This window comes from Nicotiana tabacum, chromosome 2 (assembly GCF_000715075.1).
Source record: "Nicotiana tabacum cultivar K326 chromosome 2, ASM71507v2, whole genome shotgun sequence".
NCBI classification, from domain to species: Eukaryota; Viridiplantae; Streptophyta; class Magnoliopsida; order Solanales; family Solanaceae; genus Nicotiana; species Nicotiana tabacum.
This window is the reverse complement of record NC_134081.1, coordinates 4,048,300-4,120,388: the sequence shown is the minus strand read 5'-3', so window position 1 is coordinate 4,120,388 and position 72,089 is coordinate 4,048,300. Positions and strand designations below refer to the sequence as shown.

Genomic DNA, 72,089 nt, shown 5'->3' with positions numbered 1-72,089 from the left:
CCAAATCAATACCGAAATCAATATCTCTGTCGGGTGGCATACTCGGAAGATCTGCAGGAAATATATTCAGAAAGTCTCGTACTACCAGTACCAAATCAATAGTAGGAATATATGCATCAACATCTCTCACAAAGGACAAATATGCCAAACACCCCTTCTAAACCATACGTTGGGCCTTCAAATAAGAAATTACCCCGCTAGGAACAAAATCTAGAGAACCTCTCCATTCAACCTTTGGCAACCCCGACATCGCCAACGTTACAGTTTTTGCGTGACAATCCATAATAGCATGACATGGAGACAACCAATCCATACCCAGAATTACATCGAAATCAACCATACCGAGTAATAAAAGATCAACTTTAGTCTCCAGTTCCCCAATAGTTACCACACATGACCGATACACACGGTCCATGATAATAATATCACTCGTCAGCGTAGATACACGAACAGGTGAACCTAAGGACTCATGGGGCATATCTAAATAATGAGCAAAATACAATGATACATATGAATATGTGGAATCACGGACAAATAATATAGAAGCCTCTCTGTGGCACACTGAAACAATACATATGATCATTGTATCTGAAGCAACAGCATTTGGCCTGGCAGGAAAATCATAAAATCGGGCCTGACCACCACCTGATTGGCATCCCCCTCTTAGGCGACCCCTAGCTGACTGACCCCCACCCTGAGCTGGTTGGGCTGGTGGTGAAGTAACTGGTGCTGAAGTCATAGTCTGACTTCTCTGTTGCACTGGACCTCCTGAGCGACGAGGTCATTGTCTCCACATATGGCCAAATTCCCCGCACTCAAAGCAGCTCCCCGGTACTGGTGGTGGCACTGACTGAATCGGGGCCCGAGAACCAGAATAACTGCTAGAAGCACCCGGTGCAAATAAACCCTGAACTGAAGGAGCACGAGACGAACTTTGGGCTGGCAGGGCACTGAGAGATGACTGACCCTGATGAGAACTATATGAACCCTGGCTGGATGATACACTACGGTGAACTGGATGACCCGCCTAAGTGTGTCTGTAAGAACAACCCCTACCGCGGTAAAACTGACCCCCTGAAGGAACACCGCTGAAATCACTTGGACCATGAGGCCTCTTAGCCTCCCTCTCTACATGCTCTTAGCTACGTACCATCTCTATCTGCCGAGTAATGTCAACTACCTTATCAAAAGTAGCACCAGATACTCTCTTCCGAGTCATAAGTAACCGTAGCTGATATGTGAGGCCATCAATGAACCTCCTAATCCTTTCCCTATTAGTGGGAACCAACCAAATTGCGTGACGAGCCAACTCCGAAAATCTCATCTCGTACTGCGTCATAGACATACCATCCTAACGTAACTGCTCAAACTGTCTGCACAGCTTCTCTCTGTGAGACTGCGGCACAAACTTCTCCAAAAGGAGAACGGAGAATTCCTGCCATATAAGTGGTACTGCACCAACCGGTCTGCGTCTCTCAGAAGCCTCCTACAATCTGAAGGCAGTCCCAGAAAGCTGAAATGTAGTGAACGAGACCCTACTGGTATCCAAAATACTCGTTGTTCACAGCATCCGCTGACACTTATCCAAAAATCCCTAAGCATCCTCTGACTCAGCACCGCTAAATGATGGAGGTCGAAGCCTCCCAAATCTCTCAAGTCTCCTCTGCTCATCATCTGCATAACAGGGACTACCTGGGCTTGAGCGGCTGCAACTTGCTGGACTGGTAGTGCCCTCGGTATCTGAGGTACCTGTACTACCTGATCTGGAATATGGGCAACATGGGTATGAGTACCTCTCCCGGCCTGAGAAGTGGCAGGTGCGGCCTGAGCCGAAACCACCTAAGCAAGGCCAGTGAAAACTGTTAATATCCGGGCCAAAGTCTCCTGAAGACCTGGAATCTCAATGGGCACAGTTGGTGCCTCAGCTTGTCCAGTCGGCTCAGCTAAATCTGGAATCTGCTCCTAAGCTGGAGCAACTAGTATTATTGTTGGTGCTACTCCAACTGTTGTATGAGCGACACCTCGACCTCTACCTCGGCCCTAGCCTCTACCACAACCCCGACCTCTCGCGGCCCTAACTGGTGGCTGACCGTCTGATCCGGTAGTACGTGTTCTCACCATCTGTGAGAGAATAAAATAACAGAAATTTAGTTTCCGGAATCAACAAATTCGCACGATAGAATACAAAAAAGTGAAATTTTCCTAAGGGTTAGGCAGCTTCTCGAAGATAAGTACAGGCGTTTCTGTACCGATCCGCAAGACTCTACTAAACCTGCTCATGACTCGTGAGACCTATGTAACCTAGGCTCTGGTACCAACTTGTCACGACCCAAAAATCTCACCTGTCGTAATGGTGCCTATCTCAATACTAGGCAAATCGACAACATCAATAACCCACAATTTCTTTTAAATACTGAAAACATAATAATTAAGTTTAGGGGTAAACCCCACAATTATTAGAAATAAACATACTCACAAAATCCGGTATCACTGAGTACATGAGCATCTATACATTACAAGTCTGGAAAACATGGTAGATAATAATCTGAGACCTAGTACAATAAACAAAAGGGTAGGGAAGGAGAGACAAAGTCTGCGAAACATGGCAGCTACCTCTGAATCTCCGAAAAATTGACTGTGTGAAAGAATCAACACCCACTGTATGCGGGATCACCTGGATCTGCACACGAAGTGCAAGGTGTAGTATGAGTACAAACAACTCAGTAAATAATAATAATAAATAAAGAATTGAAAGTAGTGACGAGCTTCTCAGCTAAGTCCAAATACAGTACTTTCCAATATAAAAGAGTAGGCATGCTCTCAAGTTCTACATTTAAGATTTCACTAAAATTTCATATCAAGTTTGACTGAAATAGAAAATAATGTTTTTCCGAAATTTTCAAAAATAGTGATATATGACAGCTGAAATGCAGCAAATAATGAAATCAATGCATACTCTCAGAGTAACAGTCACCGAGTCCCCCCATTCACTCCAACCTCACAGTCACTCTTTCCTCACAGTCGCTCATTCCTCACAGTCACTCATCACTCGGCACTCGCACTCAGTAGGTACCTGCACTCGCTGGGGGGTGTACAGACTCCGGAGGGGCTCCTTCAGCCCAAGCGCTATATCAAGCCAATCATGGCATAAATCAATAAAAACATGCTGCGATGTGCAACCCGATCCATAAATATCCTCACAATTAGGCCCTCGGCCCCACCCAGTAATCAACCTCTCCAGTCTCCCGGGCTCTCAAAAATCATGATAATCAACCCAAAATTTGATAATATGATGTTTTAATAAATAGCAACAGAGACTGAGATATGATGTGAAATGAATAAACATGACTGAGTGTGAAATTACAATTTGAACATATAATTCAACCACAGAAATGACCCCAATGGGTACCAATAATAACAGCATATGTCTAACCATGATTTTTAATACGAGTCTCAGCTCCATTTTCTCTAACACGTAGAGAATGTATGGATATCAACAAATTATTCAATTATAGAGTTCCATGGAATTTGACCAAGTCACAATTCCTATGGTGCACGCCCAACGCCCGTCACCTAGCATGTGCGTCACCTCAAAACCAATCACACAATATATATTCTGGGGTTTCATACCCTCAGGACCAAATTTAAAATAGTTGATTACCTCAAGCTGAGTAATTCTTTATTCTACAATGTCTTTTCCTCATGAATTGCCCTCCAAATGCCTCGAATCTAGCCACAAATAATTCGATTCAGTCAATAAAATTTATTGGAATTAATTCCATAAGAAAAATCACCTATGGGGCCCAAGTCTCGGAACCCGACAAAAGTTATAAAATCTGAAAGCCCATTCAACCACGAATCTATCCATACCAATTTTACTTAATTCCGACATCAACTCGACCCTCAAATCTCCAAATTAAACCAAGAAGGTTTTCTAATCTTTCAAACTTAATTCACCCCTTAAATGTTAAAAACAACCATAGATTCGGGTAATTTGATCAATAATGAGTTAAGAACACTTACCCCGTTGCTTTCCTTGAAAATCTCCCAAAAATCGCCTCTTCCCGAGCTCAAATCCGTCAAAAATGGAAAATGGGACGAAGTCCCATTTTCAGAACTTAAACTTTCTGCCCAGACCTCTCTTCTTCGCGAACGCGACAGGTCCCTCACGTTCGCGAAACACAAAATCGTGCTGCCCAACCTTGCTCTTCGCGAACGCGAGACACTGCTCGCGAACGTGATGCTTTACCGAGCTCTTCTTCGCGAACGCGAAGGCAAAAACCCATGCCCACTATTTTTCCCCTTCGCAAACGCGATACCCAACCACGAACGCGATGAACAACCCAACTCCTCTACGCGATCGTGAGACCCCCTCGCGAACGCGAAAAAGGAAACCAGAAAAATACACCAGCAGTCTTCAGCCAATATGCCAAGTCCAAATATGATCTGTTAACCTCCCGAAACTCATACGAGGCCCCTAGGACCTCAACCAAACATACCGTCAAGTCCCATAACATCATACGAACTTAGTCAAACCCTCAAATGACCTCAAACAACACTAAAACCACGAATCATACCCCAATTCAAGCCTAATAAACTTTGAAATTTCAAGTTTTCACAAATGACGCCGGAACCTATCAAATCAAGTCTAATTGACCTCAAATTTTGAACATAAGTTTTAAATGACATAAAAAACATATTAAAGTTTTCAGAATCGAATTTCGATACCGATATCAAAAAGTCAACCCTCCGGTCAAACTTCTCAAAAATTCGACTTTCGCCATTTCAAGCCTAATTCCACTACGGACCTCCAAATAATTTTCCGGACACGCTCCTAAGTCCAAAATCAGCATACACAGCTATTGGAACCATCAGAATTAAATTTCGAGGTCGTTTACACATAAGTCAATATCCGGCCAACTTTTCCAACTTAAGTTTTCAATTAAGAGACTAAGTGTCTCATTTCACTCCGAAATCCTTCCTGACCCGAACCAACTAACCTGGTAAGTCATAAAATAACTGTAAAGCATAAATTGAGCAGTACATAGGGGAACGATGTTATAACACTCAAAACGACCGGTCGGGTCGTTACATAAACTCACCCAACAATATAATGCAAATATATCACAAGTTATGCCTCTCTCGATTACATGAATAATTGAATATAGATGCAACAGTTAACTCATCCAAAAAGCTTCATTACATAAAACTAGAGTTATAATCCACAAACAATCATCAATAAACCAAATCCATCAAACCCTAAAGGGAACTACTCCATAGATATGGAGCAAATAATCACAAATAAGTTTAAAGTAAATGAAGGCATAAATTCAATCCAAACTCGGGTCTTGAGTGAGGAAGGAATGATGAAATCCTTGTGCTTTTGTTCTTCCAACTCCTCCTTAGCCTCCTTAGGTCGAATATGTGTCAAAAGTCCAGCAAATAATATTCTTCGTGTATTTATACCAAGTAGGGTGGGGCCTAGACGAAATCATATTTTCCTAGTCGAAATAGGATATTTACTCTGTAAAAAATACACAGGCGCGCCGCATGGGGAGACGCGACATGCGTGGCATTAGTTGGGAAAATCTAGAGAGTTAATTTCTGATAGACAACAGGAAAATGGGCAGTTGTGGTGCCCCACACGCCGCGGCAATGGGGATTTATCAGAGTACAGATTTTTCTTGCGTTTTGACGTCCAGACTTGATCCTCGACCCCCGAACACGATCCCGGCTTATTCCCTTAGGCTTTTACTCATACTTCAAAGCTCCAAATCACTCAAATATATTTCATAACATCTGCATAGCTCGGAATCACTCCTACAAGGCATAAAACACACAATAAGTGCAAAACTCTAGCAATTAAAGCTCAAAACAAATAAGGTGCAGTAAATTAGAGTGCAATAAGTGACTAAAATACGAGATTATAACCTACCATCATAAACCAAATAAAAAAAAACTCACTCGGTGGCATGATGCTCGACTATATCGAGACATATAAGTGGGACCGAAGACATCCACATAGCTCGACCGCGGGAGAAATAACCTGGCAATCCAGCTATGAGCACGTCACTGTTGGGCCTCCATATGAACTATTTATTAAACACAATAATCATGAGTAAACACAAGACATATCAAGTCATGCCAAGTAAACTTAAGTATATATGTACCTGAGCGTCTTCAAGTAAATCTAACAGATCCCTGTAATAAGGGAGATGATGTCGAGCCTCGACCTTGGGGGCGTGACCTAGCCTATCTACCCATCTCCTAGCTGTTTGGAGAAACGCTGGGGGTGGTGCATTTGGAGCTATCGGTGGCAGATGTGGCTGGAACCGCTCCCAGGTCCAAACCTAATATTGATTGTGGACGTAATATTTAAGTTTTTTTTTATTATCTCTATTATAATCATGAAAAGAATTGACTATGTTATCACTTGCAGCAACTGTATAAAACCGTCAACGTCTCTCACAGTGTCCATGGACGACCGGCACAGCTGCCTATAAAGGTAAGCTAGAACAGCTCTACCCCAGTTGTAACCAGGTAACTCATATAGCCGCTCCAAATGATGTAGAAATCGCAAGCTAACTAGGTTTCCCGAAGTGTTCGAAAACAGAATACCACCAAACATCATCATCAGCAACAACCTCGTCTGCCAATCGATATCCTCTGGCGATGAGTCATCAGTAATCTCCGTATGTAGCGCCACCAGATGCTGCCTAACGGGCAGCAACTGCAATCGACTGGCACCACTCAAAGCAGTCGGCTCCGCAAGCTGGAAACCGGTGAGCCTCTGCAACATATATAGGTAGTTCTCTCCCGTATAGTCGCTAAGAGCAAATGGGTAAGCTACAAGCATACCATCAACGGGCAACCCGAATAGAGCCTCCACGTCCTCTAGCGTGATGGTAGCCTCGCCGATAAGTAGATGAAATGTGTGTGTCTCCGGTCGCCACCGCTCTATCATAGCCATGATAAGGGCCCAGTCGAACTGCAATTGTCCGATCTCTATAATCCGATAAAACCCCATCAGTTGAAGGCGTCTAATTGTATGGGGATGAAGTGGGTGGTCCCTAATGAACTCCCAAAGATCGTCTATACGTCCGGGGTAGAAGATTTGGGACAGATACTATCCATCCCAGATGTGTGAAGACCTATGGTTGCCCCTTGAGCAACAGTAGCTCTCGAACAACAGGTCCAGGATGCACAAGGGGAAGCTCCATGACAATGTTTGTAAATTGAACAATATTAATTAAAGTATTTTTTTGTTTAATCGTTTAACATCTTTAAATATATTGCAATATTTTTTATATTAATATTTAATCGATAAATTTTCTATATTATTACTTAGGTTGATACATTTTTTATATTATTATTATTATTATTATTATTATTATTATTTTATATGTTAGTTTCTTGTATTTTTGACTAAAATTCGGCAGGGATTTGTTTGAACTATCATTTTTTTTTTCCAGATATTTTTGGATTATAAGAGAATTAAATATTTAATTTTCATAACTAATCATGATATATTTAATAATTATTCATATAAATATACGTAGGCTGATAATTTTTTTTATATTATTATTTCATATGTTAGTTTCTTACATTTTTGACTAAAATTTGGCAGGATTTTGTTTGAACTGTCATCTATTTTTCAGATATTTTGGGGTTATAAGATAATTAAATACTTAATTTTCATAACTAATCAAGATATATTTAATAATTATTCATATAAAAAATACTACAACCTTAATACTAAATAATATTCAATTCATTTCATTCGTAACGATTTGTTTGTTAACTTTTATATTTTGCCCAAAGAATCCAGTACCGTCTCTCTTGTAATGTCAACTAATTATTTTATGATTCATCTAATATTTGATATTTATCTAGTAATACATTTAATTCATAATTAAGTGCTCTAACCGAGTTAGTTAATGAGGGCACGTAGTTTTTATTATATACTAAAGAATCCTAAAGACAAAGTCACACTACTCTAAATGGTACATAGTTAGTTAACGAGGGCACACAATCAATTACCATAAGCTAAAATTTATTATTAATTTTACTATGCTAAAGGGCACTACATAACAATTAAAGGCACAAAATAACACTAAAGGGTACTAAACAACAATAAAGTCACTGGTTATTACACGTACAACACTAAAGTCACATATAACACTAATTATTCAATAAAATAATAATATATATTTTTTATAATTTTTTAGTACATAAATAAACTAATTCGGATAAAAAATAAAAAAATAATTATATCACAAAAAGCATACAATACTGTAAAAATAACTAATTAGTACTTTATATACATGAGTTTTACTAAAAAATGAGTCGGAATACCTCAATTTAGAGTTTTTTTAATTGTGAAAAATTGATGATCTGACCACCGAAACCAGCAATAGAAGAGATCCACTACACGGCAACGCCTTGGATCTGGTGTTAGCTCACTAAAATACAAAGGGGACACGATTTTTGGAAGACGGGTAGGCTCCAATGAAGATTTTTGCTTAAAAAATATGGGGGTGGGGTGGGGGGTGAGGGGGAGAGATCATTTGAAGGGTTCTGTCGCGAGGAAGATGGCTGGGCCATTTTTAATATAAGTATAGCGCACATGCGTTATACCTATTTGTCTTTTCAACTTGAGGTATAACACATCCCGTATATGCGTTATACTTATATTTTGACCGTCATTTAAAATTCAAATATATCGCATGGCTTGCATGCAGGGGCAGATGCAGAAGGTTAGCAACGGACGTAACTTTTGACGCGGAGTAAAATTTTATGTGTAAAAATTCTTTAAAATTGTAAAACTAATAAATATGAACTCATAACTTTAAAAATATAATGGGTTCAATGCTAGAAACTTTATAGTTGAACCCATAGAGTTTAAATCCTTGATCCGCCTATGCTTGCATGCGCTATACCTTAACGGACAAACGTGCCGTTATATAGCATTTCAACTCATGTATTTTATATATATTGGTCACCAATTGGTTTTTCACCTATTTTTGTGCTTTGAATAAAAAAAATAATACTTTGATTTCGGACTCGAATATGTATTAGGACAATTGAAGCTCTCAAACTATTAAAATGCATTTATAGGAAAGGACTGAAAACCAAAAGTTGGTTGATTTGAACTCCCTAGCATGCTTCTCCTGTAAGGTAGTACCGACCGGGTCTGTTTTATTTTTGCAGGCTGGTCCTAAATGCCTCAATTTTTGTAATCTTTGTCAAGCTCGCGCAAATTTCCATTGTCCTAACGGATGGAACTAGGGATGGGACTATGGACGGGCATATATCGGGTATAATAGATAGTCTGAATCGATAAAATATTATTGGGTTATTGATATCGGTTTATTACGTAAATAGTTCGATAATAGTTTAATATTATTTGACTATTGGGTTATCGGTTCGGGTCTCGATTTGCTCAATTTTATTAACGATTTAACCGATAACCCAATAAGTTTTAACAAAATATAATTTTACCCACTAAGTATATAAAGCCACCTTATGGCTTCATTCTCTCAATTCTTTCGGCAGTTACTCTTCATCTATAAGCCTTAATCTTTAGAGTAAGTTTTAAACGTATCTGAATCTCTCATCTTAATTCTTCTGTTAATATTTTTAGTTTTAAATTTTAAAGAATTAATTGTTCAAATTTTTAGTTTTTCTATTTTGTTGCGCTACTTCTTTAGTATTTACAAGATTAGTATTTTATTATTCTCTGTGAAGTATGTCCACCCGTAGTGAGGTAGTTAGTAAAATTAGATTGTTTAATGTCTTATTCCTTACTCCTACTAACTTATAACTTTGAAAATTGAGATCATTCATTGAGATTTTCAAATGCAAAGAAAGTTTTCTCTTCTAAAGTTTAAATTTAATCCTTCTTTTCTTAAGAAATCTCTTAACAGTATGATCACGATTTCTATAATAAAAACATGAAAATTTTGAACGTTTTTTATTCTTATCGGGTAAACCGATAAGGATCGATAACCGATATCTTAACGGTTCGGTTATCAATTTAGCATATTTATAAATCGATAACCGATATGTTAAGCGACAACATTCACAACCGAATCGTACCGACCGATGCCCAACCCCTAAATGGTAGCCCACCAAGTTAACAGCTTGTGAAATCGAAATCAAGAAAGATAAGCAAGATTTGGAAGGCATCAAAAGTTGAAACTATTTTTATATTTCCTCATGATCCCCGGATGTAGCTTTATTGTAGGTTAATTGAAGTCTTTCCTTGTCACAAAATGCTTTAAATTTTTTCATTCTTTTATAAAATTTGTAATCAAATCCTCTCCATGTTCCTATCCCAGGGGTAATCAAGGGCGGATCTAGAGCATTAAATATGAGTTTTAGGGAACCCAGTAATTCTTGTGTAGATTCTATATTTATATTAAGAAATTCACTAAATATTTATAAATATTTAAATGTGAACCCAATTATTATTGCATATTAATTTAAAATTATGATAGGAACTCATAAACTTGAGATCCTGGATTCGCTCAGGGGTAATGACATGCATATACTATACTTTATGTCATCGCATCAACCTGTACCGAATATATGTGTCATGGTCCTTGAAATGACAAAGCTAATAATAAGTGAGAGACAACATTCAGTTTAAAAGTTTTTTTTTTTTTAAAATACATTTTGTATCCCTGGGAGAAATCTTTGAACATTTAAAATAGATTGAACAAGAATTAATATGGACAGAAACATCATAATCTTAACCTGGACTTTCGTCATCAAAAGGCCAAGCAACATAATGAACTCTTCTACGACGTTATGTACAAAAAGTTTTTTTATTTTTCATGTAAAGATTAATTAAAAGATAATTAGTGAACTTCAATGATTGATAATTTGCTCGAGAAAGGTAATACCATTCTGATTTATGCAGGTCATGTCCTCTCTGAACTATATTCAATACTTCCTTGGATTTCATAGAGACTTCAGTTATATGGATTTCCCTTGGTTATCTTTTAAAGGTGAAATTATTGACCCTATTCGGAGCATTTCTCTAGTTTATAGTTTATTTTTTGCTATTATGTGAGATTTTTTTTTTTTTTTTGGGGGGTCAGACACGACTTACAAAAAGTATTTTTTGTGTCAAAACTTTTAGGCAATGATGAAAATGTCACAAAATCAAGTGTGTGTAAACTCTAATACAAAAGATTGTGTGTTGTTAATGCTCAAGTTGGGGAACTCGGTGCAGACGCACAATATCTGGAAAGAAAATTAGATACAAGTGAGGATAGCTTGCTTGGGAGTGAACTTACCCAATTAATGACACAAGTAATAATACATGTAAATAGCAATACGAATAACATCACTATATTTAAGATTTTTCGAAAAATAATTTTATTTTTACCAACAACAACAATTAGTATAATCCCACAAGTGGGGTGTGGGAAGGGTAGAATATACGCAACATTACCACTATCCTGACAGGGCAGAGAGACTATTTCCGATAGACCCTCGGCTAAAGAAGGTGAAAGAAGCCATGACAGCAAGTGATAGCAAGACAAATAATTAAAGAACTAAATTGAAGATAGCAACAGAGAATATGAAAGAGGTACCGATAATAAGTAAAATCAAGACAATATATTTAGAAAACTAAATCCAAGGCAGCAAACGGGAATATGAACGAAGTACTGCCAGCAAACTACGAAATTACCGATGGCAAGTAATAACAGAACAAGACGTGCGAATATAGCAAACTAAGGAAAAAAAGGATACCGTACTAGCACTACTACTATCAAACCATAGAAGACGAAAGGAAACGCACGACTACCTATTATCCTTCTACCCTAATCTTCAACCTCCACACCCTTCTATCTAGGGTCATGTCCTCAGTTAGCTCAAGCTGCATCATGTCCCGCCTGATCACTTCTCCCCGAGACTTCTTTGGCCTACCTCTACCTCTCCTCTCACCTCCCAAGGCCAACATCTCATATCTCTTGACTTAGGCATCTGCGCTTCTCCTTTTAACATGTCCGAACCATCTCAACTTCGTATCGCGCATCTTTGCCTCCGCAGTGGTCACTCACACCTTGTCCCGAATAACAACATTCCTAATTCTATCCAACCTAGTACGCCCACACATCTATATCAACATTGTCATTTCAGCTACTTTAATTTGCTGGACATGAAAGTTTTTGACTGACCAACACTCTGCCCCATGCAACATAGTCGATCTAACCACTACCTTGTAAAACTTACCCTTAAGTCTCAATGATACATTCTTATCACACGAGACACCGGAAGTGAGCCTCCACTTTATCCACCATGCTCCGATATAGTGTGTGACATCCTCATCTATATCCCCATAATTCTGAATTATAGACCCCAGATACTTGAAACTCTCTCTCCTGGGAATGACTTGCGTATCGAGCCCCACATCCCCGTGTGCCTCCTGGATAACACCGTTGAACTTGCACTCCAACTATTCTGTCTTGGACCTGCTCAACTTGAAACCCTTAAACTCCAGAGTATGTCTCCAGACTTCCAGCCTCTCGTTAACGCCACCTCACGTCTCATCAATGAGGATTATGTCATCCGCAAATAACAAGTACCAAGGCACCTTCCCTTGAATGTGTCGCGTCAATGAATCCATCGCCAGAGAAAACAAAAACGCGCTAAGTGCTGATCCCTAATGCAACCCCATTTCAACTAGAAAATATTCAGAGTCTCCTCGTGTTGTCCTAACCCGTGTCTTAGCTCCATCATACATGTTCTGAATCACTCTAATATACGCTACATAAACTCCTCTAGCCTCCAAACATCTCCATAGAACCTCTCTCGGGACTTTGTCATAACATCACTATATTTAAGAGTTTTCGGAAGATAATTTTATTTTTACCAAATACGTAAAACTTCGAATCATCTTATTAAGTAATTTGTGTTTACTTCCTATTCATATTTCGAAAAATATTCATTATCCTTTTCTTTAACCAAAAGCATGAATAACGATTTTCAATAAACATATTTATCCTTTTTTGAATTTCAATATATACAACTTTTTATTTGTAATTATCTTTTTACTTTTAATAAATTTATTTTAATATGCTGAGTTATGAATGTACCTCAGAGGGGTGTAAGTATAAAAAGTTTTGATTTTGAAATATAGAAAATACATATTATAGGAGTTTTTGGTGTAATTTACCCTTAAACTAAATTAGTATAATTTGCTGCATACTGGGGCTGAGTTTTTTCCTTTAAACAATATTCCTTTTCAGAATTAATTAATGGCAGTAGCTTTCACATATATACTAGGCGGACATCTCCACCAAACATAAACTGACCGCAGTGAAGTGAAGTGAATTGAAGTATTGAACTGAACTGTGACTTCTCAATTCAGTATCTGCCAATGGATCTCAATTATCTCTTCAACTCCCTTTTCCCCTTATGGACTTCGGTCAGCATTTTCTCTTCTCTCTTTACTCTCTATTCATATATGTGTAAATATCTTTTACTGATTTCATTCCTTTTTGTTGAATATAGGCTGCTATGTTACTCTCATTCTTTCTGTATTTAGCAACTGTTGGATCTATCCTACCCGGAAAACTTGTTCCTGGTGTGATTTTATCTGATGGAACTCGCCTCCATTACCGTTGCAATGGTAACCTATGTCTTTGTTTTTTTCTATATAATGTACATTGGTCTATATTTTCATGTTGGGTTTAAGTTATATGGGGAGCAAGAATTTGAAGATTATGGGTTCGAGATTCTAGTCTTTTTAAGTTAGTGGATACTAAATTAATAATTTATATATATATTCAATAAATATCTGAAGTCAAATGCACGATTTTTACCAAAGTTATTGGGTTCGACCGAACCAATAACCCGTATTCTAGCTCCGCCCAGCACAGACATGGTTACGATTTTTTTACGCCGTCAACTTACCATTTATTCTAGGTTACTAATCACAATGGCGGATGTATGTTATGGGTATGGATGCTCAAGCAGACATTACTTTTGGAGCCACAAACATTTATTTATATAGAAAAACTAATAATTCATACAATTATGTTACTTGAGCACCCAGTCTCAGCAGTAATTTTCAGATAAAAAAATAGTTGAGCACCCATGATATAAAAATTCTTGATCCGCCACTGACTAATCAATGCTATAAAGTAGAGTTACATGCGATTAACTTAATGTGACCTGATTGTGTAAAATATTTTTTACTGGTAGTGCATAGAGCTTAAGCTTCTTTCATGTTTCTCTATTTGTGCCAAGCTCAGATTGTAAATTTATTATTTTTATTTCAGGTTTGTTATCACTTTTGTTGTTGGTTTTGCTTCTTGGAGTTGGGGCACAGATGAATCTTGTTTCACCTACTGTGAGTGTGAAATGTTTCTATGTAGCAAAGGATTATACATTTTGGTCAGATTATGTAATTGTACCACTAGTTGCTATTCGGTTCATTTGCATTTCCTGTTCATAAAATTGTTTGAACAAATGTTGTTTGCAAAAAAAGCTTCTTATGGGGAAGCAAGGTACAATTTCTTGCCACACACTGTTGTATTGATGATATAGAGAATTTATATTCCGTGTTTCTCAAGTATCTCAATTCAGGTGGAACAAACTTCTATGTAGTTTCCTTTCCGTTGCATGTATGAGGTGTAGAGATTGAGCAGCTGTTTATGTCCCCGTGAACTTATTGTTCCTTGTAATAACACTGAATTTGGGATCTGGGGTTATAATATCAGTGGAAGAAGAAATAATTGTAACATTATATGGCTTTCTCATTTCAATTCAAAGGCTTCAACAGTAATGCTGTTTTTACTTCCAACTTCTGCAAAATCTATCTCTGGTTTTGCTCCTTTTTCAGAATCGTACTTTTAATTTTTTCTTGTGTTTGTTTTCTGTTGTTATCAATCTGATTTATCTTCGTTATCCCTGGAGAATAACTTGGTAAATTACAAAAAATGAAGAGGACAGATTCTGCTTTTGATGTGATTGCACGAATTGATTCATTATATAGCACCTTATCTGGCTCCAAAAAGTTGCTTCGCACACACTGTATCTTCAGATGTTGCTGAATACATGAGAAGGTTCATAGTGTTGTATGTTTGGACTACTGGAATGCATTTGTCAAGGTTTCTGTTTTTGCGGTATGCTCATAAAGAGATGAAATCACCTATTCATTACGCATTGCAGGCAATAGCAGACAGAGGGTTTGAGCTTTTGTCCACAACATTTATCTTTAGTGTTCTTGTAAGTCAACATTCTCATACCATGTAATTATTAAGCTATTATCATGCCATTTTCTGATTAAGTTCTGAAACTCTGGGATCTCCTGTGAGTAATCCATCCTCCAAACCCGAGGGAAAAACTGCAGGTTAGAGAAGTTTAGTGGATGATGGTAGTCACTTATATTTGCGAACTTGAGAGTAGAAATCCATTTACCTCTTTCTGGAGTGAGGAGGTGACCTTGAACACACTAAGACAATGTCTGACATTGACCTTTTGACTTACAATTTGTTAGTGTCAATTCTTGTTTTATACACCGGACTTGTGCCTGCTTTCGACATCTATTATGCTACCTTGGGAATTTGTCTCTAATAATAGCTGTCATATAGGGCAGTGTACTTGGAGATTGATATGCAAGTGAGTTGAAATAAATAAATAAAAACTCATGCTAAACTTTTGGCTATTAGCTCAAGTATAATTTCCTCAAATTTTGGTGTTTGTTTAACCGTGGACATTTTCTTGGAAGTTACTCTTCTCACGTCATGTTTCAACAACTTGGGGAAAAAACATAGGTATGTTTTGATGTTTGTCAAATAATGGATCTATGACCCATACAAACCAATACCACAAGAAAGTAATATGATTAAATAAAATAAATTCTTGGCTATGCTTTTATTGATGCAAAATTTATTGATTTGCAAAAATTCCAGCCAGTTACAAGTTTGATTCTGACATCTTATTTTTATCCTACTGCTGAACGATATTTAGGTGACATTGATGCTTTATTTGGCTGGCTGCAACTCACGTGAGAAGAGTTCATCACTGAAACCTCATGTCTCAGGAAATCTAATTGATGACTGGTAATTCAATTGACTCTATGCTGAAGTTTGTACTCTGAAAAGTTCTTAACATTAATAAAACTGTAATATCATTCTTTATTGAACTGTCTTTCCGTCCATCCTTTCATCTATCCCGTGTAAGTTTCTCTGAATTGTTGTGAAGTTACCAGTTAACATAAGATTTTATTTAAAATAGCAAGAGCGGGATTGAAATTTTTTAATTTTCCTCAAATGCATTTAGTACTGTATTTCAGCCTGTGTATGCAAGATGGCATGGATTATTATCACAGAATTGAGAGTTCATAGTATCTGATATATCTGTTATAATCTATGACTATCAGTAGTCTTTAATTTTCTCACTTGGCTCTGATTGGACCTTAATAATAGGGAATTTCTCTGTCGAAAAAGAAAAAGGAGAAGAAGAATTATGCTGTCAAAATACATTGTTTCTATGACTATCAGTAGCCATATATTTTCTTGCTTGACTCTAATTGGACCTTAATAACCGGGAATTTCTATTTGAAAAAGAAAAAGAATGAGAAGAAGAATTTAGCTGTGAAAATTTATAGTTTTCACTTTTCAGCTTTCTGTTAAACAGAGTAGTTTGATCAAGGTTGACAGGTGACAAGCAAAGTGTTGTAGTTCAAGAGAACACTTCACTACATACCAATTTTGTCAGAAATTACTTTAGTTAATGCTGAGAGATGAAACACCAGCATAATGATAACAATCGGATTCTGGGCAATTAATGTTCTTGTAGTTTGTCACCACATTGGAGCAGGATATATATGTTGTGCTCTACTTATAAAAAAAAGAAGTGCACTATGTTCAGATTCTGTTGATTTCGTTATAATGAATAAGATCCTGATATTTCTTTGATCCTATTTCTTTGACTAGGTGGTTCGGGATACAACTAAATCCTAATTTCATTGGCATTGATCTCAAGTATGTTCTCATACCTCAGACCTTGTGTTTCACCATTGTGACAAGTGACCAGATCGTGAATTAAAAGCTTTCGTCATGCTATATTTGGATTATGTAGTTTATACTTTTGTTGGATAGGTTCTGTAGTAACTTTGCGGCTTTGCCTAAAACATTTCATGTTAATGACCAATCCATAGGCAGTCATGTCTGCAATAGTGAGTTGTGAAATTTGCATATCTTATTTAATTTAGCACTAAAAACGTTTTTTTTCTTGCTACCTGAGTGGAAGAAAATGTGGAGAACCTAGTGGTAGAGAACTCTTAATTTGTTTGGAGAGAATTGTTGATGATTGGGGTGAAACGGGTCCAAATGGAATGAAATGGATTTTGATGATTCATATAGCTGATTCCCAACTGGGGTTGATTTATAGTAATTTGCTTCTTACCCAAGTAAAATAATACTTGACATGAAAAACTTATTTCTGATGAGTTGGAACTTGTCAATTTCCAGGAACCTTAAATCATAGTAAAAGTCCTCGTCAAAGAGATTCTGAGAGGCCCATATATTTATTTTGTTTGTTATAATGACTGTAAGCTTCAATATCAAGTCTATTTGGTTCTCTTTTGGCTTCTCTGCTTAATGATGAACTTTCTGCTGCAGATTTTTCTTTGTTAGAGCTGGTATGATGGGATGGTTACTTATCAATCTTTCAGTTCTTGCAAAATGTATTATAGAGGCCAAATTGAGCCAATCAATAATTCTCTACCAGCTATTTTGTGGGGTAAGTTGGTGGCTGTGCACTTCCAAGTCTGGCTTCTTGAATATATGCTTGTGATAGTTAAAACTTCTTTTCTATGCATTTAATTGCAGCTGTACATCCTTGATTACTTCTTCTATGAAGAGTTCATGACCTCCACGTAAGTTGGCAGCCTTCTTCTCTCTTAACATTTTTAAGATAGAAAAGTTGCTGTTAAACAAAGAACTAATGTTTCTCTCTTCTTCCCTTTCCTTAATTTAGGTCAGCTGTCCAGATTTTCGTCTCCCTTTCACCTCCAGTCTCTTTATCTTTATTTGTTGTGCGGTTATTATGCTTTGATCTAGAATTTGAAGTGAGTCATCCATATAACACAAATACCACATTATGTAACAACAGTAGAAAGAGAGTACAACAACAACAAGTGGCAGAAGGGCTGCAGCCTAACAATGGTAACACAAGGGAGGGTTTAGTTGTTTAGTCATGAGAAACATTAGTCTGGGCAGGTATAATGTGGTTCTTGGTCCATTTTCGTGCTTTAGAAAGGTAACACCGGAAGTTGTATTATTAGAGGATTATGATGTTTATCGGCACTTTGGCCTTCTGATTGGTTTAGTTAGTTTATTTGGAGGAGAATGGCTAATAAATGGAATTAGGGCTATAGAGGGTAGCTGGGTTTGGTCCACAGAGTCATGGTCTTAGCATCAGAAGCTAGGTGGAAGCGGAGGGGGTTAGTGTAGCATTGGTTGTTGTACATGTCTTGGCCCTTGGTGATAGTTGATTAGTAGCCTTAAAACATTTTTATTGTTCTTTTTTTTCTTTTCTTTTTTTAATTTGGAGACATTGAGCATCGACCCATCTGCCACAAGGTTAAATAAAAACAAGAAAGTCTTCTTTGAGTTTCGTATACATCCAAGAACAGTGATTCCGGAGAACCTGTGGTGGTGGTGCTAACATTTGAACCATAGCGGAACACGAGTAACTGCCAGAAACCTGGAAGGTCTGGCTGGCTTACTACTATTCTCACTTTAGGATTGATTGAAGGGAATGTTGAACTGTCATCCTGTTTTAGCTTTAGTGAGTGGTTTTGATTTGTACATTAAGGTTTTAATGCTTCTTGAGCGTGTACCAATGCAATATTTAAAATTAATTCTGTTGGTGTGAGATTATTGGGAGCATGATTTTGATAAAAAAATTGTATTTTCAAGGCTTGATGTTTCTAAGCCCCAAATGTCTTCTAATTAGCAGAATGATATGCTTGTTTTGTCGGACAGTGATTATATATTGATGGCATTAACATCATCTATTCCTCTTACTTTTTCCTTTCTTTTTAGTCTTGATTATGTTCCTTCATCGAAATTTTGAGCATTTACAATTGTGTAAAATCTTGTGTCTCCCTTTTTAGATGGGATATAATAGCAGAGAGATTGGGCTTCATGCTGGTTTTTGGTGATCTAGTCTTTATACCGTTCACCTTCAGTATTCAGGCATGTATTCATAACCATTTCTTACTGCCACAAACAATTCTGTCCTTGCTTATAGATGAAATCTGACACCTTTGATATCAGTATAACACAAATGTATAGGATGTAACTGAATTCTCGTCAAAAACATAGTTTTGAGTTATCACATATATCCTTCATTTCCTACTAAATGTAATGATATCTAGTCTCGGCCATGCCAATGCATTTACTTTTCTTGAATTTAATACCTCACCTCATGCTACAATATTTCAATGGGTCCCATGTTTACACTAGTTTGAATACCAGAAAAGTTTTTGGTTCTCGTTTAGAAGAATTTGAATCAGGGGCTTACTTATGAAAAAAAAAAAGTAATTTAAATCTTGGGCCTTTTAAAGAAACGAAATGGAAAAGGAGAAAAACATGTGTTTTTTTTAATTTTTTGTTTTGTGAGAAAACCTTGTCTTGAAACTGTTTTTTTCCTTTCCTGGAAAATGTTCTGAACAAATCTCGTGTTTCATAAACAAAAAGAAAATTTCCATGTATTTCCAGAACTCAAGACATGAAGAGCCTCTGTTGTTAAAAGAGCCCACTGACTCCTGCTCGTAGCTGTGAAATCATATGAAACAAGAGAGAATCTTGTTAACTTGATTGTAGATTGTATACAAGAGGGGCTCCTTATATAAGAGTCTTAGTCTACTTATAATACTGTAAGTTCTCTCTGATTAATAAGACAAGCAATTATCTTCTCCATTAAATACAAAATAGTCTAAAATATCCTATAAAATTTTCTGCATAACATTCTCTACTCGAGTTCAATGGCCCTAAATATTTTGCAACCTATACAATATAACATATAACTACATTAATTTTCTTGATTTTCAAGGGTAGCCAGAATGTTTTCCAATTTTCTGTTGGCCTGCAGTTGATAATTCTGTTTGAGAGGGGGAGAGAGAGCTCTAAGATTATGGAAATAAATGCTTGTTTTTGTTTGCATGTTGAAATAAGAGTCTAATCTTATGTTGTCATCTCTGCGGTGAATTAATAAGAATAAGGCTAGGAGATTTAGTGACAATTGCATGATTGTGATAGTCATGGTCAATTTCATGGTTTGTAGGTTGGGTTGGTTAGTGGAAAGGAGTCTGATGAGTTTGTGTTCGGCTACAAGCGCGATAGTGTGCTCTGCTGTGTGTCAGATTGTATTTTGGACAAGTTTGGCTGTGTGTGCAAGGAAGTGTAAAGAGGAGTAATGAATTTATCTTATTGAGAAAAAGGGCTAATAGTACATAGGAGTGGGAGGTCTCCATTTTAGTGCAGCCAAAACCCAAGCTTTTAATTGGAGACAAATGGCATACAAGAGTAACAAACAGATACGATGAAGCTTATTCTGGTTGTCAATGTGGGGTTTTATTATGTTTCTATTCATTTTCAGGGTTGGTGGCTTTTGAGTAACAAAGTTGAGCTAACAACAGCAGCAGTAATTGCCAATTGCCTCGTCTTTCTTATTGGGTAAATGTTTCCAGCATGCAAGGACCTCTAAATAGTACTATTATTTTTTTATGATTGCACTTTCTTTATGTCATTCAGACAATTTTATTTTTTACTTTCACTTTACTGTTTCTTGATATGGTCCCTGTTTCGGATTGGAAGGTACTTAGTGTTCAGAGGTGCCAACAAGCAGAAGCATATGTTTAAAAAGAATCCCAAGGCACCCATATGGGGTAAGCCCCCAAAAGTTATTGGGGGGAAGTTGCTTGCTTCTGGCTATTGGTAGGCTTCTTGATGTTTCTTTTTCTACTCTCCTCGGTATCCCAGTTCTCCAGAACACAAAATGAGTTAAGACTGAGAATGACTTTATATTTGTTAATTTAGTATTTAGATTTTAGCATATGGGCAAGCTTTTGGAAAAGCACATAAAGTATGTCAATAAAGTGGACACGTGCAATATGATAAAACTGTCAGAAGTCTGTCTTGCGCAATCCTCATCTCATGAGCTAGCTTTTGGAGTTGAATAAGGCTCAAAGTCCTTTTTCTTGTCATGGACCAGAGCTGGACCCAACCAAATTCTTGGTTTACCCGATTTTGGGCCTCACATTATGTTGTCCATGCTCCAATTGGCTGGAAGGCTTAGGTGTGCGGGGGAGGGGGGTGGGCGGTTGTTAAGATGTCCCACATGTTGTGGGATGTGAAATTGGTCTCTCTATGGTCTTGGACAATCCTCACCTCTTGAGCTAGTTTTTGGAATTGAATTAGGCTCAAGGTCAATTTCTTTATAATGGTACAATTCAACAAAAAACATTAAGAGAAGAATAAATAGTGGATAGGAAAGAACTTATTACAGGCAGATGAAAAGAGTTAATTACTATAAGTAATGCTAAATATCAACATCCCTAGAGTGCTGACAATTTGAGGTCTCAATTGAAAATCAATTCCAAATAATTAAAGATCTGACAACAGTGCTAGAAAAATTGAAAACTCTTATGAATTCTTTCTGTTTTATAATTACCTTTCAAGATATTAGTTTTTTCATTCTAAAGTCCTACTCAAAATATTAAAAATTCGACATCAAGCCAAATTAACCTCATAAATTTGGAGAAAGGAAGTAATTTCTTTTGGATACATTGTAAAGCAAAGAGTTTGAGTGCTATTGAGTGAAGCAGAAGCTATTAATATTGCCACATCAGGTCTAAATTTAGTCTGCATAGCCACCAACTCATGCGCACTAATAAGGTCGCATAAATTTTAGCGAGCTTTCTTTTTTCAATCTTAACCAGACCTATGTGCTAGGAAGAAGTCGTAGGACTGGGTTTTCTGGAATTCTGGATTTAACCGAATGAAATTTTGTGTGAGAAAGCCTATTCTCTTTTATCAAGTAATCCAGGTAAAGGATTTGGTGTTATTGATGGTTTTTACCCCTGGTTATAGCATGGCTTCTGAAGTTCATTACATGAGGCATGGGTAGCAAAAATGGCAGATTAAATTTTTTCAGTTCGTCATTTTCAAAGTTCTGAATCATTCTATATTTACTGAAGGGGCATTGCTCGACACTGTAATTACCTTGGGGACTTGTTGCTGGCATTGTCATTTAGTTTGCCTTGTGGGATAAGGTAATGAGTTTGAACTCATGCAAATTCTTTCTATGATTGTTTGCTTATTAATAAAAATAGTCACATTCACTTGTGTATGCTTGCAGTTCCGCGGTTCCATACTTTTACCCCATATACCTTCTTATTCTGCTAATATGGAGGGAGAGAAGGGATGAAGCTCGATGTGCAGAGAAGTACAAAGATGTGTGGACAGAATACCGTAAACTTGTTCCTTGGAGGATCTTACCTTATGTTTACTAGCTCAATTGTTTATCAATGTGGCTGCGCATTAGAGTCGGGATTAGCGTCACTGTACTGTTACCACCAAACAGGAGAAGAGACAAGCGCATGAAATGATATAAAGTCTAAACGGGGCTATCGCCCTATCTAAGCAGCTTTCTCCTCCGGAAGTAATCTTTTAATCTATTTCAGTGCTGATGAGCATTGAATCTTTTAAATTATTTTCCAGAACCAACTTGTACACCAAATGTACTTTATAACTGCAGGCTTCTTGTAATAAATGTGATTTTGGCTTCTGTTAAGAGTCCTTTTGGAAGACTCTGCAGTGCCTCTAAATCATCTGTTTGTGCTGCAGAAATAGGGCCTTTGCAGTATTGTTCACATATAAATATTGAAGTGTATTATTGTGTCCTGAAGTTCTTAGAATAGCTTATTGTTAGAAGCATGTTTCCAACTTCCAAGTTTTCTACAATTGTGCTCAAGATGCTAAGTTGTATTATTCTCTTAAGCCACTACATATTGAAGCAAATTTAACTATGTAACACTGTAATTATTTGCACGTGGAACCTTTGTCTAACAGAAGTGTCCTAATGTAGTATTTAGTTAACAATTACATACCTAAATTAGCAGGGTACAAAGTCTGATACTCTAGTTTGGCAAGGGAAAAAAGTGTCTAGATTTCATAACTTGATAAAATTTTGGTTTACTCTGGTTGGCAAGGTTTGGTTACCTTAGATTAGCAGGGACGAAAATCTGATAAACTATTTTGAAATTCTACTTTGTCAAAAGATATGTGGATTTAGTTGGATCAGAACTTGATGCAACCTTGAGTTGACCCTAATTAGTTGGAATTGTTTTCTTTGGTTACTTTGACTGTTTTATGCCGCAAATGGAGGTTATACTATAAAGTTCATATCCAAATCTTAAATCTGGACTATTTCGCGTTTTCAGTTTCTTTCCAGACCTCAATTCAAAGAAATAATGAAAAGCTCTAGATATGATCATTTCATTAAATTATTGAAAATAATATACTTGTCGATCTTCCTATACTAATCATTAGGGAAAGTAGGTCGATCCCCAGGACAGGAGCATTAATATTCTGTTCAACCAAGGCTTTTAGCGTTCAGGGTATCGAGTGATTTAAATTAATTGTATATATAAAATTTTCACAGAAGTTATGGGGTTTGACGATCCCTCAAGATTACACATAGATCTTCCTCTGTTGATCCCCGCTTCAACCTTTATTTTCTAATTTTTCATGACTAAAATATAACCAATTAGATCTTATTTACTTAAAAAAAATCTAGGACTCAAGAGTATAATAGGAAAAACATAACATCTATACAAGGACATAAAATCTTCGATGTCATTCTGTACCGTTGTCATCGAGCGAAGTTTTGTATGCTTAGCTGCTTTTGAATTTCTCTGAATTTATATAATTAATGCTTGAAGCTAGCTTCAAAAGAGATTCAATAAATAGAGGCGAAGATAATAGAGAGATACAATGTCCAAATAATTGCGTGTGCACATTGGAAATGCAACTGTTCATTAACAATTAGTATATTTTTTTTTTCTAATGCACGTTTCAGTTTCACTGTATTTTGTTGTGGATATATATGAATGAACAAGACAACTCGGTAATTGTGGAGAATACTAAATTTAACATCATTTTTGGAGTTTGGCAAATGGCAAGTGGTGGGGTTGGCAATGACTCCAATGCACAGACCAAAATGAGTAAATTGACAAATATGGACGTGGTGTTTGAGTTATAGAGGGGGGTTGGGGGACGTGGCCCCCAAGACTAAATAAGTCGTCCTTATATGTCCTATATATTTTTAAAATTTAAGTTTATTGAATTATGATAATTTACTTATATATAAAGTGATTTTAAATATACGTATAGTATATGTACAATTAACTATTTAGTTCTGCTGAATATGTACGAAAAAAAATATAGATTAGCCCGTAGTAAATGAATGTTTTCATGGTCTTTACGGATGCAGGTAATAAGATGGTGCAATTAAGCACAAGCCAAATGTAGTACCATTAAATTTTTCTTAATCTTATGAGCAGTAGTGAATAAACTTGTAGCTAAGTACTTAAATCGTCTATGTCAATAGCGTGAAATTATTTCAAATTATAGTTGCGAATTATCCCTTGTACTTTCCTCCTAGATTTTTGTTATATATAATTCAACATAACTTATTAAAATAGTAAATAAAAAATAATTTTCCATTTTAAAAATTGAAATAATTGTAAATTATTTTTTACCAAAAAAAAAAAAAAATTATAATTCTTGTCAGTGTTAATTGCTTCAGTAGTTTCACAAGCTCAGTTTTTTGAATTTTGTTGTGTAAAAGATTAAATCTATGATAACTAATTTATATACTTAGAATTTTATGTCTGGCTAAGAATATAAATCGAGTTGATGCTCGAGTTCTCTAATTAATTTTTCAAAGGAGATAATTTTTGCAATTTTTAATTTCCGGAATGTCGCTTCTTTGACAGGCGACCTACTGAATTCTTGTTCAATTATCCATATTTTGATCAAACTCTACTGCGTAATCGAGTTGATGCTTAGTTGTGTGGTTATTTTATCTAAGAAGAGAAATTTAAACTCCTAGTGGTGTACAAATAAAATCGACAAACCGCACAAATCCGATAATTCGAGTCAAACCGAGAAAAAAAACCCGACCATGGTTTGGTGTTGGAAATAAATCCGACCATATTTGATTTGGTTTGGTTTTAACTAAAAAAACTCACACCGAAAGCAAACCAACCCGACATTATATGTATAGAAGTTTTAAATATATTTAATACATAAAAATATTTATTGTAGTGTAGTTTATAATTATTTCTTAAATTTTTTCATAGTTTTATCTTTTAACGTATTATTTCAAGCTTAAGCTTATAATTTTTGGATGCACCAATAAGTTTTATAGTCCATAAATGTTAGTAACTCAAATAAATCCTAAACCAAAATCAAATCAATATTAATGCTAATAAAACATTCAATTCAATTGTATTTTGAATGAAAATAGTGTTGGATATTTATTTTTTAGTTTTTTCACGATTTAGATAAAATTTACTTATTACTTATTTTTCTTTCAGTGGTTAGTCATGTAAATAATAGTACTTATTAGTCATAATTTTAAATTATGTTTGTTTTCATTATGGCTTATTAATAATATTTATTTTTTGCAATTTTATTATCTTTACTGTTGAATATTTTAGTACAATGACATGACTCATCTCATATTTATGTTATTTTATTAAAAAAATACCTTATATAGTTCTGTCTTGCTAGGATTAACGAAATATTTGGAGCATAAATTTTACGTTTTATGCTATGAAGACTTTATGAAAAAAAAAACCCGAGAACCCGAGAAAAATCGAGATTAAAAAATTCGACTTTTATTGATTTGGTTTGGTATTTAGATTTAATAACCCGATACAATTGATTTGGTTTGATAATTAGAAAATTTGAACCAACCCGACCTATATATACCCCTGCCTAAAACAATCAAGCACAAAACTCAGGAAATACGGGAAAAGCCCTCTATTACTAAGCAGGGATGTCAACGAAATGATGTCTGCTTCACCTGTATATAGCAGAACATGGTTAAGGTAGTAATAATATGAACATGAGTCAAAATTTTCTTTCTGATTAGACGATGACTTTGGAATGAGCTTCGATTCAGTGGCTTTGCATAATTTGGACATATGAAAAAAGAATAAAGAGACATAAAACTGAAGAATAGTAGAAACGAAAAGATATAAAGGTGAAGATTTGAAAAAAATGGAATAAAGAAATGGTGTGTGTCAAAAGATAAGATCAATAATTCAGGAAGATTGACAAATAAAGAAGGATCCTTCGTGTGTGGTTATACATACATACATATATATATATATATATATATATATATATATATATATATATATATATATATATATATATATATATATATATATGTTTCATTGAAAGGTTTTTCATTCCCATGTTTCTAAAGAAGAAATGGTAGATCTTAAGCAATTGGATTAGAGTTTGAATGGAGGGCTTGGCGCACTGTCACTTAAAATATCTTTTTTCTTATCATATAGTTAATCAAAATAGAAAAGTCCAACTGAATAACAACACTCAGAATGTTAAAGAGGGGTAACCGGCCAGATGCGCAAGATATTTCACATTCATGCTGGATCGAAGGAAAGGCCGTACCTTAAGAAGTATGATGTAAATAACTTATCCTAATATAAACATTAGTGGTTGCTTCCACGAGTTGAAGTTAATAATAATATTTAGATTCTTGATACTATAATTAGAATTGTGATTTCAATCATTAGATTATCCATTTAAAAACATTGAACGCATCTCACATAAGTAGCAAAAAAAAAAAGAAAAAAAGAGAACATTCATTGATGTTGTCATAGTCTCATAGATGCTAGACTTTAGCTAATGTCAGCTACTCTAAAAATTTTAAGTTCTTGTGAAATATTTCTCATAACTAATACTCCTTCGTTCAAAATTATATTGTGTAGTTACCTAAAAATAAAGTTATGTCTATATATTATATCAACACCCCTTTGCTTCTTTATAATTTTATTTTTTTTATATTTTGATGCTCCTTAGTGAAAATTTTGATTCCGCCATCAATGTCATCTGTGAATATAAACTAGACTATAGGCCAAAAAAAAAGAATATAAACTAGACTAAAAGAGTGACTTCATCTCTTTTATTTTCTTTCAGTTACACCATACATTTTAGCGGAGTCTAACGAGGCTCAGATCTGTCAATTAAAATATTATTCTTTTTATATACTTGATAAAATGTAGAAAATCCTAACTGAGCAGTAATACTCAAGCTATTCTAGCTAGGGCTATTCAAAATCGAACTAAAACCGTTAATCGAACTGAACCGATAGCTTATTGGCTTATTGGTATCGGATTATTGGAGTAATGGATGGTGAACAGATTGGGATTTTATAATTAACGACTTAACGATTTGGGGACGGATTACTCAATTTTCTTATCGGGTAAATCGTTAACCCGTTAAGATTTTTTATATTTACACTTTTATCCATATGTATATAAAGTACTATTGAAATCCTAAATGGCTAAATCCCTAATTTCTATTTTCTAATTCTCAATTGTCTGCAGCCACCAGAGGCAGAGAAGTCGTCAGTCTCGTTTCTCTCTTGAACTGAAAACTAAGAAGTCGAAAAATCAAAATCTCAATGATTGATACGTGTATGTCTGTATGAGTAGTCTTGATGGTATTAAAAATTTGGTTAATACGTGTATGACAATATGATTAAAGACTCTTCAATTAAAAAATACCGTTTGGTTAGATCTTAGGTAGTATTAAAAAAAAATTAGTATTGATTTGAAACTGTTTGGTATTGATAGAATGATTGTGCAAAAAAAATCTATTTGGTTTAGCCGATAAGTCGTTCGATAATTGTTAATCTGATACCAATCCGCCTGTTGTCTTATTGGATGGCTAGCAGATTATTATATTTATAATCCGATAACCGTAAATCTTAACCATTAAGCATAATTATCCATCTGATAATCACCCCTACTTCTAACAGTTTAAATGCTTGACACTAAGGTGAGAGACTCAGCGTTATAATCTCAATCATTGGGTTATCCTTTCAAGAACATGAAACAATCTCACTTAACTGGCTAATAGAAAGGTATTTGTTGATGTTGTCATAAATACATTTAGACATCTATATAAAATCAATCTATATAACAATCATTCACTATAAAACCAAATTTTCCGCAAAATCGATCTTTTAAGTTATGTTTTACCTTTCTATAATAACTTTTTACCTATAACAACAATAATCATATTTTTATAAAAATACTTTTTGTAAAATTACCCCTTTATAACAGCTATATAAAATCTTTAAGACTATAATATTGCAAGGAAAAGAGATAGGTAATTCTTATTGAATTTCAGATGATTTACAATAGGGTAAAGCCCCTCTATTTATAGGAGAAAAAATGACTTAGCCACAAAGTAACAAACTCTTTAAAAGATAGACATTGACTTTAAGTACAATTCTATTCATAACACTCCCCCTTGAATGTCTACTCAATAGGTAATGTGGCTCGTCAAAACCTTAACTAAAATAAAATCTAGTGGGAAAAAAAATTCTAGTAAAGGAAAAATAGTGTACATGTTTAATAATACGCCTTTTGGTTGCCTCGTTAAAAAACCTTGCAAGCAAAAACCAATGAGACAAAACCTTATAACGGAAAAAGAGTGCAACGCGTATTGACTCCCCCTGATGAGAGTATTAATTCACATCTTTGAGCCTCTGCATCCCAATCTTGTACACCAGCTTCTTGAAGGTTGACGTCGGTAGAGATTTGGTGAACAAATCAGCCATATTATCACTTGAACGAATATGTTGTCCATTGATATTACCATTCTTTTGAAGCTCATGTGTGAAAAATAACTTCGGTGAAATATGCTTTAACATAACACAGACCTATTCAAAGCCTCAAATCATGCATAACAACTTCGAAACGACAAATCGCACCTCAAATCAAACATAATGAACTTTGAATCTTTCAACTTCCAAAACTCGTGCCGAAACACATCAAATCAACACGGAATGAACTCAAATTTTGCACACAAGTCCCAAATGATATAACGAAGCTATTTCAATTCCCGGAACCACAATCAGAACTCGTTATCATCAAAGTCAACTCTCGATCAAACTTATGAACATTCCAAACCTTCAAATTTTCAACTTTCGCCAATTAGTGCCGAAACCTTTTAGAAATATCTAAATGCAAATCCGGGCATACGCCCGAGTCCAAAATCACCATCAGGACCTAACGGAACCATCAAAACTCCGAACCGAGGCCAAATACTAAAAAGACAAACTTGATCAACTCTTCCAACTTAAAGTTTCAAACATGAAATTCATTCTAACTAACTAATTGCGAAACACCTGAAAACCAAACCGGCGATACACACAAGTCATAATACATCATACGAAACTAATCGAGGCTCCAAATAGCTTAACAGAATGCTAATACTCAAAATGACCGGTCGGGTCGTTACAATCCACCCTTGCCACTCATATTATTTGTTTTTTGGCGTACTCTCTAAGAAAAATATTTAAGAACGTAATTTATAAGATTTTTCGTCGAAATTATTCTTTATCTTTGCCTTTAGCGTTTTACTTTATAACACTCCATTAATTGCCTTTAGCGTCCCCAAAACTTTGAGACAACTCACACGTATTCCATTAACTTTTCACACTTAGATTTAGTAACTTAATTATAAGAAATAATACGTGTGGAAAAGATAAAACTACACGATATATTATGAGAGTATTATTGAATATAACATGCTCAGGCCCTAGGAATACAAATCATTTACAGAATTTTAGACCATAGATTAGAGGACAAAGTTTAAACTTCTAAAGTTAATTTAACACTGGATTAGCCACAGATTTAAGAAATATTAACATAAAGTATCCGCAACTCAATTATTCAATGTATATAGTGTACTTTCTTTTTCTTTAAAGAATCTTATAAAGTTAGAAGTCACGTGAGAAACTTCACAGTTACAGCAGCAGAGTATTGTCCTTTTCTAAATACAAAAGGTCAAAATTGGTCATATAAGAAAAAAAGTCTAGAGCAAAGCGAGGTAGCCAGCCATAAAGACTATTCAACTACTATTTCTTTGTTCTTTTGTGTGTGTATAAATAAAGGAATCTTCCATAAAAGAAAAAAAAGGTGTTTTTGGACATTAAAAAAGCTACTAAAACAAAGGTTTTGCCTTAACAACAGACTATTCAACTACTATTTCTTTGTTCTTTTGTGGGTGTACAAATAAAGGAATCTTCCATAAAAGATAAAAAAAAGTGTTTTTGGACATTAAAAAAGCTACTAAAACAAAGGTTTTACCTTAACAACAACATGCTCGGTGTAATATCATAAATAAGATTTGGGGAAATTATATATATGAAGACTTTATTCCTATCTTATAAAAATAAAAAGACGATTAGATTTTCGGGCTCAAGAAAAGCAAAGTTACACTAATTTTTGGTGTGGGATATAAAGTTTATGCAAGTTTTCTGTTTGGTATCAATTAGGATTTTGGTGGATTAATAATACTTCTTCATTCTAAAATTAGTGATTTCGAGTTTTAGTATAATTATTGGACCTCAATATAAATATAAAAAAATATATAGAAAAAAACTGCTTGTTAAGGTGTGATGATAGACACTGAATAAATATCCACTTGCCTAGTCATTGAATAAGTATCCACTTGCCCCACATTGGAATAAGCTCTAAACGGTGGGGGTCATCAACTCTTTAGTCATCACATATTTTATTTAGAAAATTAAAGACCAATATTTGATCCGTTTATAACTTATGATGAAGATAATTTAAAATTTAACGTAGAAAAGACCAATATTTTTATAGTAGTGAAATAATTAAACGTTAGATACTAAAGATCAACTTTGCACACACTTTTAATTTACATATATGAAGGACCTTTCACTCTGAAATGTTGGCTATCATTTTTTATTTTAAGTAGATCAAAAGGTCTAAGAAATGAAAGGTCTCTATCTCCAAACCTATTGCTATTAGTCAAATGATTTCAGTCACGCTGAGAATAATTAAGTTGTTTCGTTAAGTTTCATTTTCTATGAAAGTGTTTGATTAATCACATAATTTAACAAATTAAGGGTGATATTCGACTAGAAAAAAGAGTGTGTTTAACATTGTAAATAAAAAATATATAAAGTAACTACAATTTTCTAAAATGAATCAGTGGTCAGAGTTTCACACATCTTTTTATTTTCTCTCTCTTCATAAAATATTAATTTTTTATGTATCAAATAGTTCAAATAATTCATGTCATAAAAAATAAAAGAATATTAATGCAAGTGCCGTTCAATCATGTAGGCGTGGAGACAAAGACTTATCATAGTATTGATTATTTTGGAGTCACATTAACGTCAATGATGCACTCCAGTTCTAGTTGTCTCTCAATTCCAAAAAACAATAAAAAAAAATACTCCCTCAGCTCTCTTTTGCATATCATATTTGACTTTTACATGTTAAAAAATATTAATTTAAAAGTTAATATATTTAAATTATCTTTATTTATTTATTTATCTCAATTTATTACTACTTTTATTTTTACTATATTAATCTCTATCCATATATATATATATATATATATATTAGAGTAAGTAATTTCTTAATTTTATAAAATAATAAGTATATTGATAACATTAATTTTAGTAAACATGACAATTAAATGAAAACATAGAGAATACTACAAAATTTATCAGAAAGAGTTCACTTGCCTCTGACACAATTGTCGATTGCCTGTAACTCGTCAGGTTAAATTTAACTTTGATAAACATTACACAATAAATAACATCTCAAAGTTTTTTTATTTGAAATTCAATGCAGTGATTCACAAAAAGTCGAAACAACATGCTCTTAAAGGGAAAAAGATGAGAACATCTTTTTATGGAATAATTCAAAAGACATCCCCTAAAATTTCACTTTATAACAGTAATTTCACTTGTAATTTAAGATGTTACACTTAATTCCTTTATTTTTTATTTTTAATAATTCCTTTAACCAATTTATCTCAACACTTTGAAACAGAGAATATCCTTTTAAGATAACGAGGTTGCAGCAAAGCACTATAAGTTAAGCATAAACTTGCATGTTTCCTGAGTATATATAATTAATTAAGGAAATATTATGGATAAAATAACAATTTAGAAAATAGTGAAAAGGGCTATTTTCTTTTTTCAAAAAGAATATAAAAGTTAAACATTTATAGAAAATAATGTGATTCAATAAAAGAATAGTGGGAAATACTATTTATCTAGGAAATTTATGCAAGTTTAAATATAACATCAACAATCTTTGTGGCAGGGAGAATATCTTATAAGACATGGAATTGGAGCAATATTCTTTTTTAAAAAAAATATTATTTTCAACAGTTGTCCTATATTCATTTTGGAATTTTGATTAATTCGAATTCGCGTGTAAGACATATTAAATGGGTAAGTGTTCTTTATTAAAATAGTTTTTATCATTTTAAAGTCTCGAACCTGAAGTCTTTAATGAATAATAGAAAAATCTTATCTATCTTACCATAACTGATTTGATACGAGGCATCCCTTATAAAGGGATTTTTTTTATTTTAAAAAAAAGAGGTATTTTATTTCTGCAAAGTTTGTGGGGCCATGCACGGAAGAGTAGACTTTCTTGTTTTTTGAGCTATCACTGACTTAAGCTTTTAAGGGTTACCTGATTGAATTGTAACATAGAGATTAATTATTTATAAATTTGTTATGTCAGAACTATAATTTGTACATTAATTTTTATTGATTATCCAATTCATTGTATTAAAATTGCATATGGGGTGTATGACTTCAACTTGTGCTTAATTTAAAAATGTATAAGTGCTTGGAAAAGGGTTTGAGAAGATCCACAAGGGTAGTTTTTGCATTTTGAATGTTTTATATCCATTGTTTATACCACATTAGTTTTGGTATAAAATAATAATGTATTAAGTTATATCAAAATTAGCAGTGGAGGATGTAGTATTAAATTGATGGGCTCAATTGAACTCATAATGTTTGACACAAAAGATAATTTAATAGTAAAAATTCATTAGATTTGCAAAAAATAGTAAATATGAACTCATAACTTTAAAAATATAGTGGGTTAAATGCCAAAAATCTTTAACATTAAACTCATAAAGGACATTTATGGCCCAATAGGTGAAAGGAGGACAAAATTAATTTATTTTCAATACCTTAAGGATATTTTTGATCATTTTTGACCGTTAGTTTGGATTAATGGAGTGTAAATAACTACATAAAGTACACTTTCAAGCACTGGAACCTAAAAACTTTTGGCTTTGCTTTTTCAACAATAGTTCGCAATTTTTTAAGAGAGCTCATAAAAAAGGGTTGAATACTAGTAGTAGTATTAGACTACAATAGCTCATCAATAAACCGTTTCACAACACATAATCAACGTTGGAACTTGGACCCATGAGATTCGGCTAAGAGATAAAAATAAACATTTCAGCTTTCCTAAAGCAACTTGCTACCATCACTAAAATAAGACCGTAGATGATCTTAGTATTTAATACTATGACAAATTAGAGTAACTAATTAACCACTGTTTTTCTCTATCCACGTGTCAGCAAGAGGAAGAGTAGCACGAAAAACTCCTGATTCTGTGTGTGGTCTTATAGACTGGCCATTTTTTTTTAATCAAATATTATTTTTTTAAAATTAAAGTGTTTGATCAAATAATTAAACGAAAAAAGTGCTTTTGGAATAGAAGTAAAACTAATTTTGATAAGCAAAAAAATATAGTTTTTTTTAAAGTACTTTTTTGAAAAATAATTCTAAAAAAAAAACTACTTAAAAATACTTTTAAAAGCTTAACAAACCGCTGCTCAAAAGATACTTTTAAATTAATTAGTCAATCATAAAATTACTTCTCACATTTTAACCTGATTTTAAAAGTTTGACCGTAGATGATCTTAGTATTTAATACTATGACAAATTAGAGTAACTAATTAACCACTGTTTTTCTCTATCCACGTGTCAGCAAGAGGAAGAGTAGCACGAAAAACTCCTGATTCTGTGTGTGGTCTTAGCAGAGGAAGACAGTGGCCAAATGAAGATAATCTCATTTAAGAGCTAATATGATTATAATTTCAGTATACTAAGGGGATTCAACGTCTAATATATATATATATATACATAACAAAAAAAATTGTTTTGATATATATAATTCAATTTTTCGACAAACGATGTTCGAATGAACCCTCTTTCGGCCCCTAACTTTGTCCCTAATTGATTATAAGTGATGTTTATTTACTAGTTAACCCTGTTAGACTTTCATTGAAATGATCGTTGATCATATTAGTGCATAGAGTTACTTGATATTTGTATTGATAAAAAATATTCTCTCTGTTTTAATTTATGTGAACCTATTTTTTTTTGTCCGTGCCAAAAAAATTGACCCCTTTCCTTATTTAGAAACAATTTATTTTTATGCAATGATTTATAGCCACACAAAATATATGTGCCTCATTTTACACCACAAATTCAAAAGTCTTCTTTCTTTTCTTAAACTCCGTGCCCAATCAAATGAGTTCACATAAATTGAAACGAAGAGAGTAGTAAGTATTCGATTAAGTAATTAATGTACACATAAACTGACTCAGACGTTACAGTTATTAAAATAAAATAGTAAGTTAAATGATCATGCAAAAAGACTATGTAGTTGAGAAGAATCTTTTTGAATATTGAACTTAACAAGTCAAATCAAAATATAATAAAATTTTCTATTAACACATAAATTCGTGCAACTCAAGCTTAATTGAATAAACACTCAAAATGAGCTTGACATGGAAGGTACAAGTTAAGGAAACAAAGATTAAACTTCAGTCTATCATTGGGAATCGTTGGATTCAAGTAATTGTTTTGACCACATATCATTCGAGGAACAAAACACAAATGCTTTTCCAAACCAATTTACTACGGTTTCTAAATCCTCTTTATCCGCCATCTAAGCAAAAAAGATGACTAAATTTTAAGTCAAGATGATTTCATCAACGTCAAATCAGAAATGTATACGGTCGAAATAGATTTCGGCCTTCGTACGATTGCTTAAGTTCGAAACATAATCAATCGAAGTAATACTTCGAGATGAGTTTCGAAGATGGCACAAACAAGCTTCGAGTCTGAGGGGTCGATCAATGTCGAACTCGATATTGTTATCGAGCCCGAATCCAAATCGAACTATGATACAAAGTAAAGTTATGGAGCTTCTGATCCAGAGACCGACTAACATTGACCCCGAATCAATTCAAGGGTCCGAGTCAGAATCGAGCTCAAGCCAAGATCGAGAGCTCGAGTCAAGACCGAAAACTCGAGTCAATATCGAGCTTATAGACAAGAGCCGTTGCAATCCCACTAGAGGAGAGAATCTTGGCAGGAATTGTGAAAAAGTTGATCTATCATGGGTCTTTCACTACGTATTTTTAATTATATCTGAAGTAAGATCCCTCTACTATAAAGGGGATAGTTATCGTTTCTGTATGGGGCACGTTTTTATGCTTACATTGTAATCCAAGCACCATATTCTCCCATAGTGAAGAATTATTCTTTCAAGCTTCTTAAATTGATTCCACTTGTTTAGTCCTAAAATTCATCTTCTTTACAACCTTATCTATTTAGCATTCTTTGCAATCCATACCTGACATTTCTATTTATCCTTACGATTTTGTATTAAAATTGCACCACATACCCTTAGAACTACGTATAAATTCAACTATATTCGTTTTTCGGGTAAACAACTAACATGTACCAACAAAAGGAATATGTCCGTACAATCAATTATTTTAATGATTAAGTAAGTAAAAGTAAGATTAATTATATTATATGTCAATATGTATCTCTTTACGTGAGTTATATTCTTATTCATCAATAACACATAATATATATATTTTTTATTTCAAGGGTGACGATAAGACTCAAATACAAGATATTTTTCAATTCTAACGTTATAACTTAATTATAAGATTATTTTCATCAAAATATTTAAGTTGGTAGAAAGATCACACTTTTAATTACATAATTATGACTTCACATACTCTTACGCCGAGACATGATTCTTTTCTATGAGCCAAATAAGTAAAAATTCATTTTGAATACAAGTGACAACAGACTCAAACTCAAGACATTTATCTACTCTAATACCATACTAAATGAATCTATACATCTGAACCAAAACTTTTTTTAGATTTTCACCAAGTGTCAAGTATCCGTATTAAAACTCGACTAAATTCGATTAAGCGGTCCCACATTGAGAAGTAAAGCTCTCCCTAATAAAGATGACTTCATACCCAAAACTCGAATTCGAAACCTTCAGTTCAGAATGAAGGACTACTTATCGCTCCTTCACAATCCTTATTGGGCCGACTCAAAACTTAAAACAATAATTAAAGAAGTTCAAAATTATCTATTTAAACCCAAACATTCTCTAATACAACCGTGGAAGATCGTCCGTGGCAACAATTCAGGAGTCAACTACTATGTAGGTAAAGTTGGAGATGATAAAATAAAAATAATCGTTTGTTAACGAGTCACATGTGCCTATCACTGGCTAAAAAAAACATGTGCGTATTCACTTATCCATTGCTTTTTCCTGGTCATAATTAGACAAAGTTCTAGCAATTTTATATCTTTAGGTTCTCAAACCTCAACTGTCAATAACGACAACAACAATCATAATATCATCATTATATAGGTTTCTTTTACGGAAAAGGGATAAAAATGCCCTTAAACTATTTGAAATACCTCAAAAATACCTTCTGTTTATTTTTGGTATCAAAAATATCCTTGCCGTCTATATTTTGGATTACAAATACCCTTAATTCGTTAGTCTTGCTATTGAAGGTGATATAGCAATCCAACTGGGTTAGATTTGCTTACATGACCATCCACCTAAGCAATCCAGTATGACAAAATTATTTTTTCGGAAAAATTAAATTTTGTTTTAAAATACAAATCAACACCTATTCCGAAAAAAGTAAAAATATTCCGAAAAAGTAAATATTTATTTTTCCGAAATTTTTTTACTTTTTTCGGAATAAATATTGATTTTGTATTATAATAAAAATTTCCGAAATAAATAATTTTTTCAGAATTTATTTTTTACTTTTTTTGGAATAAGTGTTGATTTTGTATTTTAATAAAAATTTTCGAAAAAAATAATTTTTCCGGAAATTTTACTTTTTTCGGAATAAGTGTTGATTTTATATTTTAATAAATATTTCCGAAATAAATAATTTTTCCGAATTTTTTTTACTTTTTTCGGAATAAGTGTTGATTTTGTATTTTTTTTTAAATCCGGAAAAATAATTTTTTCGAAAAAATAATTTTGTCAAGCTGGATTGCTTAGGGGGATGGTCATGTAAGCAAATCTAACAAGTTGGATTGTTATGTCACCTTCAATAGCAAGACTAACGGATTAAGGGCATTTGTGGTCTAAAATATAGACGGCGGGGATATTTTTTATACCAAAAATAAACGAAGAGCATTTTTGAACTATTTCAAATAGTTCAAGGGCATTTTTATCCTTTTTTCGTTTTTTTATAAGATATTTATGTAAAAGACGTTGTCCATCGTGAAGTCAACTTACGTCAAATACTAACAAATCGTTCCAAATCTTTTATAGTATTTTTTCTAAAGTATAAATAAAAAACATAATATAATATAATATGAGTAAAAGGATTCTCAAAATTGCAGACCAATAATACAAAGGAGAAACAAAACAAAAATTCACAGATTTCTCCGCAACTTATCAAGCTTAAAGGATTTTTTAGTCTGCTCCGTTCCGTTAGGATTAGAAGAGCTTGTTTTTCAATTTTTTCAAAAACTAAGACAAAGTCACTTTTAAGATAGAATTATTTTCTGGCAAAGCAAAAAATTCTCAGGAAACAATAAGCTCAAAATTGTTATAAAATGAAGACGGTAAAGAAAAGATAAGTATAAAGAGAAACTAATAAATTATTCAATTTCAAATTGATGTACATAATGAACTGAAGTTTTCTCTATTTATACAAGAAAAGAAGTTGTTATGTAAGCTGCTATCGTACCAGATATAGATAATCTTCTACCAGAGGTAATATTTATCCAGAACGGAGTACCGAAAGGATAAACTTATTGTACCAGATATAGATAATTTTCTATCGGGGGTAATATTTATTCATAACGTAGTACCGAAAGGATAAGTTTCTTCAGGAGGCTTATTTCTAATAGAGCACAAAATAGATAAACATATTTACGGCAGAGTCTCAGATGGACAAACTTCTTTATGAAGCTTATTTACAACGGAATACTAAATGAACATCCATAATATAATATATTGATAACATTCCACCTTGGATGTTCATTAGAAAATAATGTGCCTCACTAAAATCTTACTAGAAAAATTCCCGTGGGAAAAAATTTTAGTGAAGGAAAAAGAGCACATATTTAGTAATACGCATAATTAGTTGTCTCATTAAAAACCTTATAAGGAAAAACCTGTGAGAAAAACCTTAGTAAGGAAAAAAGAGTACATCACATATTTTACCCCCTAATAAAAATCTTGTTTCAAATATTTGAGTCTCTGTATTCTAATCTTGTATACCATCTTCTCAAAAGTTGAAGTGGGCAAAGATTTAGTGAATAAATTTGTCGGATTGTCAATTGAACGGATTTGTTGCAACATCAATGTCACCATTTTTCTGAAGATTATGTGTAGAATAATTTTGGTGAAATGTGCTTCGTTCTATTTCTTTTTATAATTCCTCCCTTTAATTGGGCTATGCATGCAGCATTGTCTTCGTATAAAATTGTGGATCTTTTATCACATTCCAAACCACATTTTTCTTGAATAAAATGAATCACTGATCTCAACTATACGCATTCTCTACTTGCTTCATGAATATCTATTATCTCAGCATGATTTGAAGAAGTAGCAACAATAGATTGCTTTGTGGAGCGTTATGATATGACAGTACCTCCACATGTAAACACGTACCCAGTTTGAGATCGAACTTTATGTGAATCAAATAAATAACCTGCATCTGCATAACCAACAAGATTTGTGCTACCTTTGTTAGAATAAAATAAACTCATATCAAGAGTTCCCTTTAAATATCGCAATATATGCTTAATCCCATTCTAATGTCTCAGTGTAAGAGAAGAGCTATATCTTGCTAGTAAATTAACAGAAAATGCTATGTCAGGCCTTGTAGTATTAGCAAGATACATAAGTGCACCAATTGCACTAAGATAAGGTATTTCAGGACCAAGGAGTTCCTCATCATCTTCTGGATGAGGAACAAATCATTATTCACTTCAAATGATCGAACAACCATTGGTATACTCAGTGGGTGCGATTTGTCTATGTAAAAGCATTTTAAGACCCTTTCTGTATATGTAGATTGATGGATAAAGATCTCGTCTGCTAAATGTTCAATTTGCAGACCAAGACAAAGTTTTATTTTTCCATGATCTTTCATCAAAAATTCTTTTTTAAGATATTGTATTGCCTTTTGGAGCTCACCTGAAGTTCTAACAAGATTTATGTCATCAATATAAACAACAAGCATAACAAATTCTGATTCCTTTTTCTTTATAAAAATATATGGACAAATAACATCATTTATGTAATCCTCTTTCAGCAAATATTCATTAAGGCAATTATGCCACATGTGCCCAGATTAATTTAAACCGTACAAAGATCTTTGTAATTTGATTGAATACATTTTTCGAGATTTTGAATTTGGTTCAGGTATTTTAAATCTTTCAGGGAATTTCATATAAATTTCATTATCAAGTGAACCGTACTATAAGTTGTAACTACACCCATTAGATGTATTTCAAACTTTTCATGTAGTGTTAAGCTGATGAGCTATCGAAATGTTATGGCATCCATAACTGGTGAATATGTTTCATCAAAATCGACTCCAGGTCATCATTTTTATCATTCTTTTTTTGCACAAAACCCCATTTATGATCAAATGGTTTTATATTACCAGCAAGTGTTTGGACTATTGGCCCCAAAACCTCTCTTTTAGAAAGTGCATTCAATTCTGATTGAATTACCTCTTGCCATTTTGGCCAATCAGATCTTTGTCGACATTCTTCAACAGATCGAGGTTCAAGATCTTCATTATCGTGCATAATGTTAAGTGCAACATTATATGCAAAAATATTATCCACCACTATTTCAGATCGATTTAAATTAATCCCATCACAAGTAGAACTTATTGAAAGCTTCTCTGGGTTCATTGATTTCTTCAAGAATCTCAGAACTAATCATATCTTGTGTCTCTTCAGGAGACCCTTCATAGAATCGTTTTGATCATTTGTCGATTTTCTTTTTCGAGGATTTCTATCCTTAGAACCCAAAGACCTACCACGCTTCAGGCGTGCTTTAGGTTCACTAACTCTCATGCTAGTAGATGGTCTTGTTGGGACATCATTTCGGATAGGCACATTCTCTGCAGGGATATGTGACTTAGTTATTCTTTTCAAAAATCAGTAAACGCGTCTGGCATTTGATTTGCTATATTTTATAAATTGATGATCTTCTGGACCTCCTGATTACATATAGGGGTGCGTGGATCAAAATGAGATAATGATGAAACTTTTCACACAATTTCTCTTTTGATTTCCTTTTTCTCCCCCCCCTCCCCACCCCAAATTGTGGAAAATTTGTTTCATCAAACCGACAATCTGCAAATCGAGAAGTGAATAAATCTCTTATGAATGGTTCAAGATAGCGAATAATAGAGGGTGATTCAAACCCAACATATATTCCTAACCTTTTCTATAGGCCTATCTTATTGCATTGTGGTGGTGCTACTGGCACATAAACAGCACATCGAAAAATTTGTAGATGGGCAATATTTGGTTCATAACCAAAAACTAATTGTGACGAAGAATATTTATTATAATGTGTCGGTCTGAGACAGATAAGTGATATTGCATGCAAGATAGCATGGCCCCAAACAATAGTGGGTAATTTTGTTTTCATAAGTAGTGGTCTTGCTATCAATTGCAGGCGTTTAACAAATAACTCTGCAAGGCCATTTTAAGTATGAACATAAGCTACATGATGTTCAACTTTTAATCCAACTGACAGACAATAATCATCAAAAGCTTGAGATGAGAGTTCTCCAGCATTATTAAGGCGAATAGCCTTTATAGGATAATCTGGGAATTGTGCCCTTAATCGAATTATTTGGGCTAATAACTTTGCAAACGCCAGGTTTCGAGATTATAGTAGGCATAAATTATCTATTAGGACCATAAAATATCTAAACAACCTACTTTGTGGGTGAATATGTCCATATATATCCCCATATATACGTTCTAAAAAGGCAGGAAATTTAATGTCAATCTTCATTAGTGATGGTCTAGTGATCATTTTACCTTGATAACAAGCATCACAAGAAAAATCATCATTTGTAAGAATCTTAAGGTTCTTTAATGGACGCCACTCAAATTTTCAATAATTCGTCTCATCATTATTAATCCAGGATGACCCAAACGGTCATGCCAAAGCACAACAATATTTGAATCAATAAACTTCTAGTTTACGATAGAGTGTGCTTCAACTGTACTAATCTTTAAATAGTATAAGGCAGAAGATAAAGTTGGTAACTTTTCTACAATGCACTTTTGGCCAGAAACATTCTTTGTAATACAAAGATATTTCACAATCATTTCATCTATCGTCTCAACATGATATCCATTTCGACGGATATCTATAAAACTCAACAAGGTTTTTCGGGACTTGGAGAAGAATAATGCATTGTCTATAATAAGTTTTGTTCCCTTAGACAGAAATATAGTGGCTCTTCCGGAGCCTTCAATCAAACTTATATTACCCGAAATTGTTGAAATATTTATTTTTTCCTTATGTAAATTAGAAAAGTATTTCTGATCTGTGAATATGGCATGAGTTGTTCTACTATCAATTACACAAATATCTTAATGATTGGTCTTTGATCCAAACATAATTTGAGCATTATCCATATTCTTCAAAATATATTATAGTAAATATCATTATCAAAGCATAACTTTTATTTATGTACAACAATTACATAAACATACTATCTACTACAAACAACAAAAATTAAAATATTTACATTTCTATAGATTCATCACCGATCACATGACTTGTTTCTCCTTCTGGGAGTGCAAAGTAATCAGCTACATCCAAATGCATGAAGTCTAAATTATCTTCAGAAATAAAATTTGTTTTAACATTTTTCTCTGTTTTCTTCAGAGAGGCTTGATAAAGCTCAACCAGGTGCTTTGGCATACGACAGGTACGCGACCAGTGTCTTTTTCCTCCACATCTATAATATGCATTTCCTGCCTTTGTTGCTTGCATCGCTTCATGCTTGTGTTCCTTCTTTTTCCATTGTTGATGTTGAGTAAGGTTCTTTGGTGCATTATTATTACCATAATTAGAGTTTCTTCCCCGACCACGGCCATGATCACAACTGGGGCCACGACCTCTTCCACGCTTAGCTTGGTGGAAGTTCGTCTCATTCATTTCAGGGAATGGATAAGAACCAGAAGGCCGGCTTTCATGATTTTTCATTAATAGCCCATTATGTTGCTCGGTTATAAAAAGATGTGAGATAAGTTCAGAATATTTTTTGAATCTCATCTCTCGATATTGCTGCTGCAAAAGCATATTCGAGGCATGAAAAGTGATAAAAAATTTCTCCAACATATCATGACCAATAATATTATCACCACATAATTTCAATTGGGAAATAATTCTAAATATAGCAGAATTATACTCACTAATAGATTTAAAATCTTGTAACCTTAAATGAGTCCAATCATATCATGCCTATGGAAAAGTGACTATCTTAAGGTGGTCATATCTATCTTTCAAATTATTCCACAATATGATTGGATCTTTAATAGTAAGATATTCCATTTTCAAGTCCCCATCAAGGTGATGGCGCAAAAATATCATTGCTTTGGCACGGTCTTGGTTTGATACCTAATTTTTGTCCTTGATGGTGTCTGTCAGACCTATCGCATCAAGATGAATTTCAGCATCAAGCACCCAAGACATGTAACTTTTGCCCAATATATCCAAGGTTACAAATTCAGGTTTAGAAAGATTTGACATTATTTAGAAAAAAAAGTTTGTACCTTCGATACTTTCAAAGTATTTGCTCGAGATAGCAGAGTCTCGTGTTAATAACATGTTATAAAATAAAGACTGTAAAGTAAAAATAAATATATAGAGAAACTAATATATTATTCAACTTCAAACTAATATACATAATGAACTGAAATCTCCTCTATTTATAGAAGAAAAGAAGTTGTAAAACTACTACTGCACGTTGTTATATAAATTGCTATTGTACTAGATATAGATAATCTTTTATTGAGATTAATATTTATCAATAATAAAGTACCGAAAGAATAAGCTTATTATATCAGATATAAATAATCTTTTACCGGAGGTAATATTTAAATACTGAAATAAAAGATAGAACAAAATAGTAAAGATTTTCAAAAGAAAAATAATATATTATTATCACGATCGACTAAATAATATAAATTTAAAATAAAACAAAGAGAGTTGACATAAGACGGTTGCGCGGTCAACGCGCAATAACGACAATAACAATAGTAATCGTACTAACAAACTGAATCAACTAATTTTTGAATAGAGGACCCACGTCAAAACAATCTCGTACGTGATAAAGACCAAGGAATCGGTTGCCCTTCCGCAACCACCCCAATACATTCTGATCATATCCATAAAACCTCAAGCACCGAATGCAGCAAGCAAATTACCAACCTAACCTCGATTTAATTAAAAAAGTGTACATTGTACCACTGAAAGGGGACCACTAACGGCGTCATAACGGTGCCATGAAAACGAAACCTCATGCAACCTAGGAGATTTTTTAAACGTACTATATAAGGACCAACAATTTCCTAACTTACAGAAATCCTAACGGCGTCAAAGGTTCCCGAGTGAATCGAGTCTTCTCTAGCCGCTTCACTCGCCGTGTTACTGTTTGACTGCAGAATTACTTATACCCCGGCTAATGTTTCTACCTAAATAAAAGTACATATGGCGCATGCGAAAAAATTAAATTACACTTGTTTAAACAAGGAATATATAATGTGCTTTTTATATACATTTTTATCAAAAAAAGTAACCCGATACAAAGTATCTCGCATTCATATATGGTCCAAAAAAAATTAAATTCTAAGAGTGTAATGTAAATCACTTACTCTAATACAAATATTAATAGCTGACTCCACGATACAAACCCATGAAATTGCATTTTTACCTCAATTTACGTACATTTTATCACTGAGTCAAATTGCATGCTTCTTACACATTTCAATCATGTAAAATAGTCTCTATAATTTGACGTAAATATCAGGTGTGAGTAAAATTTCTTTACACGATATTTATTGGTTTATTTAAATAATAATACATAGAATAAAATAATGGAGTTTTAATAGTTTACCGGGAAAAAAAGTTACCAGTTTCTCAAAGAGCTTTATCTGAGTCTCGGAATAAAAGCACTGGTATTTCTGTTTTGGCTTCTTTCCTACTTTCTCTCTCCCCTTTATGGAATACTCTGTTTCAGTTTCTCCTTGCCGTCCACTGCCTCTGTGAGATCTCCGGCAGTACCTTCATCCCTTCAGGTCAGTAAAAATTTACTAAGCTCCCAAATTTTAACAACTTATATCCAATTATATGTGAATTTTCTCTAATTTTTAGATGCTTAAGAAAGTTGCAGAAATAAGCAGCATTTCTTGGTAAAATGATCAAAGATTTTATGCAAATTTTGTTTTTTCAGTCAGATTGCTACAATCTTTCACTGATTACACCTAATTTTTCATTTATATCTTAAATTAATGAAAATGAAATTTCTGGTGAGTTACAGAATTTACATTCTGTTTTTATCCTCCATTCACTGCCTCCATCATGGCAGGATAAGTAGATATACAGGCTCGTCTTTTTGAGATCTGAGCTGAAAAAATTTATTCGGTTCAATTAAGGGTTTCTTAAAAATTATGTTTTTGGAAAGTTTCAGATATTCTGTTTCTCTTCCTACAAATTCATTTTTGATTTCTGTGTCTTTTACGGTTTTGTTTTGCAAGATGATTTCATAAAACAGTTCCCCGACTGAAGCAGTTATTATTACACCTTGTATAAGTCCTGCCTTTTTTTTCTTTATTTTTCTCCTTTCTATGAGAGACTACTTTGAGGTTATCCCTGCAAAAAAACTGTCTACCATTTTATCCAAATAAAGGAAAATAAAGGCAGAAAATTTGGATTTTTACCAGTCTGACGCTGCGGCATGGACGGAAGACAAGGAAGCTCAATTCCACAAACAGAAGATTTTCAGATTGCCAATTCATGGTTACCAACAACTCCAGCAAAACCAAGTTTGTCATCAATCTGTGGGAATAGGCAACAAAATCAACTAGCTCAAGATAATGGGTTGGAGTTGAAAAGAATTTCACAAGGACAAGGTCTAAGCCAAGTGAACCAGTTAGAATTGAGGAGTTTCTTGCAAGAACCTGAAGGTCGACACGTGCCTGCATGTCCTGGTTCGACAAATTCAGCAACAGTAACAGAGTATTTTGACACTTGGGAAGCAGCACCAGGCACAAAATCCAAAATGTATGGAGACAACAATATTAAAATGTACAATAACTTCTCCAGTACTGATGATGTAGACAAATGGAGCAATGTGTCCTTCGGACATCTCTTGGCACTAGCACATGCTGCTGGATCCACAGCCGCCGCTGAAAATGCAGAAACTAATTTTACCATGAGCGGTTCTTTCAATCCCCTTGTCAGTTCTCAGGATGCAGGTAAAGAATTGAAGTATTCATTGATTTGTCGTTATGACATAATAAAAATGCATAATGCCTGAAGCTTCCAGATTATGAAATCACATTCCGTGTGCATGTCATAAGTGTCTTGAATGCGACTCAGTGGCAGTGTCTTCACGGATAACTAAGACCTGCAAAAGGATAGAGAATGAAATACAATAAGATCATTGATAAGCTTTGGTTTAGGTAAATCAAGCTGACTGACATCTATAACTTACAATCTTTTTGAAATATTTGGCTGCTCATGAAGAAGTTATCTAGCATTTAGTTGAACATTCTAGCGAACGCTTGATAAAGTTACAAAACAGACTATAGAATCAGGTACCTTCATTAAAATCAGAGGTGAAACAAACAGTGACGTGTTTTCTCTAATAGTGTGCTATTCAATAAGTGATGTCTTTCTCATTTGTCCTGATATTCTTAACAGTTAATTTTTTGAGACATGTGGTACCCGCTTCGACATTGTTGTGTTATGTTCTACTGTGTTAAACATTAATTCAGCCAAACATCAAAAGATATTTTCATGGCTTAGCATACTCAACTAGAATCTTTAGAAAGTGTTGTTTCAATTCTGAGATTTCCTCAATAAACTAACATGAAAGAGGTGCCTATCACGCAGATGGAAGCTCTATTTGCTCGAGATTCCCTTTTAACCTGAATTCACCAACAGATGAAGTCTTGAGAAGCAACAACACTGTCCACTTTGAACCAATAACACCAGACCAGATCAAGAACAAAGGGGGCCGAGCATCTGATGAGTCAAATCTAGACATTAACGAGACACCGCTACCAAGCCACATGCAGTCATGTGAAGATACATTAAAGAGAGCACAAGCAAATGATCCTCAACAGAAGAAAGAGCAGTCAGGGCTGGTGTTGAACGTATCAGAATTGCAGGAGAGTCACAAGCCTGACAAGGCGGACGAACAGGATGCTGAACAGAATAATACACCACAGCAGAAACGAAGAAGGAAGAAGCACCGGCCTAAAGTGGTAATTGAAGGCCAGCCTAGAAGGACTCCTAAACCAAAAAAAAACCAGCAGCATCGTTCAAAGGAAACAACAGGAGAAAAGAGGAAATATGTCCGAAGGAACAAGGTTGAGGAACCTCTATGCACACCCTCAGACAAGGTAGACGGTATGACTAGTCCCCAGAGCCAACTTCCTAGTTCCAGAGAAATCCAAAGAGCAAAGAGGAGGTATGTCAGAAGAAATAAAGTTAACAAGCCCGCACCAAATCCTGTCGAAGATGAAACAATTGATCCACCAAATATTTCTCGTCCAAGAAGATCCTGCAGGAAATCATTGAATTTTGACTCAGAAAGTAGATTAAGTGATGAAAGCTCTTCACACTGGCCCTCTTCAACTGTGGAGGACTTGCATGAGAATCAATCCCGTTCTAGTGTACATCTTGGAAAGGATATTGAAGTCACAACAGGAAAGACAGAATTGGGCACAGTTTATGACATCGCATGTTCCAGAGGAAAGTGTAAAATCATTTTCTCAGATGAAACTCATGATAAACAGGCAAGCATTTCAGAAATGACACCAAAGAATCTGTATGATTCCAACTGTAGCAGCAGCGCATGCTTGATCCAGGAAACACCAGAAAGAGCCTTGAAAAGACAACATTCTTTTAGAACTAATGAAGCAGAACTTTACAGCACAAATGTCAAGGGAGCCTACTTCAACTCCATGCAGGCATATCAAGCAATCCTCCCAGCAAATGAACCTTATGCTCACAGTACACAAGGGATGCATTTTCCTACAATTTACAAGAAAAAGAGAACAGAAAAGGGCCATCCCACAGCAACGCCTTTTACATGTGAAACTAACTATCTGTCTTTGTCTCAGTGCAACATTGGTCTTTCCCAAGCCAGTACGTCTGCAAATGACAAAGCTAATAATAGAATGTGGAATCCCGAACTTGTACCAGCATTTGTAGAAGCAGAGGGGTTAAGAAGAAAAAGATCAAAAGGCATAAGTAAAGTACGTGACTTAGCATCACTGCTTGAAATTTGCAAACACTTTCCTACTCCTCCTGCCAAAGAAGCATCGATATCTGAATTTGGAGAAAGATATTCATATCAGCCTAATACATGCATGGAAGCCCTAGTTGCTGACACCCGTGCAATAATGAAAACAAAAAAGCGGTCAAAGAGAAGCATCCTAGTCAGTTCCACAGCATCCTATATGTATGCTCAACAACAATTCACAACAAATGCAAGGGGTAGTTCAAGCTATATTCTTAACTTTTGCATAACCTATCAAATAAGATGTGGACCTTAATTGCTCAAAATTGGATGCAGGTTTCCTACCAGCTATAACATGGAGATCCCCAATTGAAGAAATTGCAGAATGCTTGCAGCATCTTGATTTAAATAGAGAAAGCATCCAAGATCAATATCAATATGGGGAAATCACCTACCAGAATAAGTTTCAAGCAGAAAATGCCCTTGTTATTTATCGAAGAGATGGAAGTATTGTCCCTTTTGCAGGATCATTCATTAGAAGACGAAAACCGCGGCCCAAGGTTGACCTTGATGATGAGACCGCTAGGGTATGGAAGCTTCTGCTGCAAGATATAAATAGTGAAGGCATTGATGGTACAGATGAAGATAAGGCAAAATGGTGGGAAGAAGAACGTGGAGTGTTTCATGGACGAGTAGACTCATTTGTCGCACGGATGCGTCTTGTTCAAGGTAAGTGTACATAGCTTTCACATCTTTATAGTGGCTATCAAATAAGCATACCCCCAGCTAGATTCGTTTGATTAGAAAAGCAGTCAACAATAAATAAAAAAATGCTAGTCTAAATAGGATGGGCAGATGGATAGGAAGAAACACAAACTATCACTAGAAACCAACTTGTATTATAAAGATGCACTAGCAATAAGTTAATCCAAAGATTCCAACCTGACAAACACAGATGCACCTGCAAGGTCAAGAAAGAAACCTAAAATCCAGCATGACACGTATCTATACAAATGTACAGTCCCGTAAAGAGAAAGGGGATTATGATGGAAGAAGCAAGCCTGTCCCTATATCTTCATCTGCAAAAGTCTTAGATCGTTACACATTAATCATATAATATCAGCAAACTATTAAGATAATAGATTTAATTTTGATGCAAAACAACCTGCAACTAAACCCTCGTCATACCAATAGAAGTCATGATCAGCTTAACACTAGGATTGCACACCAATCCATCAACCTTAAACGAGATTCCATGTTACCTTGTTGTTTTTCCTTTGTCCTCCAGAAAACTTTATTTCACAAAGGGCCATACCAGAAACAAGCAAGATGTGCATGTAACATTGTCATCTTTTGTATCATTGACCATTTCCTATTTTTCGGTGAGCCAGGAGACAGGCGATTCTCTCCTTGGAAGGGATCTGTTGTAGACTCTGTAGTTGGAGTTTTCCTGACACAGAATGTCTCAGACCACCTTTCTAGGTAAGCTGGACTTTACACCACAGGTTTCTTTTTTAATTTCTCCTTTTTCTGGTACATCCATAAGACATTTAAAACATTGACTTCCAATAAAGCATTTTATCTGCTTTTTAGCTCGGCATTCATGTCGCTTGCTGCTCAATTCCCTCTTAAGTCAAAAGCTGGTACTGAAAAGCATGAAGAGAGAACAGGGATCATAATTGAAGAACCTGAAGTGAGTGGCCTGGAGGCTGATGATACAATTGGATGGCATGATGATCAATCAAGTCAACCAACTCTTGGTCAGAATTTCTTGAGAATCTCTGGTGCAGAATCAAACGATGAAAAAACAGTTGTTAACAGCATTGAATCAAGTGAAAATAGCACTAACTGCATTAGTCCAACTGAAAATTCCATATCGCAGCAACCTGGTTCTTCTAGAGAAAGTTCATGTGTGCATCATGAATCAGCAATGTATGGATCGGCTACAGCTAATGCAGCAACAAGTTTTTCGGAGGATCAAATAGGACCAGACGATTTGCTCTCTTCTCAGAATTCTGTACTTTCTTCTCAAAATTCTGTTAACTTTCCGGTTGTTCAACCTTTGGAAGGAATTGAATCAAGCAACTTTTCTGGCTCCACATCATTTTTGAAGTTACTACAGATGGCAGGAACTTTGAAATCACATGGAGTCCAGGATCAGAACAGTGAAAACATCTTACCAGAAACAGATGTACATGGCCAACTACATGTGGCATGTTGTTCACACTTCCAGAAGGATGAGGAGAATCACAAAGGCTCACTAGAAAATGCTTGTCCTCGTAGCTATTTGGACTCATGTCTGATGCCTAATGTAGGAGCACAAGGAACCAAGTGCAAAGACGACTTGGAAGAAGCTGCAAAATTTCCAGATCTCTCAAGGAAACTCAGTGCAACTGAACAAAGTAAATTATCAGCAGAATCTACAAATCAAGAACTGCATGAAGAGATGAGGAGTGAGGCTAAAATCTCACGCAATCACCATGAAAACAAGGTGGATATAGCAACAATTGATGATCCAGTAGCCAACTTTGAGCTACAAATCCAAATTGAAGAGAGCAACTACAATATGCAGCGAGTAGCAGAAGCACCAACATTTTCAGAAGCCATTGTAGATGTCAGAGAGGAGGTCAGTGTAGTTGTCGATTCATGCAAGTCTGAGCACATAGCTTTGAAGTCGAACTCAAACAACGAAAAACATCATGCTGATAGCACATTAGACAGAGCAAATGACAATCCTAAAGCAAAAAGGAAACGGCCTGGAAAAGAGAAACAGAATGTTGACTGGGACAGTTTAAGGTTACAGGCTCAGAACAATGGTAAGAAAAGAGAAAGGACAGCAAACATAATGGATTCACTGGACTGGGAAGCAGTGAGGTGTGCAGATGTCAATGAGATAGCCCATACCATCAGAGAACGGGGAATGAACAATATGCTAGCAGAGAGAATCAAGGTACACACATGAAAATTGCAATGAATAACCTAATTCTTTTCAAATCTGAACACCTTTATTCATCTATTACAGTAATTCCCGAAACCCTAAGAAATTGCTCAATGAAAAGAAATGAACAATTGCAGGATTTCCTTAATCGGATTTTTAGAGAACATGGAAGTATTGATCTTGAATGGCTGAGAGACGTTCCACCAGACAAAGCAAAGTAAGCTTGCAATTGAGCAAATAATTTCTCAATGTTTATCAAACTATTATTCACCGACTAAACAAATACACATGTATGGTCTCAGAGAGTATCTATTAAGCATCAGGGGCTTGGGCCTGAAGAGCGTAGAGTGTGTGCGACTTTTAACACTTCACCACCTTGCTTTCCCTGTAAGATTTCTGAACCAACTTTTGAAGAGGTAATTAATATGAAAAATAGCCATGTGTTCCCACTAATGCCTTCGTGTCTTTAACAAGGTCGACACAAACGTTGGCCGTATAGCCGTTAGACTGGGATGGGTGCCCCTGCAGCCATTGCCGGAATCGCTACAGTTGCATCTTCTGGAATTGTGAGTATCTTGTCTACGTAAATTTTCTAAAATTGCCTACATAGTCTAACTCTGCTGTTTCTACAGGTACCCAGTGCTGGAGTCAATTCAAAAGTACCTCTGGCCACGTCTCTGCAAGCTCGATCAGAGAACATTGTAAGTAACATTCTTTTCTCGAAAACCAATTTTTCCCAGGCCTGGGCAACAAGCACTAGTTTGTTATTAAATGTAAGTGATCCAATTATAACAGTATACTGCATAGTGGAAGAAAAGATTTTGATTGTAAGAAAGTGCAGAGATTTGTGTGACAGACTAGTAGATTCAGGTAGTTGATTTTTGTAAAGGGAATAATAAATTATATACATGCATAATACTTAACATAGAAAATTACTTTTTCTTCTTATCAAGTGATGCATTTACTGATTCAAACCCTACTTGATTACAGATATGAGTTGCATTACCATATGATCACTTTTGGAAAGGTATGCCAATACCAGTAGTTACTCTCCCCTAAAACTGGTGTATATGTGCAATCACAGTTTAAATCAAGTTCATTTGCTACTTTGTTAGGTCTTCTGTACAAAAAGCAAACCCAACTGCAATGCATGTCCATTGAGAGGAGAATGTAGACACTTCGCAAGTGCTTTTGCAAGGTTTGCCTATTAGTCTATATACTTTCTTGCAAGAATTTATTTATCTCATGTATGTCCATCTTTATTAGTTCTTCTCAAGCTTTTCTACACCTAAACCAAAGAATCATAGTTCCAGAATTGTGGCCACTGAAACAAGATTTGACGAATCTACTTAGGCAACACAAATTTGCATTTAAGCTAATCCACCAGCACTTAAACTCAAAAATGAACCATTTGACAAATTGGTCAGTCACTCAGTGTCGTCAGTGATGAAGCAACTTCAATAGAAACTTTAATATTTACTGATTTCTTCTGGTATAAGATAGAACTGCTACATCTCAACTGCCAAACTCAAGCCAATACCCTTATGGTCAGCACATTCAGTAATGCCTTACAACTAGATTAGCAATTTACTAGTCTAAAGATTGAATGCATTGTGTTTCACATATGGTATTTGACACAATCCTCATTCAGCGCAAGGCTTGCCCTTCCAGCACCAGAAGAGAAAAGCATTGTGAGTGCAACAGAAAACAAAGCAGCTGGCCAGAATCCATTCCAGAACTTCAGCCAACTGTCGCTGCCCTTACCTCAGGCTGATCAAACACCATTAGAGCATTCCAAATTGATCAACTCCGCACCTATTATTGAAGTGCCAGCAACACCAGAGCCCATTGTAGAAGAGCTTGCCTCGCCTGAGCCAGAGCAAAAAGCTCCCGAAGTTGACATTGAAGATGCTTACTTTGAAGATCCTAATGAAATTCCTACAATTACATTGAATATGGCAGAGTTCACTCAAAATGTGAGGAAATTTATGGAAAACAATATGGAGCTTCAACAGGTAGAAATGTCAAAAGCCTTGGTCGCTTTAACTCCAGAAGCTGCATCGATTCCCGTGCCTAAACTTAAGCATATAAGCCGGCTCAGAACTGAACATCAAGTGTAAGTGGATGCTCCTGATATCTACATCATAAAATAAAGTAAAGATGTGCAATAACTTCTGATAGATAGCCCAATATGGGAGGGTAGCCTATTATTTCATACAGTTCTTCTAAATTTGTTTGCACTTACTATCAACTGTTTCTCCATCCACAGATATGAACTTTCGGATTCTCATCCTCTCCTAGAAGGGGTCAGTGATACTACATCAGTTTAATATTCATATATAAGCAGCATGTAAGCTGATATTGAAATTAATCCTCCCGATAATTGCATCTTTTCATGTTGCAGTTCGACAAAAGAGAACCAGATGATCCATGCTCCTATCTTCTGGCAATATGGACACCTGGTAAGATTAATGTAATGTAATACATAGGAGGAGATGTTTCGAAAAAGCTAAAGGCAAAGCATCCGCTTCCGACTACTTTAACCCTAAAACTGATGAATTAGATAACTCATGTTTGTAAGGAACAATTGCACATAGCTAACTATGCAAGTCCCAGGTTCCAATCTCATTAGTAGCTTGTGTTACAGTGGTAGAGGGTAATTTGGCGAAATAGGTTAACTTTTCCCCAGGCTTTCAAAATAACTTATTCTCTGTCATGTATCAATTCCATCTCAGGTGAAACAGCGGATTCTATTCATCCACCTGCAATAAAGTGCAACTCCCAAGAGGCTGGTAGGCTATGTGATGATGAAACATGCTTTGCATGCAACAGCCTACGTGAAGCACATTCTCAAACAGTGAGAGGGACAATTCTGGTAAAGAAAGAGCAAACTAACTGTAATGTTTGTCATGGGAAAGCGGTCTGAGAATTCTAATCATCTCTATATATACTTCTCTAACAGATACCATGTCGAACGGCAATGAGAGGAAGCTTTCCGCTCAATGGTACATACTTTCAAGTTAACGAGGTGAATACAGCCGACTTTAAGCTCATCACTCGAACATGTCAAAGATAAGCATTTTACCATTTAATAAGGTTTTCACAGTAGCATTTTTCTTATTTCTCAGGTGTTTGCAGACCATGACTCCAGCCTCAACCCAATTGACGTCCCACGAGATTGGCTATGGAATCTGCCGCGACGAACAGTTTACTTTGGAACCTCAATACCAACAATATTTAAAGGTAAAAGGACAACTAAAGGATGATCATTTATTTTTTTAAATGCTTTGGGAGTAAAATAACATTAATATGTTCTTTGTTAATCAGGCCTAACCACAGAAAGTATCCAACATTGCTTTTGGAGAGGTATGTAGTCGAAAACTTTAAATCCACAGAGGTCCAAATGCTTGTCTTAACTTCTAATCCATTTCTACTAAATAAATCAACGAAAAGTGTGCATGTTAATACCATATTCAAGTTCAAAAAGACTCTGTATCAAGTTAAATGGGCATAAGCATTCAGCATCAGAACAAAGCTTGAAACTGGGGAAAAAATAATCTGGGAGAACAAGTTTATACAGCTTATATAGAAATAATTGAAGAACCTCCAAGGTTTACCATTTGGTATAGAGTGAGTCATCGAGGATATCTGACGTGATGGTTCGAGAGAAAGTTAAAACCAGAGTCTTATTTGCAGATATGTTGATAATATTTGCTTCTTCATCCAATCTGTTTATGACCGATTAATGCAGACAGCTTATCTTTTTTAAGATAATCTATGAACATGTTATCTTGGTTCTAGTCCATCTTTCGAACAGAAAAATCTGTATTCCCTTCAGCCAATCAGCCCTGTCTCCTCTATTTTTGACTATGGAGCAGGGCCAGAACACATGTATACACTTGAAAAAAGAGTGACATACAGTAATAAGAGTAAACACAGACATAGATGCATGCTCTCAACAATTACACATAATGTGTACCAGTTAGGTTTCCATCAATCAACTTTTTCTTTTTTATTAAGTCCATAATCATCATTCAATCCTTCTTCGGAATGATGACTCCCAAACAAGAAACGGCACAATTAGATACCTTTGGCATCCAAAAAGAATGTATTACAACTTGCTCAGCATCAAAAAACATGTTGGCAAGTTTCATGCTTTCTTTATACACTCTCAGGACAAATCATAAAAACAAAATTTTGAGGAATAGTAATCATTCAGGTCACTAAGAGGAAGAAGTGTTATTCCTTGCTGCAATACCTTTTATTTGCTTTCTGATCAAGTACTTTATTTCGCAGGGTTTGTTTGTGTGAGGGGTTTTGACAAGAAGACACGGGCACCAAGACCACTGATGGCACGGTTGCATTTTCCAGCCAGCAGATTGAGTAAGACTAAAGGAAAGCCAGATGAAAACTAGGGAGCAGTGTCCTACTGAATCAGCAAGGCAGCCACCTAGGCTGAACAAGCTAGCAACATTCAGTAATCAGTACCATGATGTTTTAAACCTTAGGAAAGAAAAGATAGGTATTGTCTAACTTGTAAGTAAATTGTAGCTGATACTTAGGGTGGTCATTTCTATTAGTGACGATCATCGAATTCTTCAACAGGCTAGTGTATCTTTAGCCAACTGAAATTCAAATTCAGTTGATTTTTATACGTCTCATTTTCTCCTCGGAGGATATAAAAGAGTAATAAAAATTGATTCTCTTCCATGTCAATCAATACACTTGGCTCCTAAATTACAAAATAACTGGTTTGGCTCCGCAACACCAACATGAGGCGAATTTGCAAACTAATTCTGATGGTAATTCGTAAAAGGAAAAGCTTCCCACAAGCTAAACAAAACCCCTTTTTTCATAGACGGGAGCTGCAGCAAAATCTTATCAAGTAGTAAAAGCTTGAACAAGGGAACAACGTTATAATGAACACTGTTTTCGACTAAACATAATTAAGACTAAAGGGTAAATATATAAACCAGGACTTGCAAAGAGCATACCAATATATTCATGATACCAGCACCCTGGTAAAGATTAGCTTAAACTAACACCCTATTCATACTACTTCATAAGTTGTCTAAAACAACACAGAAATACGGTTGTTGTTTGCAACTACTGTACTACACTACTACCCAGCCATACAGTTTCGAAAATCACAATTGAACGGAGATGCATATCGTACCTTTTTGAAGCTGAGAAAATCGTATACCATAAGATTTCTGCAACTCCGAATTTCCAAAATGTCACTAGAAGAGAATGAAGAGCAACTTTCAACCTGCACATAAGCATTAGCTATGAGGTGAGCATAAACATGTGCAGCAGCAAATTCAAAATTCAGAATAATGAATTTTGAGTCAAGAGAGTGGATTCTGAAATATATATACTCCATCTAATGGCATATTCAAGCCAAATGCCTTGAGTTCGACATGACAATGGATGTGTAACTTTTGACATACAACTACTTTACACTTTAATTTGCAGGTTTACAAAACCTGGTAGCTTAGGAATATCAAGGTATAACGCAATTATGAGTTGTTCTAATACAATCATAAAAACATATATCGCTACGCACACCTACAAACATGTTCAGTGCACGCAAAAAGCGGCGGCTACTTATCGCGGATTCCTCTACAAATCGCCATTGATGTTTATATGAATACGTTAATTACAACTTCAATTTGACTATAATTCACACATCAGTCACTTCAAAATGCATCTATTAATTGGCATGTTTTTCAAGTAATTAACAGATATCTCAAATACTAATAAAATCAATGCTGTAGATTGAAAATAGAAACATCAATTACCAACAACAACACTCGGAAAACTTCCGAACAACGAGAAGCTGAAAGTGCGATTCAGAAAAGCTGCAGGGGATGAGAGAGAGATTTCGTGATTGCAAGTGCGCAACGGTTACTTATGGATCTTCTATGAGTACTGTGTGGAGTTCGTGCGTGTATGTGTGTGTAACTGTGGGTGCGAGAAAGAAAGGGCGAAAGGAAATGCAGACTTCTCTGCGTTTCACATTTTGCCGCCTCTCCTATTTTGGAGTTCCCTCGCTTTCCTATTTATGAGTGGGGATTGCACCCGTTTTAACCTGCTCGAACTGTTGAAAGACATTCTTTTGGCGGTTAGTTATTTTTATCTTCCTATACACTATTTGAAATATTATTACCCTCCTTACTCAAGTTTCAATTTAATTACATGGTTATATACAATTTACCAATTATATATAAATAAGTTTTAAATGAGTATCCCTCAATATTAGAAATTGAATAAGTAATATCAGTTATTTCCTTATCCATTTATACTTGCACACTCTCTCTCCGTCTCTCTTTGTCTCTATCACTCTCTCTTGCAAAGCCTAAAGATACACTTCGCTTTAGTTGGTCATATGTCTCTCTCTTTTGCAAAGCCTGAAGACTCGTAAGGAATATCAATTTATGATTTAAAAAGACGAATGCTCAAGAAAGTTAAAATTGCTAAGCCTAGAGATTCACTTCGCTTTAGTTGGGCTATAACATATGCGGAGACTTTAATCTCTCCTAATTCTCTATAGAATTATAAATTTTGAAGTTGGTTGACTCTCCACCATTGACAACCATTAAAAAACTTTGAAGCTTTGAAATCGAATTTGGATTTTCAAAAACTTATTTGTTTGGATTGGGTGTTGTTGCAAACAATTAGAATTATTGTTTGAAATTTATATCTCAATTTTGAGGGTGTTTTGGTGAAGATTAGACTTTATTTTGGTTGAATTTCAGATTGAAACTCGAAAGAAGAAGAAGAAGAAGAAGAAGAAGAAGAAGAAGAAGAAAAAGAACTCATGACATACAATATACTTATGAAATTGTAGTAAAATTGTATTATAATCGTATGTAAATTGTATTCTGTTGTAGTTATATATATCTTTTTATTTGAATATTGTATGAAAGTTGAAAAATAGTTGTATAATGTATGAATCGTTGTAGAAAATTTGTATTTAAGTTATCAATACTATCTTTTTACATAAAGTTATTGATATGTATCAAAATTTTATTAAGAGAGTAAGTTTTGATTGGAATTTTAGAGAGGAAGAAACACACACCACAGACAAAATATATACAAATCATATACAAAAGACATATTGCATAAAATTTGTATTTAAGTTGTATGATATTGTAGATGTATTTAACTGGGTAGAAATAATGTATGAAAGTTGTAGATAAGTTATAAATAAGTTGTATAATATATAATTAGTTGTATAAAATTTATTTTTACTGTGTATAAATCAGATAAAAAATATACAAAAGACATATTGTACAAAAATTATATAAAAATTATTTTAAAGTTGTATTGTAACGACCCGACCAATCGTTTTGCTTTCTAGAACCCTGTTCCCCTAAATAAGACTTTCCATACGTGCTTTTACTGCTTTATGACTTGCGGGGATGGTTAGTTCGGGATTTGGAAGGGTTCGGGTTGAAATCGGAACACTTGGTTCCTTATGTTGGCCTAAAAGACTAAGTTTGACTTCGGTCAATATTTTTAGTAAACGACCTCCGAATCGAGATTTGATGGTTCCAATAGGTTTGTATGATAATTTCGGACTTGGGCGTATATTCGGATCGCTTTTTGGATGACCCGGAAGTATTTTGGCGCCTAATAGTGAAAGTTGGTTCTTGAAGGTTTTAGAAATTCTTTAAATTTGGTTGGGAGCAGGTTTTGACGATATCGAGGCCCAAACGGAATTTCGAGATCGGGAATAATTCCGTAATGTCACTTAAGACTTGCACGCAAAATTTGGTTTTATTCCGAGTAGTTTAAGTACGTTTCGGCGCATTGGAAGTAAATTAAAGAACTTGAAGTTCTTAAGTTTGACTCAATTAGTTTTGGGGTGCGATTTTTAGTTTTAAGGTTGTTTCGGGCATTCCGAGAGTTTGAGCGAGTCCGTTCTATGATTCTAAACTTGTTGGTATGTTCAGGCGGGGCCCGGGGGGGCCGAGTGTCGATCGGACGAGGCTTGGACCAAGTTGGGAGCATGGAGCCACAACTGAAGCTCCCAGATCTGTCATAATCGCACATGCGCTTGGCCAGCCGCAGGTGCGGGCTCGCAGGTGCGAGCCACGAGCCACATAAGCGAGAGAGCAAGGGCAGCCCAGGAACCGCAAATGCGGAAGATTGGGCGCACCTGCGCGACTGCAGGTGTGAGAGCTTTGGTCGCAGGTGTGACTAGGCCCGCAGAAGCGGCCTCTTCTGTCCGCAGATGTAAAGACTGGCCAGGTGAGGGAAAAGTGCACCTGCGAGGCATTTGTCGCAGGTGCGAGACCACAGATGCGGCCAAGGCACCGCAGGTGTGAAAGTCACTGGACAGTGAGGGTTCATTTAATACGGACTTAGGCCATTTTAATCATATTTTCTCTCACTCTTGGGCGATTTGAGAGCTTTGAAGGAGGGGATTTCGACCTAGTTGTAATGACCCAACCGGTCATTTTAACTTTTAGAACCCCGTTCCCTAAAATAAAACTTTCCGTATGTGCTTTTAATGATTTATGACTTGCGAGGATGGTTGGTTCGGGATTTGGAAGTGTTTGAGTTGAAACCGGGACACTTGGTTCCTTAAGTTGGCCTTAACGTGCTAAGTTTGACTTCGGTCAATATTTTGAGAAAACGACCCCAGAATAGAATTTTGACAATTCCAACAGTTCCGTATGGTGATTTTGAACTTAGGAGCGTGTTCGGAATTTTATTTGGAAGTCCGTAGTTAAATTAGGTTTGAAATGGCTAAAATAAGAATTTAAGTTTGGAAGTTTGACCGGGGAGTTGACTCTTTGATATCGGAGTCGGAATCCAGTTCTGAAAATTTTCATAGCTCCGTTATGTCATTTATGACTTGTGTGCAAAATTTGAGGTCAACCGGACTTGATTTGATAGGTTTCGGTACCGAATGAAGAAGTTGGGTATTTTAAGTTTCATTAAGCTTGAATTGGAGGGTGATTCGTGGTTTTAGCGTTGTTTGATGTGATTTGAGGTTTTGACTAAGTTAGTATGATGTTTTAGGACTTGTTGGTATAATTGGTTGAGATTCCGAGGGGCTCGGGTGAGTTTCAGACGACTAACAGATCACTTTTAGCCTTTGGAACACTGCTGATAACTACTGGTATTTTTCTTCTGGTATCCTTATACGCGATCGCGTAAGTTGGTCTGCGATCGCGTAGAGTAAGTTAGGCAGAGGTGGATTTGTTCTACGCGATTGCGTGAATGAGGTTGCGATCGCGTAGGCTTAATTTGGCAGCTGAGAATTTGTTCTATGCGATCGCGTGAGCAAGTCCACGATCGCATAGGTTGGATTCAGTGTTGCTATGCGAACGTGTGGCTAAGGTTGTGTTCGTGATGAGTAAACGAAGCTGAAGCTGACCACGCGCTTAATGCTTCGCGATCGCGTGAGGTGGCTCGCGATCGCGTAGGCTTGCGGAGACTGTGCTTCGCGATCGCGTGGGGCTTGATGCGATCGCGTAGGGTTAATGTTTGGGCAGAAAATTTTGTGCTACGCGATTGCGTGAGGAAGTTCGCGATCGCGTAGAAGAAATCACTGGGCAGAGAGTTTAAGTTCTGAAAATGGGTCTTCATTCCATTTTCCATTTTTTAACGATTTGGAGCTCGGATTTAGGAGATTTTCATAGAAAATAATGGGGTAAGTGTTCTTAACTCAATATTGGTTAAATTACCCTAATCCATCACTATTTTTATCATTTAATTGGTGAATTGAGTTGGAAAAGTTTCAAAACCCTTTTGGATAAATTTGAGGATTTGAGGGCCGAATTGCTATCGGAATTTAGTGATTTTGGTATGGGTAGACTCGTGGTTGAGTGAGTGTTCATATTTCGTAACTTTCGCCGGATTCCAAGACGTGGGTCCCACGGACAAATTTTTAATTAATTTCGGAATTTTTATTGAAAATACAGTATTTCTTATAGAATTGATTCCTATAATTTTTAGTGATTGTATCGAATTATTTTTTGCTAGATTCGAGCCAGACAGAGTTGGATAATCGTGGAAAGGGCCTTCTAGAGGATTAAATTGGAGCAAGACGAGGTAAGTCTTTTTGTCTAATCTTGTGAGGGGGAAATTACCCCATAGGGATTAAATTGAATATTGTTGCTAATTGCGGGGGCTACGTACGCACGAGTTGACGAGATTCCGTACGTAGCTACTATAAATGCTAAAGTCCGGGTAGTTTAGGACTCAAAGCATGAAATACTTGTGTAAATTGTATTCCTTGATTAATTAATATTAATTGATATATATGATATATTGTGAATTGTTAGATAAAGATGTTAAAGGATGAAAATCCCATATGCTTGATTTTCTGTTTAAATCAATTAATTGCTAAAAAAAATTGTTCTCCTCCCGAATTTATCTTATAATAAAAATACTCTCCTTCCGAAGGTACATAAGAAAAGGTCCTCCTTTCTTGTGGAGCGGGCCGAATGCCTCGACAGGATAGATGCATCTATGGATCGCGCCGCACGTCCCTCGACAGTGTACACGACACTCTGGATCGGGCCGTACGTCCTCGACAGAAATCATGCTTAATAATAATAATTACACGATACTTTAATAGTTTATTTCAGCTTGCGAAGCTAATTGATAAATTGAAAAATCCTTGGAATTTAATGAATTATTATTCTTGCTTATTAAAGAATTAATTGTTATTCCTGTAAATGATATTTAATTGATAAATTGGAAATTATTTGAATTGAAGGAATTTGATTATTTCCACTGATTAAATAAATTATTTTAAATTCTGTAAACTATGTTGATTTAAATATCCTAGTTGTATTTCAATTATTATTATTGACCCATAGTGAGTGTCAAAGTCAGTCATCTCGTCTCTACCACTTTGAGATTAGGTTTGATACTTACTGGGTACACGTTGTTTACGTACTCATACTATACTTGCTGCACTTTTTGGTGCAGGATCTGAGACAGGTACTAGTGGAGGACATATCATCACGTATCCACGTCATCCCGAGGCATAGTGGTGAGCTGCCTTTTTAAGCCATTCTGCAGCTACCAGTGTCTCTTCTAATATTTACATTCTGTCTATTTCATTTCAGACAGATTTGGAGTTTTGTAAAATCTACTAGATGCTCATGTACTAGTGACACCAGGTCTTGGCACATACATTGGTAGAATTTGGTATTTTATTATATTTTTCTTGGTTTTAAATTTTATCAGTGTATGCTTAGTTGATTAGTTGGCTTGCTTAGCTGTAGTGTTGGGCGCCATCACGACTTATAGGTGAAATTGGGTCGTGACAACATGGTATCAGAGCACTAGGTTCACGTAGGTCTCACAAGTTATGAGCAGGCCTAATAGAGTCTTGCGGATCGGTACAGAGACGTCTGTACTTATCTTCGAGAGGCTATAGGGTGTTAGGAAAACTACCTTTCTTCATATTCCATCATGCAATTAATGTAGTACTAAATATCCTTCTCTTATTCTCTCACAGATGGTGAGAACGCGCTCGAATGAAGTTTCAAACCAGGGAAGAACTAATCCCCCAGTTGCTAGAAGCCGAGGGAGGGCTCCAGCCCGTGTTAGAGGGCGAGGACGTCCCAGGACTGTTCCAGTTATGCCGCCAGTGGGTCCAGCAGAGAACCCTATTGTTGAGGAATAGGATGATGTGCATGTGGCAGAGCCAGCTCCGATGGATTTCACATCTGCATCGGGATTTCAGGATGCCATGGGTCGTATGCTGCGATTCACGGACAATATGACTCATGTCGGTTTATTTCCGGCAGACCCAGCCATATCTCAGGCGGGCGGGGGAGCACAGACCCCTACCGCGCAGGCTTATGGACATACAACTATTGTATATCAGACCCAAGGTGCACTACCCGTGGGTGGAGCCCAGCCAGTGGCAGCAGCTACACCTAAGCCCAGGCCAGCTGTAGCCGCCAATCCTCAGAAATTATTGGACAGATAGACTAGACTACATCCTCCTGTCTTTGGGGGTGAGCGACATGAGGATCCACAGGACTTCATTGATCGGTGCAAGGATAGACTGTACAACATGAGGATATTAGAGTCTCATGGGGTAGACTTTGCTACTTTTCAGCTAGAGGGCAGAGCCCGTAGATGGTGGCAGTCTTATGTTCTTGGCAGACCAACAGATTCTCCTCCCATGACTTGGGACAGGTTCACCCGTATCTTCCTGAACAGGTATATTCCACCCTCCCAGAGGGAAGAGTTGCGGTTTCAGTTTGAGCAGCTCCAGCAGTGTCAGATGTCAGTGACCGATTATGAGGCGGGGTTTCTGAATTATTTCGCCATGCACTTATGATGCTCCCTACTGAGGCGGAGAGAGTGCGGAGGTTTATGGCCGGTTTACATACTGGTATTCAGGCCACTATGGCTCGAGAGGTTGAGATGAGTACTTTTTATGAGCGAGTTGTGGAGATAGCCCGGAGGATTGAGGGTGTGCGTCAGCGGAGCCGAGAGCAGATTATGAAAGATAAGCGGTTCAGGTACTCTGGAGAGTTCAGAGGTGCTCTGTCTGGGGGCAGAGGTCAGTTCGCGAGGGGGCAGTCCAGCAGACCCCTATTTCCAGCACCACCACCTCCTCAAGATGCTCCAGTGCGACCTTATCTCAGTGCTATACCAGAGAGTTCCTACTGCCCACCAGCTATTCAGGGTCCTCCCAGTGGGTATTCAGGTCCCCAGGGCCAGACGCTTAGTCAGCAGCCCATCGCACCGAAGAGTTGTTACGAGTGCGGGGATCCCAGTCACATGCGGAGGTTTTGCCCCAGGCTTCGGGGTAGACCAGTACAGCAGGGTCAGCAACCTATGCTTACCGGACCAGTTGCTCCACCAGTAGTCTGACCACCCAGAGGTGGAGGATAGGTAGGTAGGGGCCGTCCTAGAGGTGGAGGTCAGCCAGGCGGAGGCCAGCCAGTTGGCGCTCCAGCTCGGTTCTATGCATTTCGGCTAGACCAGATGCATAGGCCTCAGATGCTGTGATTACAGGTATTATTTCTATTTGCGGCATAGATGCCTTAGTATTATTTGATCTAGGATCCATGTATTCATATGTGTCATCTCTATTTGCTCCATTCTTGGGTGTTTCTCGTGAGTCCTTGAGTACTCATGTTTATGTGTCCACTCCTGTAGGCGATTCTGTTATTGTGAACCGGATCTACCGGTCTTGTATTATTACATTCTGTGGTTATAAAACTAGAGCAGATCTCTTATTGCTCGAGATGATCGATTTTGAAATTATTCTGGGTATGGACTGGTTATCTCCATATCATGTTATTCTAGATTGTCATGACAAAACTGTTACCTTGGTTATTCTATCTTTGCCTAGGCTGGAGTGGAAGGGTTCGTCGGTTAGTTCATTTAATCGAGTTATTTCTTTTATAAAGGCTCAACACATGGTTGAGAAGGGTTGTTTGGCTTATCTAGCCTATGTTCGAGATACTACTGCAGAGACTCTGGCTATTGATTCAGTGCCAGTAGTTCGGGAGTTCTCCGATGTATTTCCTTCAGATCTTCCAGGTATGCCACATGATCGTGATATTGATTTTTGTATTGACTTGGCTCCAGATACCCAGCCTATATCCATCCCACCGTATCGCATGGCTCCGAAAGAATTGAAAGAATTGAAAGAACAACTTGAAGAGTTACTAGCCAAAGGGTTTGTCAGACCAAGTGTATCGCCTTGGGGTGCACCAGTATTATTTGTGAAAAAGAAGGATGGAACAATGCGGATGTGTATTGATTATCGCCAATTGAACAAAGTCACTATTAAGAACAAGTACCCGTTGTCGCGTATTGATGATCTATTTGACCAGTTGCAGGGTGCTAGGGTGTTCTCTAAGATCGACTTGAGGTCGGGATATCATCAGTTGAAGATTCGAGATTCGGATGTTCCTAAAACTGCTTTTCGTACTAGATATGGTCATTATGAGTTTCTGGTAATGTCTTTCAGTTTGACTAATGCCCCGACAGCGTTTATGGATCTGATGAACATGGTATTCAGGCCATATATTGATTCGTTTGTCATTGTCTTCATTGATGACATTTTGATCTACTCGCGCAGTAAGGAGGAACATGAGCAACATATGAGAGTAGTGCTTCAGACATTGCGGTAATAAAAGTTATATGCTAAGTTCTCTAAATGTGAGTTCTGGCTTGAGTCTGTAGCATTTTTGGTACATATTGTATCGGGCGAGGGTATTAAAGTTGATCCCAAAAAGATTGAGGTAGTTCAGAATTGGCATCGTCCCACTTCGGCGACTGAGATCAGGAGTTTTCTGGGTTTAGCAGGATATTATCGTCGGTCCGTGGAGGGCTTTTCATCTATTGCAGCACCTTTGACCAAATTAACCCAGAAGGGTGCTCCGTTCTGATGGTTTGATGATTGTGAGGTGAGCTTTCAGAAGCTCAAGACAACATTGACTACAACACCAGTGTTAGTGTTGCCTTCCGGTTCGAGGATGTATACAGTGTACTGTGACGCTTCACGCGTTGGTTTGGGTTGTGTATTAATGCGGGAAGGGTGAGTTATTGCATATACTTCACGTCAGTTAAAGCCCCACGAGCAGAATTACCCGGTACATGATTTGGAGTTAGCTGCAATTGTTCACGCCCTTAAGATTTGGAGGCATTATCTTTATGGGGTATCCTGTGAAGTTTATAGTGATCATCACAGTTTGTAGCATTTGTTCAAGCAGAGGGACCTAAATTTGAGGCAGCGCAGATGGATAGAATTACTAAAAGATTATGATATTACTATCCTATATCATCCAGGTAAAGCAAATGTAGTTGCAGACGCCTTGAGTAGGAAGGCGGAAAATATGGGTAGTGTGGCTTTCATTTCAGCAGAAGAGAGGCCATTAGCTTTGGATATTCAGTCCTTGGCCAACAGACTTGTGCGGCTGGACATTTCAGAGCCTAGCCGAGTTCTTGCATGTGTTGTAGCTCAGTCTTCACTATTTGAACAGATCAAGGCTCGCCAGTATGATGACCCACACTTAATGGTTCTTCGAGAAACGGTACTATGAGGTGGTGCCAAGGAGGTTACTATTGGTGCGGATGGTGTTTTGGGACTCCAGGATCGTCTGTGTGTTCCTAATGTGGATGAACTGAGGAAAAAGATCCTGGAAGAGGCACACAATTCTTGGTACTCTATTCATCCAGGTGCTACGAAGATGTATCGTGACTTGAGGCAGCATTATTGGTGGCGACGAATGAAAAAGGACATAGTTGAGTATGTAGCTAGGTGTCTAAATTGCCAGCAAGTTAAATATGAGCACCAGAGGCCAGGTGGCCTACTTCAGTAGATGACTATACCGGAATGGAAATGGGAGCGCTTCACTATGGACTTTGTAGTTGGGTTGCCGCATACCTTGAGGAAGTTTGATGTAGTTTGGGTGATTGTTGACAGGTTGACCAAGTCGGCACACTTTATTCCTGTTGTGACTACGTATACTTCAGAGAGGTTGGCCCAGATTTATATTCAGGAGATAGTTCGGTTGCACGGTGTGCCAATTTCCATCATATCAGATAGAGGCCCTCAGTTTACTTCACATTTCTGGAGAGCAGTACATAGTGAATTAGGGACCCGTGTAAAGCTCAGCACAACCTTTTATCCGCAGACTGACAAGCAGTCAGAGCGGATAATTCAGATTTTGGAGAATATGCTCAAGGCATGTGTGATTGACTTTGGAGGTCAGTGGGATCGTTTCCTGCCTTTGGCCGAGTTTGCTTATAATAACAGTTACCAATCTAGCATCAAGATGGCTCCATTTGAGGCTTTATATGGCCATCGATGCTGTTCACCTATCAGATGGTTTGAGCCCGGTGAGGCTAAGTTATATGGTACTGATTTGGTAAGGGATGCCTTGGAAAAGGTAAAGTTGATTCAAGAGCGACTTCGTACAGTACAGTCCAGACAGAAGAGTTACACAGATCAAAAAGCGCGTGATTTATCATTTATGGTAGGTGAAAAAGTTCTCTTGAAGGTTTCGCCGATGAAGGGAATTATGAGATTTGGGAAGAAGGGCAAGTTGAGCCCAAGGTTTATAGGCCCATTTGAGGTGTTGAGACGAGTATTGTTGGTTATTTTTCTCGATTTGAAAGAAAAGACAAGTCAGAAACATGTATTAGTAATCTAAAAGATCAGTTTTAAGTTGCTGAACTTGTCGGACTATTATGGGGTCATTTTAAATTTGTATTGTGGCTGAAATTAGCAGGGATAATTGAATAAGTGGTTGGGGAGGTTGCTTATAACCTTGCATTGCCTCCCAGTCTATCGGGAGTTCATCCGATTTTCCATATATCTATGCTCCGGAAGTATCATGCTAACCTATCACGTGTGTTGGACTTCAGCTTAGTTCAGCTAGATAAGAGTTTGGGTTATGAAGAAGAGCCATTTGCCATTGTTGATAAACAAGTTCGCCAGTTGAGGTCCAAGAGAATTTCTGCAGTAAAGATCCAGTGGAGGGGACAACTAGTCGATGAAGCGATTTGGGAGGCCGAGGAAGACATGCGGAGCAGATATCCACACTTATTCAGCACTGCAGGTATAATTCTAAACCCGTTCGAGGACGAACGTTTGTTTAAGAGGTGGAGAATGTAATGACCTAACCGGTCATTTTAACTTTTAGAACCCCGTTCCCTAAAATAAAACTTCCCGTATGTGCTTTTAATGATTTATGACTTGCGGGGATGGTTGGTTCGGGATTTGGAAGTGTTTGAGTTGAAACCGGAACACTTGGTTCCTTAAGTTGGCCTTAAAGTGCTAAGTTTGACTTCGGTCAATATTTTGAGAAAACGACCCGGGATAGAATTTTAATAATTCAAACAGCTCTGTATGGTGATTTTGGACTTAGGAGCGTGTTCGGAATTTTATTTGGAAGTCCGTAGTCAAATTAGGCTTGAAATGACTAAAATAGGAATTTAAGTTTGGAAGTTTGAACGGGGAGTTGACTTTTTGATATCGGAGTTGGAATCCAGTTCTGAAATTTTTCATAGTTCCGTTATGTCATTTATGACTTGTGTGCAAAATTTGAGGTCAATCGGACTTGATTTGATAGGTTTCGGTACCGAATGAACAAGTTGGGAATTTTAAGTTTCATTAAGCTTGAATTGGAGGATGATTCATGGTTTTAGCGTTGTTTGATGTGATTTGAGGTTTCGACTAAGTTCGTATGATGTTTTAGGACTTGTTGGTAAAATTGGTTGAGATCCCGAGGGGCTCGGGTGAGTTTCAGACGACTAACAGATCACTTTTGGCCTTTGGAACATTGTTGATAACTCCTGGTATTTTTCTTCTGGGATCCTTATACGCGATCGCGTAACTTGGTCTGCGATCGCGTATAGTAAGTTAGGTAGAGGTGGATTTGTTCTACGCGATCGCATGAATGAGGTTGCGATCGCGTAGGCTTAATTTGGTAGCTGAGAATTTGTTCTATGCGATCGCGCGGGCAAGTCCGCGATCGCATAAGTTGGATTCACTGGTACTATGCGAATGCTTGGCTAAGGCTGCGTTCGCAATGAGTAAATGAAGCTGAAGCTGACCACGCGCTTAATGCTTCGCGATCGCGTGAGGAGGCTCGCGATCGCGTAGGCTTGCGGAGATTGTGCTTCGCGATCGCGTGGGACTTGATGCAATCGCGTAGGGTTAATGTTTGGGCAAAAAATTTTGTGCTACGCGATCGCGTGAGGAAGTTCGCGATTGCGTAGAAGAAATCACTGGGCAGAGAGTTTAAGTTCTGAAAATGGGTCTTCGTCCCATTTTCCATTTTTAACGATTTGGAGCTCGGATTTAGGCGATTTTTGGGAGATTTTCAGAGAAAACAACGGGGTAAGTGTTCTTAACTCAATATTGGTTAAATTACCTGAATCCATCACTATTTTTATTATTTAATTGGTGAATTGAGTTGGAAAAGTTTCAAAACCCTTTTGGATAGATTTGAGGATTTGAGGGCCGAATTGCTATCGGAATTTAGTGATTTTGGTATGGGTAGACTCGTGATTGAGTGAGTGTTCATATTTCGTAACTTTTGCCAGATTCCGAGACATGGGTCCCATAGACAAATTTTTAATTAATTTCGGATTTTTTAATTGAAAATACAGTATTTTCTTATAGAATTGATTCCTATAATTTTTAGTGATTGTATCGAATTATTTTTGGCTAGATTCAAGCCAGACAGAGTTGGATAATCGTGGAAAGGGCCTTCTAGAGGATTAAATTGGAGCAGACGATGTAAGTCGAGGTAAGTCTCTTTTCTAATCTTGTGAAGGGGAAATTACCCCATAGGGATTAAATTGAATATTGTTGCTAATTGCGGGGGCTACGTACGCACGAGGTGACGAGAGTCCGTGCGTAGCTACTATAAATGCTAAAGTCCGGGTAGTTTAGGACTCAAAGCATGAAATACTTGTGTAAATTGTATTCCTTGATTAATTAATATTAATTGATATATATATATATATATATATATATATATATATATATATATATATATATATATATATATATATATATATTGTGAATTGTTAGATAAAGATGTTAAAGGATGAAAATCTCATATGCTTGATTTTCTGTTTAAAATAATTAATTGCTAAAAAGAAATTGTTCTTCTCCCGAATTTATCTTATAATAAAAATACTCTCTTTCCGGAGGTACATAAGATGTCCTCCTTTCTTGTGGAGCGGGCCGAACGCCTCGGCAGGATAGATGCATCTATGGATCGCGCCGCACGTCCCTCGACAGTGTACACGATACTCTGGATCGGGTCGTACGTCCTCAGCAGAAATCGTGCTTAATAATAATAATTACACGATACTTTAATAGTTTATTTCAGCTTGCGAAGCTAATTGATAAATTGTAAAATCCTTGGAATTTAATAAATTATTATTCTTGCTTGTTAAAGAATTAATTGTTATTCCTGTAAATGATATTTAATTGATATATTGAGAATTGTTGCATTTGAAGAATTTGATTATTTTCGCTGATTAAATAAATTATTTTAAATTCTGTAAATCATGCTGATTTAAATATCCTAGTTGTATTTCAATTATTATTATTGACCCATAGTGAGTGTCAAAGTCGGCCATCTCGTCTCTACCACTTCGAGATTAGGCTTGATACTTACTGGGTACACGTTGTTTACGTACTCATACTACACTTGCTGCACTTTTTGTGCAGGACCTGAGGCAAGTACTAGTGGGGGACATATCATAACATATCTACGTCATCCCGAGGCATAGTGGTGAGCTGCCTTTCTGAGCCGTTTTGCAGCTACCAGTGTCTCTTCTTATATTTACATTCTATCTATTTTATTTCAAACATATTTGGAGTTTTGTAAAATCTACTAGATGCTCATGTACTTGTGACACCAGGTCTTGGCACACACATTGGTAGAATTTGGTGTTTTATTATATTTTTCTTGGTTTTAAATTTTATCAATGTATGCTTAGTTGATTTGTTGGCTTACCTACCTGTAGTGTTGGGTGCCATCACGACTTATAGGTGAAATTGGGTCATGACACCAGCTTTGTGAGGTAAGTAATTTCTACTTAACGTGAGTTTAATACATAGATTATGGGTAGATATTAACATGAAAATTTGTAAAAATCATGGGTTAGATGAAAACCCTGGATTTTGATTAAAATGAGATTTTACCACGAAAATGATTATGGAACTTAGTAAAAATTATATATTTATATTCTTGAGGTTATGGGTAACAACTTTCTTTGAAAATTTCTGAAATCCGGGCACGTGGGCCCGGGGTGAATTTTAGGAATCCCGCATTTAGGGTTGGAAAATTTCTTTAATAGCGGGGGGTATGAACTTTTGAGCGTAAATTGATTGATTTATATAATCTTTGACTAGTTTCGAGTCGTTTGGCTCCAATTCTGGAGGTTTGAGCACATTCTTGAATCGAAAAGTGGGCTTTGAGACGAGGTAAGTCTCCTTTCTAACCTTGTAAGAGGAAAATTTCCCCATAGACGAATTAACTAATATATGTGACTATTTGTGGGGGGCTACGTACGTATGAAGTGACGAGAGTCCCTGCGTAACTACTACTTATGCTAAAGTTCGGGTAGTCTAGGACCCCATTATGCCATACTTGAATTAATTGCGCCTTTAGTTGTCAATTGAATTGCTTAAATCATAATTTCCATAATTGTAAGAGGATCCCAAAGGGATAAGTTTCACTTAATTGAGGGTATGGATAGAACACTTGACTGCCATTGAAAAACTTGTGTTTTTTAAAGTGTTTTCTATTAGTGGAGCGGGTCGAGCGCCTCAGCAGATTAAATAGATGCATCTATGGTTCGCTCTATTCGACCCTCGGCAGTGCACCGTTTAAATATCATTATATTGGTTTGGGTCGTACGTCCTCGGCATTATTTGCGCATGAATATTTTGGGATTCTATACTCATAGCTGATATTGCTCCAATGTTTAAATGGAAGATAAATTTGGGATTTATAATTGTGAAAAGGGGTATTGGCCATCATTTACTGTTGAGTTTAGTATATTTATTGTAATCTATGCTCAGTTGTAATTTTAAATTCATTATCATTAGCCTTAGTAAGTGTCAAGTCGGCCCCTCGTCACTACTTCATCGAGGTTAGGCAGGACACTTTCTGGGTATAAGTTGTTTTGTGTACTCATGCTACACTTCTGCACTTAACTGTGCAGGATCTGAGGCAGGTGCATTTGGATATCCATCCGGCGCGCATTCTTGATCTGGGTTCGAGATTCCACGGTGAGCTGCTCTCCTGAGCCATTCAGCAGCATGTCAGAGTCCCATTTTTATCTTGTTCCTGTCTATTCCTTTTCAGCCAGTAGGATAGATATCTTTTGTATATTCTACTAAGTTGCCCATATACTTGTGACACTAGATCTTGGCACGTAATAGTAGACTTGTGATTTTGGGTTTTGTTCTTACAGTTATTAATGTTTCTCGTTGTTTTCATTTAATAATTTAAATCGACTTTCATTAAATCTTTTAAGTAAAATAAAAAGGTCACTACATGGGAAAAAATCGTTAAAATGGGAAATCATTAGGTTATTCATTGTAGTCTTGTCTAGCAACGGTGTTGGACGCCATCACGGCCTGATATGGAATTGGGTCGTGACATGTATGACATTGTAGTTGTATT

The 72,089-nt window shown here is 36.1% G+C and overlaps 2 protein-coding genes and 1 long non-coding RNA gene across 6 annotated transcripts; 2 read left to right on the top strand and 1 right to left on the bottom strand.

Annotated features, from left to right (window-relative positions):
- The first annotated feature begins 13,282 nt into the window (after positions 1-13,282).
- On the top strand, positions 13,283-22,991 carry LOC107792080 (delta(14)-sterol reductase). 2 transcript variants are annotated; one of them, XM_016614268.2, is made up of 13 exons: positions 13,283-13,441; positions 13,528-13,645; positions 14,298-14,368; positions 15,190-15,246; positions 15,991-16,082; positions 16,959-17,006; positions 17,646-17,766; positions 17,856-17,902; positions 19,145-19,226; positions 20,632-20,708; positions 20,850-20,969; positions 22,232-22,306; positions 22,393-22,991. In XM_016614268.2, the coding sequence occupies exons 1-13, from the start codon at positions 13,394-13,396 to the stop codon at positions 22,544-22,546; spliced, it is 1,110 nt and encodes a 369-aa protein (XP_016469754.1). In that variant the 5' UTR covers positions 13,283-13,393; the 3' UTR covers positions 22,547-22,991. The 2 variants fall into 2 exon arrangements, with proteins under 2 accessions (XP_016469754.1, XP_016469755.1); XM_016614269.2 differs by lacking the exon at positions 20,850-20,969.
- A 19,259-nt stretch (positions 22,992-42,250) lies between these two features.
- On the bottom strand, positions 42,251-45,838 carry LOC107792082 (uncharacterized). 2 transcript variants are annotated; one of them, XR_012698850.1, is made up of 4 exons: positions 45,700-45,838; positions 45,460-45,577; positions 44,653-44,811; positions 42,251-42,808 (listed from the first exon to the last, which is right to left on the bottom strand). It is a non-coding gene; the product is annotated as an uncharacterized LOC107792082 (long non-coding RNA). The 2 variants fall into 2 exon arrangements; XR_001649442.2 differs by lacking the exon at positions 42,251-42,808 and having other exon boundaries at positions 44,515-44,811.
- LOC107792081 (DNA glycosylase/AP lyase ROS1) lies at positions 45,477-55,644 on the top strand. 2 transcript variants are annotated; one of them, XM_016614271.2, is made up of 19 exons: positions 45,477-45,996; positions 46,637-48,247; positions 48,327-48,719; positions 49,382-49,472; positions 49,584-50,940; positions 51,066-51,145; positions 51,231-51,315; positions 51,403-51,494; positions 51,561-51,629; positions 51,919-51,955; positions 52,044-52,126; positions 52,580-53,044; positions 53,198-53,234; positions 53,333-53,390; positions 53,664-53,803; positions 53,891-53,956; positions 54,067-54,171; positions 54,256-54,294; positions 55,225-55,644. In XM_016614271.2, the coding sequence occupies exons 1-18, from the start codon at positions 45,477-45,479 to the stop codon at positions 54,259-54,261; spliced, it is 5,295 nt and encodes a 1,764-aa protein (XP_016469757.1). In that variant the 3' UTR covers positions 54,262-54,294; positions 55,225-55,644. The 2 variants fall into 2 exon arrangements, with proteins under 2 accessions (XP_016469757.1, XP_016469756.1); XM_016614270.2 differs by having other exon boundaries at positions 54,057-54,171.
- Positions 55,645-72,089: the final 16,445 nt, after the last annotated feature.

Coding starts and splice junctions, on each gene's coding strand:
- LOC107792080 (XM_016614268.2), top strand. CDS start 13,394: ATGGATCTCAATTATCTCTTCAACTCCCTTTTCCCCTTATGGACTTCG. Junction 17,903..19,144: donor GAAGAGTTCATGACCTCCAC/GTAAGTTGGCAG, acceptor CTCCCTTTTTAG/ATGGGATATAATAGCAGAGA. Junction 20,970..22,231: donor TTGCTTGCTTCTGGCTATTG/GTAGGCTTCTTG, acceptor TATTTACTGAAG/GGGCATTGCTCGACACTGTA.
- LOC107792081 (XM_016614270.2), top strand. CDS start 45,477: ATGGACGGAAGACAAGGAAGCTCAATTCCACAAACAGAAGATTTTCAG. Junction 45,997..46,636: donor TGTCAGTTCTCAGGATGCAG/GTAAAGAATTGA, acceptor CCTATCACGCAG/ATGGAAGCTCTATTTGCTCG. Junction 51,630..51,918: donor AAGCTCGATCAGAGAACATT/GTAAGTAACATT, acceptor ACTTGATTACAG/ATATGAGTTGCATTACCATA.